Here is a 72,089-nt window from a genome sequence, read left to right on the forward strand (position 1 = left end):
CGACTCTAAAAGTCAGGTACGCCATGGTAAAAGCGGCTCACTATAATTAAAACTGTTTGGTTACGATAAAATGTAGCAGTCCGTGTGGTGGTTCGGCGTTTCAACCAGCTTGTCCGCCCGAATCGGAACAGAGGATTGTAAACCAAGGGTGCAATAGGATTTGCAAATTTTCTGACCGCAAAATATGGTGCAATAACTCAAATTCCATCGTAAATCAAATTCTGTTCTCTCTAGAACGGACCGTGGAAATGAGGCTTTAGAGTCATACCATTCAAAACAATTTTGTTTCATTCAACATTTTTTATTCATTGATGAACTTTTAAATTCTAGTGAAATAAGAAAAAAATAAACATAAATAATAAAATATGTAATAAGAAAAATAATAATAAATTACTATTTTATTAAATTTCATTTTCTAAATTTTACGTCCAACACCGTGAAGTAGTCGAGAAATTAATTCGTGTGTCATTGAAAGACTTTAGTTGAAAACATGACTATAAATTAAATGAATTTTCATACTAGATAGTTGTTTTTATAATTTCATACATCAAGCATTATTATGAAACTTCGATGTGCTTGTACTTATTAGCACTTTTAATAACGCTCTTCTAATTGTAACCATTTTATTATCCTCAAAGCTCAGAGCTTCGATTGAAAAATTTTTAGTTTATCTCACTCATAACTAGACCAATTTTAATAATATCGATTTAAATTTAGCGGGAAAGTGATTTTGAAAGTATTCTTTACTAATTCTAAGTTTAAAAATTCACAAAAATCGCACATAAACTTCTATTCGTAAAACTACCCCTAAATTATCGAATTTTCAAGTCCTTTAACTTTTAAATTAAATGTTTTTTCCAATGTTTGATTCTTAGTTTTAGAAGAAAATATGAATACAAGCAGTTGAGAATAAGAACGAAACTGATACATGAAAAAATAAGCGAAATATTTAGACGATACTTTACATGGGATTCTCCATAAGAAAAATGTCTTGGCACTCGCCTTAAATATGCCACCATGGTTCAATATTTAATTTTAATGTTACTACATCTTCTTTTTGTGCCAGTGGTTTTCGGGTGACACTGGACATTTTTCACCTTTGGGGTGGTACCATGCCACTTCTTTTAGCTGGGCAAGCTATATTGTCACACGGAGTTTCGGCTGCTTCGTTTCCCCTTTTCCTTCTTTTGTTTTTTAGCCGCCGGGTATTTCGGAAGATTGCTTGACTATATTCCTCGTTCTTTTTTTGTAGCTTCAGTCTTATCTTAATTCAACAATTTTTTTACTCCTAAAAACCAGGTCAAAGATCAAAGTTTCTAACTCTCAATTACTCGCCTATTCTCGTACTTGTATCGTTGTATTAATAATTCACTAATTAACCTGTATTTGAATTGTCATTCTTTGTTTACAATCAAGATCTGATAAAATCTCGCGTTGGTGTATTGACTTGGATGGGCACAATTTCCAAGTAGCGTTCTAGATGGGTACAATTTCTAGGACGCTGGTATGGTGACTTGGATGGGGATAATTTCCAAGTTGCGTTCTGGATGGGGATAATTTCCAGAACGCGGGTATTATTGCTTGGATGGGTACAATTTCCAAGTAGCGTCTGGATGGGCACAATTTCCAGTACGCGGGTGGGTACGGTGATGGTAGATTTCACCGTACTCGAAGAAAGAAAAAGATGCCGAGATGCTGCCAAGACGTGGGTGCCGACCAGCCGTTCGAGTAACTCTCCAGGGTCGGAGTAAGGACATGGGTGTCCTGCCGTTGCAGAAAATGGAGTCCGTGCCAGTAATCCGAGCCGCTATCCAGCGATGGGGCAGGGGTGAAACTCCCCCGGTAAGTTAATCCATTATAAATGATTAAGGCCGATAAGGCAGGTGGCAATATGTTTTGTTGCGAGAATTCCGTGACTTCGCAGTTGAGCTAAGTCCGGACCTGACTAAATAAGGGTGTTCCGGAAGGGGTGAGTCAAGTAGCATTGTGTTGGTAGTTAGAAGTACCCTTTCAAGGAAAGAAAATGAGTACAACCCTGTAATGAGGGTTGGTTTCGTAAATTCAGCATTTAAGCGTAAAAAAATCGAATTACAAATGATTACTTGATTTCAAATTTTAGCTTAAGATTAAATCTATTCAAAAATATAAAAAATAATTTCCACCAAAAAGATTTCCGTGAAAAATTCATATGAGAAAAAGTAGAAACAAAATATTTTCACAGCTGAAATTGCCGCTTAGGCGACGGAGATGTGATATTATGTTTATTAATTTTTTTTAAATTTTTACTTTTAATTTAATTAAAGCTTTACTCAATTATTAATTTAACCTATATAAAGCTATAAAAAAAGTGGTTAGATTATTTATTATATTCTTAATATAATGTTACTTAGCACAAAATTATTGTATACGTAGTAATTTGTGAATTCGTAATTCTGCAGTTGATATTGTACAGGTTTGGAGTTGCAAAACTGTGACATACTGCGAGTTTTGTTACCATCTTACAAATTACAAAAGAATTACGTTATGAAAAAAAGTTTATTAATAACAGTTCTTCTAGTTCGTTGTTCGTATTAATCGCATAAATCGAATGAAGATAGTACCAGCAGTACCTTGGTCGTAATTTCAAAAACCAGTCCTCGTTTTTGTAAAAGACATCGCCAGAGTCAATAGATGATATAAATTTCAACTTCCTAAATATTGGAAACTAATTTGAACTTGTCAATGATTGCTGCCAATAATGTGTTCAGTACAACAATAAAGAATGAAAAATGATGCTTTTCATTAGGCGCACGTGCCTTGACTTTTTCTGCTTTTTTCTAATTGCAATTTGCACGGAGGTATAGGTTCTTAACAAGGAGTAATAGTGGGGTCTTATTCCCGGTCGTAGAAAAAGTATAGTAAGTTAACTAATTTGGAATGAATAATCTGCACTTGTGGGTCAATCCTTGTTATAGAGTATAAATTTTATTAGAGATTAGAGATTTAAATTAAGATGTCACGTCATTTGCTCTTCGAGAATGACATTCCTATAGCAACCATGCTTAGAAAGTTTGACATTTCAGTGACGTTTTTGATTAAATTATGTGTCAGCATCCTTCAGAAACAGTTAACTTATTTAGACAAAACGAGAGTTGTTTACTTATCAAAAAACTGTACATTAATTAAGCTTTAACATTGACTCCAATTTTCAAAATACTTCCACTTTTGACTCTCTAAAGACAGTTTTGCTGTTACACCAGATGACTAATCGAAATGTTTAAATAATTGTCAATCCAATGTTTATTATCTACTTATCTGATAAGATAAATAGTGTGAGTTAGCTAGTGCTTCAACATCTGAACACAAAACGTTCAACATCAGTTAAAAGAGATGCCTTCACTAAAATTGCAGTGAAAAGTTTGAAGTTTGTGCTCAATAACAATTTAGTGCACTTATATTCATAATGCAGGGTGTATTAAAATGGCGAACAAGCGCTTAACCAGTTTTTGTAGAAGTTATTAACGCATCCGATGTTATTGACGCAATCAAAACGGACTTTGTTTCGACAAATTAGGAAAGTCGTATCACAACTGAAATAGATTTTGTTGTCTACGTTGCAGTATACATATTTATGTATGAATTTCCTCCCATTAGGGCAAATTTGATGTCTTTTTGTTTTGGATTACAGGTTAATAAACTCTACTAAAAAAAACAAGATTAGAAGAATTTCAATGCGTTTATTAGTGAGACCAACACAAAGGACAAAGGTTTTCTGTTATGATCGAAGATAGAAAAGTAAGTGAAAAATTGTAATTACTTAAAAGAAATGAGTTTTTTTTTTAGATTTCCCGGATAATTTTACCAACAATCTGATGTCGGTTACTGTTTCCTTATATTCACATTCACACAATAGTAGATAGTGTGTTAGAGTCCAACTCACATTGTAGTTAAAACAACAGAAAAAACTTATCGGGAAATATAACACTGCAAGTTTCTCCAAAAAGTGTAAATTTTTAATTTACTCCATTTTCTCTTTTAGACTAGATACTGGTACTAGTAGCAAATGGCATTACTAGAAGACCAACAATAATACAGATATTAACAGCTTTGTTTTTGATATCTGTCCACATTGTTGACTTGAAGTTGCCAACTCAAGAGAACCGAGATCTGTTTGAGGGTAAAAGACGTCAGCAGTGTGGAAGCATCTAGAAATTTTCTCAGAATCCGGAATTAACATTGCTTTGTCAAGAGAAATTGACGGACCTTTGACTACTGACCTGGGGTAATACTCCACCGTTTTAACATGAAAACTATCGTCGGAAGAAGTCTCTGTCAACAACTCTTCTTAAAATTTAAACAAAAATATTATTCTTTTATAACTTCATTTAAAGAAAGCTTACAATCTCTGGCGAATTGGGACAAAACTACAGCCTACAGAATAGAGATATTTTAAGTTCTGGCAGAAAATCTCATGAAAAGTGTCTGATTTGTGAAAACTTTTTTTTATTGTAATTGTCGAATTATTTTAGCGTGACAAAATGGAACATGAGCTTTATTCTGTGCAAAAAAAGTGCCATTGTTCCGATAATTGCGATAAAATATCCAGAAATGTTTAGAATGATCGTCAAAATCAAATGGTAAGATTAATTATACGGAGTGATCCTCTAATTAGAGGGAGACCTACGTTAATTAATACTTTTCGCCGTTAGGTATTGATGGGTTTTTAACTCTTTAAATGGACAAAAAATTGTTAGTTCTGAAGATCAACATCTTTGAGAAACGAGCACAATCTCGTCATAAATATCAATAAAGCTAACACATTACACACATACAGAAACATTTAAATCCTAACAATTTTCATTTTATTAATTTCTTCTTCGTGTTTCAAGACAAAGGGTTTATCTTATATTCGAGGTAAAACTAAAAAAAAAATAAAATTGTAATTGTAAATTGTAATTACATATCTAATATTTGTATTTTTTTAAACTGTATTTTAAAGGTTTCATGGCTTTGAAAGGGTCAGTTTTGTAAAAATGTGTAAGAGTTTGTGTTAAATTTTGAATTGCGCGACGACTCGGTCCTAACAATTAAGTTGTTGTTTAAATATCATCATTAAAGTTCCAATATTAATCGGGACGGTATTATTTTCACCTGACGCGTCCCTTACAAATGCAAGCCGCTTTACAATAAATATTTAAAATTATAAAATTCGAAACTGTGAAATTTAAATCCACATCAAGTCGATTCCGAATGTTTGAGACCAAATCGGCAATAGAAAGAAAGTTAGTCGTTTATTATCGTACACATGTTATTTTTGTGCCCACCATCATGGTCACCGAGTGTTGGTTCCAACCTAAGATGTATACGCAATTTATCTACAATGTAGGCGATGCAAGCTTCATGTAAATTAGATCCTACATGATTATAAAAAGATTAACAGTAGAACGAACATGATATATTTTTTGTTAAAGAATGGTTCTGTGTCGGCACAAAGAGTTTTTTACAAAAAGCATGTTATTTCCTGAGATAATTTAGTTCTAAACTTGGCCAAATTAAATTTAACGATTTTCAACAATTTTTTTTATCATACTGTCATTACTTTTTTTCAAAAAAACTCAACGTCCCGACATTAATTGCTATCTTAACTGCAGTTTCACAAAATTTGAGCCGATTTTTTTCACAGACAACAGAGTAATATCGAATTTTGTGAAGCCTTAAAGCACACATTTTTCTGGAGGTAAACCGCCGGCGCCGCTTCTAGATCGATGGATATTTTTCAAAATTTTGAAACTCGCGTTAGTTCCTCTATACCTGATGGCAAAGTACAACTACACATATTTTAATAGCTATTTGTGTATTAAGAGCGCAAAAATTCACATTGCTGAGTATTATATTATTGAATATTATAGATTAAGGGCAACTATGCTATGTTATTATGAAACTGTCTAGGTAACAAGAAATAGTGAAAAGTCAGGACCAATTTTTATTTATAATATATGAAAATTACAATTACTATTGTTTGAAATTTCAAAGCCCGTCGCTTTAATCTGGTTACAGTTGTTTCTGGCTTCTAATTCATAACTAGTAGAAGCTTTTTCATTTCATTTTTCTGTTGGACGTCCATAGCTCTTGATGAAGTTGATTTAGCAACCAATGTGTTCACAACACTAGCAATGCGTTTAGAAACAACTATTTTGTTTGAAGTGGATTCTTCAATATAGCCACTAGCCACACTCGAAGATTTCCACCTCCCTTGCGTTTCAACTCATCGATGCTTATTTTACCACTGTTTGCCATAATCGTGTGAAGTTCGTCGGAAAGCATGACCAGTATATTTCTCAGCGTCGGGTAGATTCAGAATTAATCGCAGTTCTGCATGTTCTGCTAGTCTTTTAATATCTTCACTCATTTTCTGAACGGATTTTTACAAACGTGAAAAAATGTGCTTAACAACGTAAACAAATAATTGCTAACCGTCTCTACGAAAACGATTCACAAACAACCTTTGATAATTTTATTGTGTAAATTCACATTTTTTTCAATGCTCCTAAAGAATAGTAAATGAATACGTATGTAATTCGATTTTTTTACGCTTAAATGCTGAATTTACGAAACCAACCCTCGTTACAGGGTCGTACTCATTTTCTTTCCTTGAAAGGATACTTCTAACTACCAACACAATGCTACTTGACTTACCCCTTCCGGAACACCTTTATCTAGTCAGGTCCGGGCTTAGCACAACTGGGAAGTCACGGAATTCTCGCAACAAAACATATTGTCACCTGCTTTACCGGCCTTAATCATTTATAATGGAATAACTTACCGGGGGAGCTCCGCCCCCTGCCCCATCGCTAGATAGAAAAAGCTGATGCAGCCCGCTTAAAATTGATACCCAACGAGTCTGTAGACAGATATAAAAAAGAACTGGATATATCTAAACAGTGGCAGCACACCAACAGAGCAACAGGTATTATCGAACACGTAATGTTGGCCTATGTTTCGGAACTGGTAAGTTTTTCTGTGCTAATTATTCAGAAGATGCTTAATTGAAGGCTTTTTTTAGTCAGGGAAGTTCAAACCGTCTTCTGTTTGGACAAAAATCTCCATGTTGACAAAAATGTTGCTCTCCCATGAAAATGTGGACATTTCTTCCTTTGAAGCGAAATCGTTCAGGATACTCACCAAAGCTAGCCCGTATATTTACACGAGAAGAGATCAATACATTTTTAAAAGATGCCCCTGAAGACTATTTGGCTGTAAAAGTAGCTGTAATTTTTTGAATTCTTGGACGTTGCAGGCGAGAGGAGCTTTACAACGTTAGTGTTGGTAATGTGACAAATAAAAAAGCAGTGTTGTAATAGTTATTTTTTTACGTTACTAGTGTTGTTAAATGAGCCTTAACGCAATCCGTTGCTAACATGTTATTGTTACTATTACAATTGAGGATAAAATAAAATAGTTATTAACATTACAAGCAATGTAAAGGAGTTTTTACTGGCGTCAGAAGGGTATAACTGGCGAGCCGCTAGGCCAGCCAGTTACCTTCTGTAACTGTGTTTATTTGTTCCTCACTTGTAAATAATAATTTATAATGTATCTATCTACTCACGAAATTTCAATAATGAAATAAAATCGTATGAGCTTATTTATGTCACTAATTCGGTGTTCGGTGCATTCAGTGATTTGGATAAAAATGGATGTGTCTGAGGAAATTCTATGCCAAAAAAATCCTTGTCAAGATACGAGAACGAATACAAAGAATTCAAAAAGTGGCAGAAAAAGAAGGAAGTGACCTCCGTTACCGAAGAGGTTGTACTGGCTTACCTCAACAATTTGAGCGACAAGTTCAAGTCTAATTCTTTGTGGTCAAAATGGTCAATGTTGAAGAGTTGTATGGAACTTAAAGAAAACATTGATGTTCGCAGGTTTATTTTTGAAAAACTTAAATTGTCAATGTATTAACTTTTCATTTTTATATTTTATAAAGTTTCTACGTTCAGAATCCCAGCCATCTGCTTGCACCGAGGGTACAAGTTCAAGCACAGGAAAACTAACATCTGCACTGCCTGGAATTTTCAATATTAATGGAAATACCAACTGTACTATGATATTTAATGTACACGATAGTAATAAAACAGAATTTTCTAATGTTAATAATAATAATTAAAGTGTTCAAAAATTTGGCTGTCACTTCAATAATTTTGACGTTCGAAGTTATATGAGAGCAGGCGTGAAATTTTACTGGCTTGCGTTTTAAAGCTTTACTGCCTTGCCAGTTATGAGACATTTTCAAGGTGCATACAGTGATTTGATAAACTGATGTTTACAAATGAACAAATAATAGCTATTTATTTGAGAAGGATATTAAGTAATTCATAATGAACGAGGACGTTACTTGTTAACGTCCGAGTTTTTTATGAATTACTTAATATCCGTAGTAAATACAAAGCTTTATCGAAACATGTACGAAGGTGGCAATGTTACCACTCAACAGTTCTGCAAATTTCCAGTTTTGGACGGAAGTTTTGAACGCGATGAAACAGCGAGAAAAGCATTTTCCAAGATATTTTATGTTAGAATTAATATAAATAAATGCAGATCTTCAGAATGTTGTTAATTTTGGTCTTTGGAGTTGCTTTCGTTTGCATGAAAACGTTGAATATTATAGATTAATGGCAAGTGTGCTATTATGAGACGGTAACTATGGTATTATGAATTTTATGTCTTACCGTTTAATTATTGGCTCTTTATGGCTCGGATTTGCGGTACATTAGAGGTACACTTACGCCCTAGGGCATTAAGGTGTCTTAGCAACTTCACAACAAACAGCGACTGGCTACGAATCGACTTGCTTTCTTTGCCCGCCAGATTCAAATTGCATTTAAACTCAATTATCATCAAACACTCAAATTCAAAAAGTGCCTAAATAAATAAACTGGTTGTAATGTTTTGAGGTTGTAACACATTCATGTTTTGCAGTTCGCATGCTCCGCTGTGCGCGCGTGTTGTTTTGAGGTTATGTCAAATGAGTTATCCATGTTGTGAATTTTTCGTATTCTTTATCGTATAAATCTTTAGATTTTGTTGGCAATAAACTTTCAATGGCTTTTGCAACGTTTTCAACAATTTTAGATGGAATTTTACCTGCCATCTTGATACGCTTTCAATTGGTTCAATTTTGTTCAGCTTCAGGATTGGCTACCGTTTTTTTCGTCTTATCTCAATTATTTTTTTGAGTTAAAAAATTTGAGTTTCGATATTTTGGTTCATTGTTGCCTTTTTTTCTTTGGAGCGCGAGTTCTAGGACACGCTGTGTAATAATATAATGAAACACCTTCCATTTAAAATAAGTTAAATTGCCTACTATATTTTTCATTCTAAATAAATTTACCCATTAAAAAAGAAACTAAAATAATAAAATGATTATGTCAACCGTAAATTGTGACATAAACTTCATACTTCCTAGACGAGTTAACTGTAAAGTTTTAAAACATCAGACATAATTATGAAAAAGGTAGATTCCTTTTTTATCGTAGAAGTTTTATTCCAACATAGATTACAGTATAGATGATAACAAATAGTATAAATTGAGCCGGCGCGAAAGTTATTACAACATTTGAAGTGATAGCGTTCACAAGAACTGAGTGAATTTTGTGACAAGTTCAAGATTATATTTAGGTAAGTTCTTGCGTTTTCTAATAAGTGCAGTTAAAAAAAATACCACGCAATTTAATTAAAAAAAAATTATATGTACTGTAATAGATTTAGTTAACTTTGAAATATTACTATAGTTACTTTACTTTGTCAATAGAATTTCGAGAAATAAAAACTAACGATTGCGCCCTTTGAAATCGTTGATTCCTACAGTACCTAGGTGAGAGATTATGAGAATATTATGAATCATCGGAAGAAATTACATTTTAAAAAAACAAAAACACTTTTACTGTATTAAATTAATAATAGTGTTCGAGTATTTGAATATTATTTATAAAATAAATTAATTTTAAATTTGAATAATCTATTTTAAAATGTAATGCGTTTTTTGCAAATTCACTCTCAGGATGCAAGAAACGATCTTTGTTCTGAAAAATTTCCTGTTTATTTTTTTAATAATAAACTTAAGACGCACCCCTATTTTGTAAACTAAAATGTTAAATAGGCAATTTAGTACCTCTATGCAACTTCGATCAGTTAAGAGTATGACTCAACTTTCATCAATTTGTACCTATAAAACGTAGAGGTACTTGGAATTTAAAACGCATCTTAGTTTTCGCTATGCTATGTACAAATAGGCAATAAGTATTCAAAGAGTTACCGGTCAAAAAAAACAAATGATAAAGCTTATCAGAGTTTCAGATAAAACAAATGTCACTGATAATCTCGCACGAGATATCCGTTATCAAATTGCTTCAACTTGAACAGATTCGGATTAAACACTAAACATCAAAATGGGTTGCATAAGCTGAGTTTGTTCAGTTTGTGTTTTTAGATCTTGATCTTGATTGATGGGTTTTCAAAAGTGGAATATGGCTCTAGACTTAACCCCGTACCTACTTTAAAATATTTGATTTTTGGGTATTTAAAAAACGGCAATAATTGTTGTGAATATCCGAAAATATCAATGTCGATATTATTTATTTTATACATTGTGTTACATATAGTAACATGTGTTTATTTTAAATTGTTGTCTAATAGGCTAAGAAATTTTGGGTAAAGTCATGTCGAAGAGATTGTGGTATATGATCATGATGACAGTTTGCTCACAAAGAAGCTTTCTTTTCAAGTATAAAACCTAAATCTATCCAATTAAAGAGCTCTAAAAGTGTTAATAAGCAACCGGAAACAAGAATATTTATTGAATTCACAGATTTACAATGTTTTTAGTTCTAAACGTCAAAATTATAGTAAAGAAAAAGCGGACGTCAATTTCGGTCAAAGGTGACTAGACAACAAATCAAAATGAACACATGTGTTATATTCAAAAACTAGTTTTATGAAACTTGTATCGAAAAAAACTCTAAATCAAGTTTTTTAATGTTATTCTTTCTAATTTGCTTATTTAATACAACTTTCTTTCTACATTGGTTTTGTAACATATTAAACGTTTACGTATTTGTTTTAGATTATTTTGGAATTCACCAAAAACACGAGATTCAAAGAACTACAATGCATTTATTACTCGAACAAACGCGAAAACTTTTGTACTGCTTGATTGGAATGGTGGCAGCTTTAAGTCTTTTACCAGATGACAGCAGGGTATCATGCGAAGAAATAATCACACTTACCAAAGAATCCGAGATAATTTGTGCCACCAACAATAACAATTTAACCATGTTTCTGCAGCCACCAATAATTGAAATTCCCCAAGACACACCCTTGTTTTTTAACAATTCTGAGTGGAAGAAAAGAAATTTGATAGATATATTTTCATTACCTGTTACTGATCGGAGATGGGAAAGTAAGTAAAAAAATTGTAATTATGTAAATGATAATGAGAATTTTTAGACTTTCCAACAAATTTTACGAATAATGAAAAGTTCAAACCTTTTAAGTCGGTTTCCATATCCATATATTCACCCGGAAGAGTTGCTTTTTTCTTTGTTGAAGGCGAAAAGAAGGCAAAAGAGTTTGAAAGTCTATAAAATAAAATCGAATACTTGGAAGTTTCGAAGTTTATAAAATCGAACACTTGGGTCCACTACACAGTTTATTTGGAAAATAGCACCATTAATATATTACAAAACAATGATATTATTCACAGATATATAGGTTTGAATCTTACTCAAATTGTAGTGAAAACCACAGAAAAAACATACTGGAAAATACATAACTGCAAGTTACTCTAAAATGTGTAAATTTTGGGCTTATTCATTTTTTTCTTTTAGACGAAGTACAAGTAGCAGATCAAATTTCTACAAGGCCAACAATAGTACAGTTACCAAAAATTTCGTGTTTGATGTTGTATGCTAATTTATGTCCACATTGTCGACTTGAAGTTAACAACACTGGAAAATTGCAATCTCTTTCAGGAGAAAAAGAGTCCGCCGTCGGCAGTCTGAACGCGTGGAAGCATCTAGAAATTTCTTCACAATCCGGAATAAACATAACTTTGTCTAGACAAACTGACGGACCATACATGCAAGGATTTTGGGCTATCGACCTGAGAGAATGTCCCACAGTTTTTAAAAGAAAACTGCCATCGGAAAAAGTCACTGCCAACAAAACTTGTCAAACTTTAAATGAAAATAATTCTTTAATGGATTCACTTAAAAGAAGCTCACCATCTCTTTGCAATGCTGGCGAACTGGGGCAAAACTGCAACCTAAAGTGCCAAGATATTTTAGGATCTGACAGAAAATTTTGTGAAGAGTATCAGATTTGTGAAAACACTCGTTCTGATTGTTATTGTGCTTGGGGGTCTCAAGGAGCGTCATGCAAAGAGAGTAAGTAATTAGACTCTTTGATTTTGGTTGGTAATAACAGAAATCGAATTATTTTAGCTTGTCAAAATGGAACATGGGGTCCATCCTGTAAGAAAACCTGTCCCTGTTCTGACAATTGCGATAAAGTAACAGGAGAATGTTTAAAACAATCGTCAAAATCAAGTAGTAAGTTTATTTATATTTGATTTTTAAATGGAATATTATTATGCTCTTTTTGTTTTAGAAATCATAAAGCCGTCTGTGTTCCTCGTACTGGCTCTATTTTTCCAGTTTCTTAATAATGCTCTCTGAAGTGCCTGCTTGTATTGATGACTTCTACCTATAGTTCGTACAGTGAGAGTTTGAATGACAGAAAAATCACTACATTTACGCGCGAAATTTAAAATAACAAAATAAGCCGACTTATTTACTGTCAAGCCAGTTCACGTAGGAATTTAGTGTTTTTTAGTGTATTTTGTACCATAATTTGCTGCCAAGCTATATGTCAACTGTCGAAATCTTCCAATCTCTCACCGGATATACTATAACTGGTCCAAACTAAAGAAAGACATCCTAAAAATATACAAAAATGATATTTAATTTAATTTTTACTTTTAAGATAAAGAATCTTATCCATTGTTTTATTGTTTGTAATTGAGATTATTATTAGATTATTACATTCCTGTGATATTATATTTAGATGATATTAAACTTTCAGCAAATTGTCATATTTTTTATATTATATGTACTAATTTGTATTAATAAAAATTATAGGAAAAAATTACTGTAATCCTCCGTATAAAAATGTTGTATTAAGTAAACGAGTAATAGTTATTAACATTACAAGCAAATGTAAAGGAGTTTTTACTGGGGTCAGAAGGGTATAACTGGCGAGTCGCCAGGCGAGCCAGTTACCTTCTGTAGCCAGTAAAAACCCGTTACATTGCGTGTATTGTTGAATATTTTATTTGTTCCTCACTTGTAAATAATAATTTATAATGTATCTATACTTCATACCAGTTGATAATGAGGTCCAAATGTCAAACTTGGCCCGAAATTTGGGACTATCCCAAAAAATTGTGTGGAGGAATGTACTTCATAGGGACATTTTTATACACCAAAAGTTGACGACCTTGTGTGACAGCACTTTGACAAAAACGTCATCATTTGTAAACATTGACAATTGGCTCCCGTATTTACGGAAATTTGAAGTTATTTCAAAATTGGAATGGCTTTTGAATGGTTTTCAAAGAAGTGGATTATTTTTCTAGTTGTTGACAATAAAATTATAAAGTTTGCGTGGCCAGCAGTTGTATGACTGAAATATTTAAGTTGTTAACTTATTAGAAGAACTGGTTAGAAGTGAAACACATGGAGAATTTAGCAAAGCTTTTAATGTTTACATAGTCAACTATAAAGTGTTCAATTCGTATTTAGGTAAATTCTAACTACCTCAACCATCGAGGATTTTGAATTGCTGAATTTGAATACGTCTATACCACACATATCAAAGATTTCATGTTGATTTAGTGTAGGAAATAAAATGTCGTCTTTTTTCAAATTATGACCAATTGTCATGGGATTCACTCTGAGGTGCGGTTGTTAGCACAAAACTTCCCATTGCAAAGAAGTGTAACAAAGTTGTGTCCCTTTAATGGTGCATTTTTAAGATTTGTAGCAATTAGACGGTTCCAAAAGTGTTTTCCTTTACAAAAGTGATCACTTTTTTTAACGATATCGTATGTGTACACCAAACAAACTTTACAATAACCAAACTATCAAATAGAAAGAAATTGAATGTGGCCTGAAATACACCAAAAATTAGGTCTACCTTTCTTGAATGGTGAAACTTACAGAACAGTGAAGTTCATGGTGGCCAGACAATATTCCTTTGTAACCATTGAACTCTCGTCAATAGTTTATGCTCTAAAATTTTAAACAAAATAATGACCCTCATGTGAAACCTTAAATGTCAACTTACACATTGGTACAGAGCAAATGAAGACCGAAATTGGTTTTTTTAACGTTGGCGCAAGCATTTTCATCCGCTTACAATCCACTTTTTGTAAACCAGAAAATGTCATCAATTAAAACTTTGACTGCGTTATCCCCCTCTACTTCATTACTTTACAAGTAATACCAACTTTTCCAAAATTTCCTAGCATAGTACAATACACTGCTCAATGTGTATATACTCTTTAGCACTAAAATGGGGGCCACACTATCAATTGGTATGAAATATACTCACGAAATTTCAATAATGAAATAAAATCGTATAAGCTTTATAAATGCGTTGCATAGTAAATAATCGTCACTTGTTTTGTTGTTTATTTATGTCACTAATTTTTCGTCCCTTCGGTGTTCGGTGCATTCAGTGTTTTTGATAAAAATGAATGTGTTTGAGGAAATTCTGTGCGAGGCAGCAAGTGCAGTGGCAAATTTACTGCCAAAAAATCCTTGTCAAAGAATTCAAAAAGTGGCAGAAAAAAAAGGAAGTGACCCCCGTTACCGAAGAGGTTGTACTGGCTTACCTCAACAATTTGAACGACAAGTTCAAGCCTAATTCTTTGTGCTCAAAATGGTTGATGTTGAAGAGTTGTTTGGAACTTAAAGAAAACATTGATGTTCGCAGGTTCATTTTTGAAAAACTTAAATCGTCAATTGATTAACTTTTTATTTTTAGATTTTATAAAGTTTCCACTTTCAAAATTCCAGCCATCTGCTTGCACCGAGGGTACAAGTTCAAGCTCAGGAAAACTAACATCTGCACTGCCTGGCATCTTCAATATTAGTGGAAATACCAACTGTACTATTATATTTAATGTACACGATAGTAATAAGACAGAATTTTTTAATGTTAATAATAATAATTAAAGTGTTCAAAAATTTGGCTGTCACTTCAATAATTTTGACGTTCGAAGTTATATGAGAGCAGGCGTGAAATTTTACTGGCTTGCGTTTTAAAGCTTTACTGCCTTGCCAGTTATGAGACATTTTCAAGGTGCATACAGTGACTTGATAAATTGATATTTACAAGTGAGGAACAAATAAACCAAATTTACAATGTTTCCACGATAAAGTTCTTCCGGAATGGGTATTCTGCATTCGTGGGGCAAACCTATTTATACAGGGTGTCTCGCATAAGGTTAGCTTCCTGAAAATGTGAGATTTGTGAGTTTATAAGGAACAAAAAATATATATATCCTCTGGGCCTAAACTGAATAATAAGCGAAAAAAAGGCATTTTTGTAAATTGAAATTTTGGGACCACTGATCTACAATTAAGCAACTACAATGAAACCGTTAATTTTCTATAGCAACACTAAATTGTCAATTTTGACTTTTGTCACAAATTTAAAAGTGTTTTTTGCTGCGAAATATTCTGTTATGCTTCTATTATATGGAGAATGCAGATGTAATGCTGCTAAAACCGCCCGCCTGTATAATCAGCGTTTTCGTGCAAGAGTGGCTCCCCACAGAGATACGCATTGAATCGTCTACGTACTACAGGTACGATATTACCATTGCGCCATCGGGAAAGCCATCATACGCTTGAAGTTTTGGAAGCAGAAGATGCAATACTTCAACTTGTTGAAGATGAAGCAGTGATCAGCACTCGTGAAATCGAAAGGCGAATTGCAAACGTTTTGCGAACACATGCATGGCGTATTATCCGAGAGCAACAACTCCATCCGTTTCATTACTCTCGTGTGCAAGCTTTGGAACCAGAAGATTACCCTAAAAGAGTTCAATTTTGCGAGTGGATGCTTGAAAAAGCACAAAACGGCCCAAATTTTGCTGACAGATCCAACAATACCTTATGACCATAGAAACAAAATTAGTAAATGTCCAAGGATGAATTTCATTATTACAGAGAGGTTCCCAAAAGTTGTACTTTTTTGAGTGCTTTTTATAAATGTCTTCTAAACGCAATTTGCCATTAAAGTTTTTTAATCCTAAAACCTTCAACTTTCTCTATGTTTAAGGAAGCTAACCTTATGCGAAACACCGTGTAGAATACACAATTTTGTAAAATTGTTTTTTTTTTAAACTAAGATTTTTCGTTATTTACGAGTTACATGATATAAGAAAAAAGATATCGAGTTTTTGATGATAAGAACGATTTCTAAATAGAAGCGTTTACTTTAGATAAGTTTAAGGTAAAGTTTACAACGCAATCATTTTCACAAAAGACGTGCCTTCACTAAAGTTGAAATGAAAAGTTCGAAGTTTGCGCTTAATAACAAATTAGTGCTTTTATAATCTTAATGCAGAGTGTATAAAAATAGCGGATTAACGCTGCAGTATGTTGTGTATGTGCGCCTGACGAATGTTAGCACTATTGTTCTGCAGTTTCTATCTTCGCAACCAGAATATGTTGAGTTCACGTTGTAATATACAGGGTAAGTAAACACGAATAAAGTGCAAAGATTTTAACCCCAGCACTTTGAGATACTGGCCAAATTTCGCGTTCCGAAACGTCACCGTTTTCGAGAAAAAAAATGATGAAGTTGTTTGCAGAAAATGCCGGGCGACACTGATTTATTAAGACAAGTCAAGGATTCATCATCAGTTGAGTGTTGAGAAGAAAAGCGCTACTAAACAAATTACCAATGGAGGGCACTTTGCTCAGTTTTCCTAATAACTGCAGGTAACATTTTTTATTATTTTGATTATATTTAAAGGTTCAGTTTGATCGATAAAGTGAGTCGAAAAAAGCCATTTTACCACCAATCGAGATAAAGATTGGCTCTCTTGAGAGCCCAATTCATTTCAAACGAATTAGTTTTTTGCAATAGACACTTTTGAAAATGTTGTTCTTAAAAGCAGTAATTAAGTGAAAGTTTAACAAGTATGATAAGTGATAAGATAAGAGGGAGCCTAAACGTTTTTTGTTTGATCAGTTTTTGCAGCCTTTGGGAAAGAGGGTTTAAATTAAGTTCCATAAAGCCTCCTTTCTACGGTCCGTTATAGAGTGAACCGAATTTGATTTACGACCGGTTTTAAAATATTGTGTGATTCATTAAATTTCCAGTCGCAGTTGGCTTTGAGAAAAAAATTCATGTCGTAACTAACACCATTACAGTAATTTCGACTTAATATTTGCGAGATTTGCTAGTTATCGAATAAGAAGTCAACGCACGTCCAAAATACACGGCCTACCTAGAATGGAAATTTAATGAATCACACGATATATTAAACCATATTTTGCGATCAGAAAATTTACAAATCCTATTGCACCTTTGATGATATTTGATGATATATGTTTAACTAACAGGTTTAATTACTCTCATTCTATTAACTTTTTTTATCTTAATGTTAATTAGGTAAATAACACATGTAAATGAGGATTACCTTTAAAAATGATTTCACGAAACAAGTCTACTCTGATCTGATTTGCGCTATGACCAGTTAAAAGTTGGGGTCATACTATAAATCATAGGCAGGTACGTTGAACGCATATCACATTTAGATAAATAATTCTATGAAATATTGACAATAAAATGATATCAATCAAAACGGCAACATATGTATATTTAATAACAGGTGCAGTTTAAACATACATTGCTTCGTCATTATTGACAGAAAATCTTCTCGCTGGATTTTAATTACGTTGAATCGTGGTTGTTAATTTTTAAATTCCGCAACAATTTTCATCTAATTCTTTAAAATAAAAGACAAACATTTCTACTTGCCTTTTCAATCATGTCAAAATCAGCGTCGTTTGGCAAATAGGAGTTTAATTCACATTTTTATGTGTTATTTAACTTATTAACATTAAGGTAAAAATAGAGTTCAAATTATAAGAAAAGGAGTAATTAAATTTGTCGGAAAAGCGTCGAATAATCCAGGGGGGTTTTGCCCCATTCGAATTTCGATTTTTTTTTGCAGAATTACTATCTACAGCGATGTCTGATATTGTGGTTAAAATTTTTGCACTATATTCGGATTCACTCTGTATGTATGTACCGGGTGTTCCGCAAATTACTGGACATAAGAAAATAACATGGGAATTTAAATTCTATTTTGTCCTGCTTTCCCAAACTTTCAAATAAAATTCGGTTAATGGTGGATTGTGCTTTAAGAGGTTTTAATTTAGAGAAGAACTATTTTTAAGTTCTTGCAAGACCCCAAGCAACCTCATTACAGAATATACTATTTTTGAGTTGGTGATTTTTTAGATTTTTCTTCATTTTACTCTTAGAAAATGACATTCTTATAGCAACCTGTCTTAAAGAGTTTTAATGCAGAAGTGTATTTAACTTATTTAGAAAAAACAAGAGTTGGCTATTTATCAAAAAAATGCAAATTAAGCCTTGACAACGACTCTAATTTTCAAGATATCTCTGCTTCTGACTGTAGCAAATCCAAAGTTATAAATAATCGCCAATACAATGTTTATTATTTGATAAGATACGAATATAAGATAAGATTGTGAGTTACAAAGTGTCTCAACATCTGCTACTGTCATGACGTTCAACATTGCAAGGTTTTCTTTAGATCGCTTACTAAAACTGGTAAGTTTTGCATGTTGTAATAGTGTAACCCATCAGAACACAACAACAAAGGAACATCATTTATAATTATCATAAAACACCTGAGCAAACAAGTAAAATTTTGTTTCTAAAATAAGTAATCAGATCTATTCAAAACCGTCACTTTAATTATTAGAAAATAACATAATATACTGGCTGTGTGTAGGCGGTTTATTTTTGATTCATTTAAAGAAAAATAACTATTCATATTTCTTAAAATAGACCGTCAGTAAATTCAATTTTCCGTTGATCTTACCTGTTTTTGATCAAAATCTTGTAAAAAAAAGTGACAATAGGTACATAAATTCTGCGGAACATTTATATGGAAAACTTCATGAACTACAGGAAAGAAGTAAATCTATAAATAATTGTATCGCAGAACAGACCGTAAAAAGTTTTGAAAGATAAGATAAAATTTCGTTGGAACAATTTCTATATAGATAACAGGACCGTATGAGGCCATAACTAGCTTTTTTGAATATACAGAGTGTCCAAGAACTCGCGACCCATAGAGCAAGGGAGGGTGGCGACAGCAATACAGATAGTAAATATCAAAACAAAAATTGATTAACTTTAACAGAGAGAAGATAAAAAATTAACGACCAATCCCGAAAGTTTTTCGTTTCGAAATTTTGGTTCAGAATTGTTGCCTCCATAAGCTTTTTTTCTTTGGGTCATGAGTTCTGAGACAGTCTGTATACGTTTTTAATCAAAATATTAACAAAATCTATTCAATATATTGATTTTTTTACATACACACAATTTCTTAACGTGATTATGGAAAATTAATTATGGCAAGTAGACTTTCTATTTTGCGAATCCTAGCAATTACAAGACACCCCTCGCCCATCGTCGGCTAAACGATCCTGATTGGCCACTCGTATTTCCGTTTTAACTCAATTATCATGTGCCTTAAATATTTTTCGTTCATGTGCCTGTTTTAGAGAAAAAATAGGTCACGTGTTCTAGGACCTACAGATATGTAATATACAGTATGTCCCCGGATTGAGTTCACAACAGGGAAAAAAGTTTATTTTCCATTTTACAAAAAAATGACAAAGGAATAACATTTTTGCTTATTTCAAAACAGATAAATCTGCAATTAAAATTTCAAAATTATTAGTTTGTACTCTTGAAATTAATTTTTTCTTTATTTTTATTTATTAAATTTTGCAATCGTATTCAAATAATAACAGGCTGTGGCTTCACAAAATCAAAAAGTGCGTTAAATATTAAAGTATAATTTACCTAATAATGTGCAAGTATTAAAAATTGGAAAAAAATGCAATTGCATCCTTAACAATAATTGAGAAAATTCGAAACAGTCCAAAGAATTACGAGTTAGAATTGAACTAGGTGCTAAAACAGGTAATGCGTCAATCAAATAGTAGAAATTGGTTTGAGTTAAGGAATAAATTTCATTCCTTTGACATTTTTTGCTAAATTAAAATAAAAAAGTTCTTCGTTATTTTTTGTTTTTTTTCGATTTCCAGAACACAGCTTGATAATATTAAAGTTTTAATTAAAGATTTATTTATTTTAAATTAAGCAAAAAATATTATTCCTTTGTCATTTTTCTGTAAAATGAAAAATAACGTTTTTTTTCCTCTTGTGAACTCAATCCGGGACATACTATACAGGGTTCGGCAACACTTGTGTCCACCCCCGAAATCGTCTTTAATTTTAAAGATAAAATTTTGAAAATTTGCATACGCTTATAGTTGACACAGCTCTAGAAGCTGACGCAAAAATTTGTTTTTTATCACTGATAGTTTTGGCGTCGCGACGCCTCAAAAATGTAATTTTTAGTTAATTGTGAGGGTTTGTGATATCAATCCCTAATTTAATTTTTTTTCAATATAAATGTGTTAAAAATATCTCAGTTGTTATTTTAAATTCAATGCAAATTGTGTTTAAAATTTGAGAAAAAAATGCTGTTTTATCAAGTTAGTTTCCAATTTCATTACATCAAAATTGGGAACTACGTTTACACCCATCTGTCAACATCTTGTATCACAAATGACATCTATTCTTTGGCTCGCTTTAGAATGTAACAAAAGTCTTAATTGGTGAAATTGTGGCTTTGTCAATGTTAATTAACGATTTCTAGTGTTCATAAAGTGCAACATGCCCGTGTTAATCAAAATCAATCTTTATAAGAGTGAATGTAGTGACTTGTAAAATTTTGGTGTAAACGTAGTTTGCCGCTGCGCTGTCATAATTTTGAAAACTAACTTGATAAAACAGCGTTTTTTTCGAAAATTTTAAACACTATTTGCATTAGATTTAAAATAAAAACTCAGATATTTGTATCACAGTTATATTGAAAAAAAATTGAATTTGCGAATATTTCCGCAAAAAACTCAAAAATTGCTAAAAATTATACTTCTTAGGCGTCGCGACGCCAACCAAACCATAATAAAAAACAAATTTTTGCGTCAGCTTCTAGAGCTTTGTCAACTATGAGCGTATGCAAATTTCCAAAATTGTAACTTTAAAATTAAAGACGATTTTGGGGGTGGACACAAGTGTTGCCGGACCCTGTATATTCAACAACAAATTTGTTAAAAATAACTTTTAATTGTAGTTTCTGAAACGTTTTACCAAGATATATTTAATGTATATTTGTTTTTGATTTCAGGTCAATACATTCACCAAAGAAAATTTTTGTTCTGCTTGATTGAAATGGTGGCATCTCTAATTCTTTCACCAGGCTGTGCAATATTACGCAAAGACATAACTACCCTCAAAATAAGAGATAATTTGTGTCAATCAAAAATAATAATTTAACCAAGTTCCTGCAGGCACCTACAATAATGAAATTGCCCATAACACCTGGATCCACTTCCACAACTCATATTGTAGCAAAATCCACAAAAAAACATACTGGAAAGTACATGACTGTAAGTTTCTCCAAAAAGTGTGAATTTTGAATTTATTCGATTTTCTTTTTTAGACGAAGAGCTTGTAGCAAATCAAATTTCAATAGTACAGTTACCAAGAATTGCAGAGGAGACGGGGGAAAATGTTCCTTCGAGGTAAAATGACTCCCTTTGATTCCCAAACTGGCGAGGTCAGATCCACACAACAATATCCGCAACAATGTAAGTAGATTAAGGCATTAAATAAACGAATAGAAAGAAACTAAGCGTCCGAATATATTCTTCTCTCTGAGCTTACATGGTGGAGGCGCCCTATAACAATCTCGTAACATTGATTAAGAATAAACGAAACTGTAAAAAAATTTCAAGTAACATTTAAAATTAAATTTGAAGGGAGAAGTATGCAAGACGATTAGATAAATTTAGGTAACAATACTCCAAAAGTCTGATAAGGCCGGTTGTTCTATATAGATAGACTTGGACACTCAATAAAGAAGATCAAGAAAAACTTGAAATTTGGGAGAGGAAAATGCTACGAAAGATGTTTGGGGGTGTTAAGACACAGGATGGGGAATGGAAGAGAAAAACCAACTGAGAAGTCAAGTACATGTTTAAAAAACCAGGAATCAGCCAAAAAATAAGAGCGCAGAGAACAAGCTGGTTAGCACATATTGTGCGGATGGCCAACCACAGAGTCACGAAAAAATGTCTAGAAGAAGGATCTGGCGAGAATAGAAGAAGAGGTCGCCCGAGAAAAAGATGACTGGACGAGACAGAGAGACGAAGAGTGCCGATGGATGGGAGGGAAATGGCAGCAGATCATCAAGAGATCAAAGCCAAAAGCCTACAAGGCCTGTAGAGCTGCCATATATACAGGGTGGGTCAAGCTTGCATAGTCTCTCTGTGACGCTTTTTATAACTATTTTATATTTTTGAAAAGGTAAATGTATATGTCTAAAAAAATGCATATTTAAGAATTAATTTCAGTTGTGAGGAGTGCACTATTTTTGCAGGACCGCATTCAACTTTTTATCTTTAAATGCAATCTACCACTTTTAATGAAGAATTTCCATGAGTTATTTGGTAGGCTATTCAAAACTGTTAACTTTGTAGTATTTCAATTTAAATTTTTAAATTTACCGCCTGATGTATAGTTGGTGGTATAAGCAACATGAAAAATGACGCTACGCCATACGGCCATGTTCACATATCAGACGTTTAAAACTCTTTAATGGTCTGCTTCATCTCCCATCTAATGCCCCTCTCAACTCTCAAATTTTTGGTCGCAGCGTTGTCATACTATGAATTTTTTTCCGAAAATTCTTGAAGTTGCAGTGTCTGACTTAAAAATTTACAGCACCATTACCTTTCGAGATATGAAAATAAAACTTGACAGGTTCAATAACTAAACTATGCTTTTTCTCTTGATTTGACTAGAAATTAATTGTATGGTTAAATGTAAAAAACAGGGGATTTTAATTTTCAGGAATTAAATGGCTAGAACTAAATCTAATTATTTTTTAGCGAGAAAAACCATCCAAGACTAACCAGAACAGATTGACTGCAGAAGACATGAATTTAGGTAAAAAGTCTTTTATCAACCAGTTCAGAGATAAAATTAAATTAGATTTTCAAGATTCCAAAAATTGATGAAAGATTCAACTGGTTGGAAGGTAACCAAGGCACTGAAGGTAAAGAGTTCAAGGAACAGAAGAAGGAACTTGAAGAGTTGTTCAACTAATTTCTGCAAAATTCTACCAAGAGGTTGGGCAACCAGTACTAACAAACAAAAGTGAGGATGATCTGTGAGGTGGAAGAGGGATTTTTCAAACTGTTTTTAGCAAGGTGCTAAAGAAGAAGAGAAATTCTGGAAGTGAAAGTATTATTATTAAAATTAGTGGATTTTTTAATTAATTATTGTCTTTTTAATTTTAGGTATTATAAATAATATTATACAGAGTGTACCAGAACGTTCGCACTTCCTTTAAAGAGAAATTCTTTATCAAAATTTGAATTTATTGTCGTATCGCACAATGTTAAGGCCCTTATGGTTTTTGAGTTACAAGCACTTTAAGTTGACCAATCACAGCCCATAAATTCTTAGATAACATTCTGTAGCTACGTTACCAGCAAAAATTTTTCCTTAAATTGCACAAAGATGCCCTGTGAATGGTTAACTTTAAATGCTTGTAACTTGATTCTATAAATGCCTGAATATTGTGCGATACGATAATCATCTCAGATTTTGATGGAAAATTTCCTATTAAAAGGAAGTTCTGGGATACCTGTACAGGCTGTCCTAGGAGTCATGACCCATAGAGCAAGGGAGGATACCGACAACAATGCAGATGGTAAATTGATTAAAAACAAAAATTGATTAAGGTTCGAGAAAGGATGAAAAATTGACAACCAATCCCGAAGACCATCCCAATTTCCTAGCAATGCGAGTGCATTGTTCTCCTGACCAATGGATGATTGTACGTGTCCATAGTTATCGATTGTCAATATTCTGTTTAGCTTCCGGATTGGCTACCGTTTTTTTGTCTCAACTCAATTATTTTTTGAGCTTAAAAATATGGGTAATAGATTTTTACGGTTTTTTAAAACTTAAATTTTTAATCAAAAATAATTTTTGTTTTGTTTCAGAATTACGTAATTCTTAAATCTTATAAAAAATATTTATAAGCTGAAGCTCAAGCATTACGAAAAAGGCCGCAAGAAAAAGTTATTGAAAGCCAGTGTATATAATACCCTGTATGTACATAGGTACTCATATACTTTTCAAAATTTACACATACGTGTTTTGAGAACAACTAGACAGTAGTATCACGTCATTTTGTCAAAATTATGACTTTTGGGTGGTGGAAAGGCTGAAAAATTGTTCGTAATTTAATAATATTCATTCACAAAACATAAAAATCAAGTTACCTTTGATTTCTGTAAAATCAGAGTGTACTTTTCAATTATTATTTCATGGGACTGTACTTTGAAGTTTGTTGTCAATGTCAGTTCAGTTTGTTTATTATTATTATTATTATTTTGAAATTTTAGCATTATAATTGACAAATGTCCATTTGGTTACCATTCTCACCAACTGTTCCGTTTAGGGTTATTTTTTATCGCCAACCATAATAACTTTTATGTTTTGTGAATGGATATTAGCTAATTATTTGAGAAGGACATTAAATAATTACGTCTTAACGTCCGAGTTTTTTATGAATTAGTTAATATCCGCAGTAAATACAAAGCTTTATTGAAACATGTATGAAGGTGGCAATGCTACCACCCAACAGTTCTGCAAATTTTCAATTTTTTATTTAAGTTTTGAAATAGCGAGGAAAGCATTTTCAAACATATTTTTTGTTACAATTAATATAAATAAATGGAAATCATCAGATTTTAATCTTCGGAGTTGTTTTCATTTCCGAAAATACATTGAATATTATGGATTAAGAGTACCTAACTATGTTATTATGAATTATTTGTATCAGCACTATGATGTACTTTACATCTAAGCATAGAAACGTATTAGATACATTTTAATGTTCATGTTTCGATAAATTAAATTAAAATGGGTACTCACTAAAAGAGTGCCGTCTACAAATAATGAGGGTTGAAGGGAGATGCTACATTTGACGTTTGGATGTTTAAGATATTTCATATAATTTTTCCTTTACGCCGAATTCTGAAGCAGAATTTACTTTACAGTTTGTTCGACACCTCCATAATGGAAAAAAGTTTTCCGCAAACAACAAACGAAATGGGTGTTACAAGCAGATGAAGAATTATACACCAAGGGCAAATTTGAAGAGTGGAGAAACAAAATTTCACTTCAAACTGTCATGCAGCAGTGAGAGAAGTCTAGGATATTTTTGGGAATTAGTATGTATTGTTTAAAATGCTGTAATTTATTTATTAAGACCCGCTCTTTTACAGTCTGTAGAACATTTAGACCAAGTTCGTTTCTCGGCGTCTCAGCTGCATACTTATAAAGCTGACTCGAAAAGTGGAAAAGTGGTAAAGAGAAACATTTACAAAGTGGAAGTGACATTTTTAAATTTAGTGAACTATTTATTTTCTACTTATGCTTGGTTCGTGTCGTGGCTGGGTCACTAAATGTCTGCGTCAATCTCATAGATGGCGGTAAAAATCATATAGTTACAATAAGTGTAAGAGAGTGGTCTATCTATTTTGCTTCCTTATCTAGGATTCTTCGTACGACTTCCGAATTACGGAGGTGTTGTGTTTTATCGAGTGCGTTTTGCAAAATTTTTCAAAGTGTTACCCTTAACGGGAGTGTAGTGATTATTTTAGATCTTCTTGTAGAGGTAATGATTACTATATATATAAAACGTGTACAGGCGGAACCTTTCTTTTAAAACGAGAATACCGGCGAACGAGTGACGTAGTTTTGCGCGAGTACCTTCTTTCACCGATTTTTTCTCGACACTTTCGCCGAGCTTTCCCAAACGTACACTTTCCCGAGATTACGGTGGGTGTGGTCTTGTCCTTTTCCAACTTTTGCTTTTCGCGTGAGAGACTTTTGAAAATCGTTTTCGTTCGTCCGGTTTTGCTGACGTGCTAGACGTTTCAAAATGCTTTGAAACAGAGAAATGTTCGTCGACATAGTGAAAAATTCTTGGGGGATTGAGATGTAAATACGGCTACTGACGGCCACCCAAAAGGGTTTACATTTATGGTAGTGATTTTTTTTGCCACTTGAAATCGATCCCAGCGGCGACGAAAACATAATCGGAGATTGATTGAAGTACTCTGAATTGAACTGAACGCATTTGTGGCACTGAATTTTTTTTCATAGGTTTATAGATTGTTAGGCTTTACATTGATACACTTTCAATATCAAATAACAGGCTTTATTTTCTAAAAAGTAGTACAGTAGGGCCTCGTTAATCCGGAGAGGCAAAAACAAGACCCTTTCCGGATTATCGAGGCGTCCGGATTATAGTATGCCATATTTGACGGTACTAAATCACATGTTTAACTTTAGTTTCTTTAATCAATTTTTAAATGAAAGCATAAAGACAAAAATGTACATGTTCATGTAGAAAAACAGTAAGTTAAATTGCATAAAACATTAGACTTTACATAAACAAAAGACTGACGACGCATTGGCTCATGGCAGCCCGCACCTACACCCGCCCCCGCCCGTCCCCCCGCAAAGCTCATTGCCCGGCCGGATTACAGCGATCACCGAACTAGCAGGGGTCCGGATTACCGAGGCTCTACTGTATTTGTTATTTGGGCGAAAAGTGGCTTTGCGGTCTCGCAATTTTGCATACGCTACGCTTCGCCTTGCTACTACAGTTTAATTGCACGACAAAAAGTACCACTTTTCTGCCGTCTAACAAAATCTACTATTTTTTTCAAACGTCAAAAATTTGACAGTTTTCACGACCGAACCGTATTACCATTCTCGCTTCTTTTGCCCTTTTGCCGACGAGTTTCCAAACTAACAAAGTGGCGGATTTTCGTCCTCTCCGGCCGTTTGATTTTCGCAAAATCGATTTTTAAATATCGCCGTACGCCGGTTGTCACGGGGACAAAACCATAACTATTATTATGTCGAGAGAGTCATAAAGATCTCTCATCGTTTTAGAAAAGAGTCTGATTTTTTTGTATACATAACATGTACGGTAACGACTTTTTTGTTTCGGCACTTATTTAAATCGGTCCGAGCAACGAAAAAAACATTAGCCAAGATTGATTTATTAATCGAATTCGGCTTATTTTTAATACAGGATCTCTTTGACCATCAAGGTGTGTGCTTTCTCGGTATGTATGCGTAACTTACACTTGAACATCTGAAAGCATGTTTCGAAACTCCTCTTTACAAGCACGAATTCATTATTTATCACAAATTATCATATGATGGACAAACATTTGTTGACACTCTGTATAAAAAATTTGCATAGATAGCAAGTATTTGACGGGCTTTTATTGAAATTTCGACTATCAAAAAATAGATTGGCGCGATTTTATCGAAAGTCAAGGGAGATCTCCACAGTCCACACCCATCCTCACCCGAAAAAAACGACCATCAGACAAGCGGCTGCTGAATTTTACCGAATCTGCTAATTTACCGGTTTATTGCTTTTGTGTAGTGAGTAAGCCATAAAATCACTATTTGGTATCTGCTGTAACTGTATAATTTAAATTAATAATTTCCGTTGTCGTGCCTTCTTTTGTCGCACTTACACGATGAGTTCAAATTGAGTGGGAGAGATCGCCGTTTCTCTGGAATCACGCGTTCAATGGGAATTGCAATGTTTGCACAAGCCGTGACTAATACAATAAAAGGTCGTGTAAAACATATTTAGTTTTGTCGTTATTACTAATATTTAGGTTAAAGTTAATGTACAATTTGCTCTCGCTACTACCATTATTAGTTACCAGAATTAAATTAGTCTACAATGAGAAAAATTTGAATTTGAATGTTTGAATTCTCGTCAATCGGTTTGTTTGTTTGTTACCCCATCCCCTCCGCCTCAAGTGATAACGAAGTGAATAAAATTGCAGTATTTGAAGTGAACACGTTTACAGTAATGATTGAATTTTGTGACAATTTTAAGATTTCCTTTAGGTAAGATTTTGGGTTTTATAATTAATAAGCAGGCTGTGTCGTAAGTCGCGAATAAACTTGAAGAATTCATAAAGGCCGGCTTTAAAAAAAACATAAAATTGTGGTTTTCGTTGTTACGTCAGTTTCACTTCAAGGTTGAACTATCCATATTTGAAGATAGGGCGTTTCCAAGCCCGGATTAAGAAAATTTGAGGCCCGGGGCTAAATTCTAAAAGAGGACCCATCGATAAAATTATCCAAAGAAAGCCTTACGTAGATTTGTATTTTTTTCAATTTTTATAGCAATTTTTACGTGGCAAGGGGCCCCTGGGAAAGTGGGGCCCGGTGCTACAGCACCCTTAGCCCCCCCCTTAGTCCGGACTTGGGCGTTTCAATGTAAAAGTTCGTACAAAATTGCACGAAAACGAAAAGAGCTATTTAAATGCGGTTTTTTGTGTTTGAAAGAGCACAAAAAATTGTAGTGACGTTACCCTATGAGATTTATATCTTGGTTTTATAAATATCGCGAATAAACTTGACGAATTCATAAAGGCCGGCTTTAAAAAAAACATAAAATCGTGGTTTTTGTTTTTATGTCAGTTTCACTTCTTAAGGCTCTGTCCTACCCCGGCCGAAGTGCATAGGAAATAGCGCAAAACGACATTACTTTTTACGGCCACAAATTAAGAGTTGGAGTTTTGATTTTTTTTGTACGTGTAGACAATATCGAAATGTACACGGGAAACTCTGTGATTTTCAAAAATTCTTTATAGATTTATTTAAAAAAAATAAAAACTGGAAAAACGCCATGTCGTTTTACGGGCACAGTTTTAGAAATTTTTGCTTGAACTACGACTTGATAGATAGATAATTGTATTCTACACCCGGGAAACTCCTTGATTTTTTTCAATAATGAATAGTTTTTTTAGAAAAAAATAAAATGTAATGTAAAAATGGGCCTCAATTTTCTAAAAGTCGGCAACCAACACTTCAAAATACAAATGATTTACAACCCCTCACAACAGGGGTCTCTAATCCTAATGACGGTTAGACGACTACGGCTCGACCGAGTCGGGATTGACCATTGGAATCCCAACCAGATACCTACTCACTACCGAGAGCTGAAGCTCATGAATCCCATAACATTTTAATCTCATTCTTATCAAGATTATTATTACTAAATTTTCTTGCCAGGCATAAAGCTGGCCCAATTACCAACGAACAAAAATTGTAATTATCAATTAAATTACACTCAATTAAAAAAATAAAGAAAATGATATAATACCCCTCTTTTTTTTTAAATTACCTAGTTTACCCCTTCGGATTCACACAATTCTAAGTAAAATTCTGATTTGCTAATGTTATTTGCAATTAGTGTTTACAAATATTTTATACTTTTAAAATAAAAATTTCTAAAAAAAAAAACTTTATCTTTTGTATAATTGAGATGCACTCTTGGTTTTGAGAGGTCAAATTTTGAATTATCTATTGGATCTCAGAATCTATCCTTTGGATTTCAAAAATATGTACCTAATAAGTAATTCAGTAATCGCTATGCTTTTTCCATCTGTTAGACTTGATCTTTATTGATTTATCGACTATAAATTCCCAACTCGAATATAAGATACATTTCAATTTTCGAGATGCAAAAATAGTAAGGTAGTAAGGCAAAGTATTTTTTTTGACCCAAGATTTTTATTGTTTGTTAGTTTGTTGCGAATTAATCTCACAAATCTTAGACGTCATTTTTCTGACGTTTCAAAAATTTGAGTGTAGTTTGTGCTTTACTGTCATTGCCATTACTGACGTTTAAAACATCAAAGTATTGACAAGTTGACAATTAAGAATTATCAAGACTGAAACGAATAAAATTAGAATATTATCTTTAGTACAGAGCGGTATGATCTACAGTCAGTTGCTTGCAATATTGAAAACACTGAAAATTTTGAAATTAAAAAATTATAACTCAAAATTGACAGTACAAAAAAGTAAGGTTACATATTTTAAGTAGGGTTTTACACCATGCGACAATTAAATGACATTGACGTCTAAGATTTTTTTGTCCGCGACTGTATATGTAGAGTGTCCGAAAAGTAGCACACTATCTTGAAAGGAGGTAATTGGGTGGTCCCCCAGAGTACTAAAAAAATTTAAAAAAAAGTGCATATCCATATTCACCCGGAAAAGTTGCCTTTTTCTTTGTTGAAGGCAAAGAGAAGTCAAAAAAGTTTGAAAGTCAGTTTATAAAATCGAACACTTGGGTCCACTACACAGTTTATTTGGAAAATAGCACCATTAGTATATTACAAAACAATGATATTATTCACAGACGTATAGATTTGAATCCAACTCACATTGTAGTGAAAACCACAGAAAAAACATACTGGAAAATACATGACTGCAAGTAACTCTAAAATGTGTGAATTTTGAACTTATTCAATTTTTTCTTTTAGACGAAGTACAAGTAGCAAATCAAATTTCTACAAGACCAACAATAGTACAGTTACCAAAAATTTCGTGTTTGATGTTGTATGCTAACTTATGCCCACACTGTCGACTTGAAGTTACCAATTCTGGAGAGCTCCAATCTCTTTTAAGAGAGAAAGAGTCCGCCGTCGGCAGTCTGAACGCGTGGAAGCATCTAGAAATTTCTTCAAAATCCGGAATTAACATCACTTTGTCTAGACAAACTGACGAGCCACACATGGAAGGATTTTGGATTATTGACTTGAGAGAATGCCCCACTGTTTTTAAAAGAAAACTACCATCGAAAGAAGTCGCTGCCAACAAAACTTGTCAAACTTTAAACGAAAATGATTCTTCAGTGGGATCACTTAAGAAAAGCTCACAATCTCTTTGCAACGCTGGTGAACTGGGACAAAACTGCAGCCTAAAGTGTGAAGATATTCTAGGTTCTGACAGAAAATTTTGTGAAGGGTATGAGATTTGTGAAAACACTCGTTCTGATTGTGCTTGGGGATCTCAAGGACCATCATATAAAGACAGTAAGTAGTTAGACTTTTGATTTTGGTAGATATTAAAAAAAATCGATTGATTTTAGCTTGTAAAAATGGAACATGGGGTTCTTCATGCGAAAAAAAATGTCACTGTTCGGATAAATGTGCTAAGATAACAGGAGAATGTTTACAACGATCTTCAAAATCAAATGGTAAGTTTGTTTATATTTGACCCTTTGTTTATAAAAATAATTTTTTTTTTTTACAGAAATAATTCAGCTGTCCCGGCTCTTCGTATTGACTTTGTTTCTCAATTTTCTCCTGGATGTGTTGTCATATTAATTTGATTTATTATTTTTTTGCACGATAGAACAATTTTTTGCTTAGTTTCCGCGCCTGTTGTTGAGTTGTGTTTACTGGTTACCAAGATAAACAAAATTTATTTACTGTTCTAGAACGGTAAGTAAAAATTTCAAAATAGTCATTTAAAAAAAAGGATTTATATACATTCTCATACCGAAACTTTGACTTTTCAGGAATTATTGAAGAACAGTTAATGTCAATTATTTGTAACTTTTTAGTTTTAAAAAAATTATCGAAATTTGTCTATCGTGCAAAAAATATTATAAGTATTACGAACTATACCGACTATACCGATCTCAGACAATAATTGGAGTTGTAGTTTCGCTCCTCCCCTCTAAAGTGTCCTTACCGTTCTTAATACTTAATATACTATATTTATCTTATTTTTTGTATAATTCTTATTGGTATACAGTATGTCAGTGGATTGAGTTCACAAGAGGAAAAAGAACGTTATTTTTCATTTTACAAAAAAATGACAAAAGAATGAAATTTGTTCCTTAACTTAAACCAATTTCCACTATTTGATTAACCCATTACCTGTTTTAGCACATAGTTCAATTCTAACTCGTAATGCTTTAAGACTGTTTCGAATTTTCTCATTTATTGTTAAGGATGCAATTGCATTTCTTTTCCAATTTTTTAATACTTACACATTATTGGGTAAATTTTCTTTTAGTCTTTAACACACTATTTGATACTGTGAATCCACAGCCTGCTATTATTTAAATACGATTACAAAATCTAATAAATACAAATAATGAAAAAATAAATTTTAAGATTACAAACTAATAATAATTTTGTAATTTTAATTGCAGATTTATCTGTTTTAAAATAAGCAAAAATGTTATTTCTTTGTCATTTTTTTGTAAAATGGAAACTTTTTTTCCCTCTTGTGAACTCAATCCGGGGACATACTGTAGATATTTTATTGTATTTATAGTTACTATTACGGAGTCAAAATTTCAAACATCACTGGCAGGCTTTATTATCATTGTGACTGACGTTATTATTTGTCATGTCAAGATTTCTAACACTTGCTGTGCTGTGTTATAAATTTTAGGGTTGACGATTATTAAGCAATTACGCTCTCTGGTGACGATTCTTAAACTAAACCACACATGCTTTATTGTGGGAAACGTGATGAAAAATGACTTATAATAATTAAATTTTCTTTTGAAACAATAAGATTTTGGCTTTTCTCACACGTTGAAACTATGAAAACAAACTTCAAGTTTGATTTTTTTACGTTTTTTTTTATTCGAATTTTGACAAGAGCCCACAGTGTCATTTAACAGCTGATTTTTGACAGAATAATGTGTCACGAAACCTTAGTGCAAAATGTCAATAATGACAGTTGACAATTTTTAAACATCAATCAATTTGTGGTTCGAAATTTTGATTCCGCCATAGTAATATTTGTTTGACCATAAATAATCTCTATATAATATAATCTATAATTTTAAGTTCATAGCGACTAAAATACCATCGCGATAAAAAAAAACTAAGACAACATGTTCCTATAAACACTTCCAAAACTGAAATGTTCATGTAGACACTATTATTGCAGGCTGAATCCGTCTTTTTGACATGTCACTGTGACACATGTGTCAGATTTGAAATTGAATCTGATACTGCTGGGTTGTCAACCATTGCTTCATTATCATCTAACTATAGCCATGTCCACCTCAGAATGGGTGGCTGTAACTGATTTTTGTACTCCAGGTCTCTGTTTTATTTTTTTAAATGATTTTGTACGAAAGGACCATTCATTTTATTTATATTATGTTTATTGACTAATACGGTATGGCAAGATTTCAGACCTGTTATCTTGACAAATAAATTCTCATAGATCACTAAAAAAAATAGCACACCACGTGAAACCAAAATTAATCAACTAAAATTTTATTGTCTTAGTTTTTTTTGAGCACGATTGTACCTAGAAATATTATGGCATTGATTACAGCCGCAGATGGCAGTTTGAAGTCCGAGCCGAAAGGCGAAAGGCTTTAATAAGCCATAACATTCGTGGTATATTCAAGATTTAATCGGATTCTGCCGATTTTGCCGAAATTTTAATGAAACTAATTAATTGTCAATTTGACATATTGGTATTGTAAAGTGACAATTGTGACAATTTGGTATTGTAAAATGTCTATTACAGTACGATTATTCAGTTGATATTTCAGTACAGTTATGAGATAGATGAGTTATGTTAGTCTGTTCTCATTGTACTATATTATATAGTCTCTGGGTTTTTATTGTCTTGATATTTAATCTACCCGTCCTTGTCACCCCAAACATGACAATATACAGACCGAATCCGGTTAATGTATTAAACAATCTCAAACTCCCCTACTTAACAATATCTCCGTACTTTTGTACTTTATTTGTTGTATTATTAAAAATTAGTTATAAGAGTTTAATTCCATTTTTGAATAAATATGGTTGAAAACTTGAAGCACTTCATTTTGAACCCCACTGTTTTTTTAGTTTTTTGCTGAACCAGTGCTATCAAGTTAGAATGATGATCTTACTGATAAAGATGTTGTGTCAGATGCAAGAGAAAATTAGTGACTACAAACTTTACAAACTTTTTTTTAAAAAGGTGAGAAATTCTGGAAAAGAAAGTGATGCATATTATTAAATTTAGTTTATAATTATTGTGTTTTTAATTTTAAAAATTACAAATACAAAGTGAGTCACATAATAACGAATTAAATCTGCAACACAAAATACACATTTAATAGGCATCGCTTTGTAAATTTTATTTCTACAAAACTTGCAAACATAGTTAGTGGATAAATTTGAGATTAGCAATAATTCTGTTAAATTAACAAAACAAATTGTTGCAAGTATGTATTTGTGTTATTGTAGAGATGATCCTCATGTTCGGTGAATGCTCAATAAATGCTGTTGCAGCCGTCAGCCCTTTTGCATGACGATAACCTGATAGCAGCCTTTATTAATTGATTATAAATTAATTGATTAATTGATTATTTAACTTATTATTATTATTTAACTAATTAATCAATCGATCAATCGATTTAATTTATCTAATTAATTTACACTTTCACTTTTGGTATCTAATTAATACGCCATTAAAAAGCAATTAAAAAGTCATTAGGCTAATTAATTAATTTAATTGACCTTTAATTGACTTTTGATTAATTACTAATAGGCTGTCTTACTACTAAGCTCATTTAACATTTTCCAAAATTTATTGATTCATTTTTTTTATAAATTGGTTACATTTCACTTTATTTAATTTAATAAATAAATCTCGTTAATCTGAAGTAAAAAAAATCAACACAATTAATAGATAGTTAGAGTTAATTTTAATTGCACAAGTGGCTTAATTACAAGTTAGATTAATAATTTAAAGTACAATAAAGTGTATAATAAACTGTGCAATAAGTGCCTAAAATATTTATAGCCGATAAGGCAAAAGTAGTCTCTTTCTCTTTAGAGTCAGGTCACTGCAATATTAGAGATACCAAAAATTCTATCTATTATAAAATTAAAAAATCAAAAATATTCAAATTGATGCGGTAAAATCGTAAGATTACAGATCATCTATGAACAGAAAACCAAAATAATAATTGTTTTTCGATTATTATTATTATTTTTTGATTACTTAAAAGAAAACTGTCATTTTGATTTCAAATGGAAAACTATACTTTTTATTATAGACCGATGTAAAATTAAATTTTGCGTTTAATAACATCAATTTTTGACTACAATTTTAGGTAAAAAATAATAGTTATTTAGATAAAAGTCAGGAAAATGACACATTATTGATGAGACCAGGGATTTAAAGACTTTTGTATGATTAAGATAAAGTTTTATTGGGATTATTGCAAAATTGTCGCTTTTATTTTAGATTAGTTTAAGATAAACTTTAATCAAACAATTTTTTTTATCATATTGCTTGTAACTCAGAGATTCAAACCAACTATTTATTTTTAAATACTATTAATGCATGATTTGTGGGCTTCAATCATGCATTAAAGTGGACTATTAATGAATGATTTAGCGTGTTTATTATAGGCAACCAATTACACATGCAATTCAATAAATTCAATAATGATCTGAAGACGCGGTTTTAAAGGCCTTGAATCTGTTTGTTTGCTAATACCAAATCAAAACAACGATTAGAGCTTCCTAGTTCGATAGACATCGTTTGGAATTACACTCAAATCGGACACATCCATCATACAAATAACCTCACTTAGTTTTTGCATATTTGGCTGCATAACCACCTTTGTACCAATTTTCTTTTTTTGGTGAATTTTTCAAAATTCGATTACCGGAAAAGTTTTGTTACTAACTTTATGGTTAATGGGCGATTAATAATCTCGCTTATTAACGGCTTTCATTACGTTCGTCTGGTTAAAATCGCTCAATTATTAATCGCTTTTATTAACCAACTTGTGTGTTAAATAGCTATAAACTTTGTCATAATGAGTTTAATGTCATTTTCTTCAAAGAAAATCTATTGGATCAATTCTTGGTGTTGTTGACAAATTATCAAAATTACAATTCATTCCCCAAACACCAAATTTGACAAAAAATGCTGACGCGCGTTTCGATAGCAATGCTATCATCATCAGAGCGATGATTAAACTGATCATCATCAGGTCTGATGATGATAGCATTGCTATCGAAACGCGCGTCAGCATTTTTTGTCAAATTTGGTGTTTGGGGAATAAATTGTAATTTTGGTCATTTTCTTATTAGAAATTATTCGAGAATAAAATAATTGTTAGAGTTATTCAAAAATTGCTTGAGTGGCTAAATTACAGGATAGATTAATGATGAAGTGCAGTAAAGTGTACAATAAAGTGTGCATTAATAGTTATTAGAGATTTTATCTACAATGGTTTTCCATTTCTAATTTACTAAATACAATTAATTAGAAGTCATCTGTCATCAAATGACAAAACAAATACAATTTGACTGCTGATTTGCTGTTTGTAAGCAAAAAACGTGCAAAAAAACTTTCATTACATAATGCACGAAACGCCTATTTTTTGAACGAAAGTATGTGCAAAAACAAACAAACCGTATATAATTTTTTTTGACAAATGGACCAGATGGAGCACAACGAGCGTCAATTAATAAAATAATTTGACTAGATGCCACTTTCTTGACTAATCTTCATTATACTAAAGAGATTTTAATTTATAAACGCATCTGAAGAGCAAACGATTTAGACAATTTTTACCGCACGGCGTGTGTAAACGTTTCCGAAGATGTAATTTGAATGTTAATTTGACGTTTACAATTCATGAGGCCAAAAACATATTTTAATTTAAAGATTTACAATTTTTACGCATGTTTTAAAAAAGTGATAATCCATGATGTCAACATAAAATTCATATGTCTCTAGATTAAAAATTTGATGAATCACATGATAAAAGTAAATCCATCAATAATTGTTTTGCTGATGCCACCAAAGATTAAAGACTTTTAAATTTATAAGATAGTTTTATTGGCATTCTTTCTAAATTGTGGCTTGTAAGTTTAAGATAAAATTTATGACGCATTTTTAGTTGAAAGTCGTTCCTTCTTTTTGATTAATTTTGTTAAAAATATGTATGGCAACACAAGGAGAAAACATTTTTTTAATGTTAATGTATAATTTTTAATATACAGGTGTACCCAAATAAAGGGCCAAATTTCGCGTTTCGAAATGTCACCGTTTCTGAGAAAAAAGTAATTAAAGTTTTCCGCAGAAATTGTTGCGTGCCAATGAAATGTGCTTCACTGTCAAAGTCAGACCAAGCCATCAAAAAGTTGAGAATAAAAACGCTAATAAACAAGTGGCAACAAATGTCTTTATCGGAGTTTAACATTTATCGTGATAGAAAAATGTGGATTTTACTTACAGTGCTCAATTGTTTAAATTTTAAGTAAATTTTTTTTTTATTTTTTGTCAGTTTCTTCAAAAGTGTGGTGATAAACCTAAAATTTTAAAAAGCGTTTTCTTTACGGATGAAACTAAATTAGAGCGTTCAATAGAGGGCATTTAATTTATTTTCGTAATTACTTCAGGTAACTTTTTAATTATTTCGTTTCTAATTAAAATTTCAGTTTGAGTCACAAAACGAATCGGGAAAAATCACCTTCCAAACCACTTAAAATAAAAATTGGCCTTTTATTTGGGGGCTCAATTTATTTCAAACAAATTATTTTTTCGCAATAGGCACTTTTAAAAATGATGTTTAAAAAACAGTAATTAAGTGAAAGTTGTTAGATTTGGTGCCATAACTGTCGAATAATGGGTAATCTCAGGCGGTTTTGCCTCATTTGAATTGAATTTTTTTGCAGAATTATTATCTACAAAGGTCTCTACATATTTGCACTTTATTGGAGTACACCCTGTACAAAGTGAGTTAATCTAGATTCTAGCCTCCTGTAATAAATCAGTATGAAATCTAATGTAATTGAATTTTGCAAAATAGAGTATCTCAAACAAAGTAATTTTTGTCAGATTGCTTGTAACTCAGAAACTCAAATCAAGATTTTAATGTTACTAGATTAATGATGTGCTATAAAGTGTGCAATAAAACGTAATATCTATTTCGCGCGAGTTGTAAACAACATTTTTTCTACAATCGTTGCAAAATCAAACAAAATTCAAACATCTGTGTTTCAAGTGACACAAAAAATTGTTTTAAAACTGACTTTGACAGAATAATATTTATACTGAGTTTTTACGCAAATTTAGCGGTTGGAATTCAAGCAGTCAGCAGAAAATATACGTGAAATCTTACAAAAATCGCTAAATAATCTATACATTAGCAAATTTTAACAAGTTTTTTCTTCCAGAATTTGTAAAAGCTCGGGAGTAAAGTTGTTCACAACAGTTGACTAGTATATTATGAAACGCGATTCATAATGAACATTTTGCCACACGCACGTTTTTAAAGTAGTAAGTGCGGCAAAATGCATTATGAACAAGTATCATACGTTATTTTTTCTATTTCGCCTTATTTTAAACGAAAAAACTTGATTTCGAAATCTAGGGAATTTTAGGGTAGTTGGCATTTGCAAAATGTTCGGGAAAAAATTCAAAGTAGCCAAATTCAATTTCAGTTAGTTTGACAGGTGTGACGTTTTGAGGTTACCGGAGCGCAAGGAAGCCAAGAGAGCGAAGATGTTGATCATGATATAATGTTTCTTTTGCATCCAAAGAGTTTTTCTCCGATGAATTAATTAATTAAGCCAAGTGTACAACAAGAAATAATAGTGTATTGATCGATTTATCATGGTTTTTTCAAAACCAAAATCTAAATTGTCAACGTTGACAGTTCATCTGCTGCAAACCTAAGAAAAATATAAGTTCCTGGAAATATTGGCACGAGATTGGTCCATTACGATACCGAAATACGCTCAAACGCGTATTGAAATATCTTCATTATGAACGCGAAATAGAAAAAAATATTTATAAAACCAAGATATAAATCTCATAGGGTAAGGTCACTACAATTTTTTGTGCTTTTTCAAACACAAAAAACCGCATCTAAATAGCTCTCTTCGTTTTCGTGCAATTTTGTACGAACTTTTACATTAAAACGCCCTATCTTCAAATTTGGATAGTTCAACCTTAAGCCTCATTTCCACGGTCCGTTCTAGAGAGAAACAAATTCGATTTACGATGGAATTTGAGTTATTGCACCATATTTTGCGGTCGGAAAATTTGCAAATCCTATTGCACCCTTGGTTTACAATCCTCTGCTCCGATTTGGGCGAACAAGCTGGTTGAAACGCCGAACCACCAGACGGACTGCTACATTTGATAATAACCAGCAGGTTTAATTACTTCAATTCTTTCAATTTGAACACTAAATAACACATATAAATGTGGTTTAATTTTAATAAAGATGTCGATAAATGTAGATGAACCTATCATTGTATGGAAACAGACGTGAATGAATGCAGGTAGGTACGTTTCTTATCTCTGTGAGTGGATTTACCCTTTTGAAGTATATTTGACTGAAATGAAATATATTTTTGTGGATTTGGGCAGATTTATTACCTGAAGATTTGAATTTTTAATTTCGTTCTATGAATTGAATTTTTTGGAATTTTAATGAAAGTTGAATGAAAATGCCTATTCCAAATTCTGGAACCATTTTACTTTGCTCTAGTTGTGAAAAAAAGAAACAATTTTTAGAGTTTAGATTGGAATTTTCAAAATAAGAACGGTCTGTCATTTAAGGTCCTACGGCGACCAATGAGAGACCGCGGAGAAGTTAAAGTCTTGACGGGGTCTTTCAATCATGACACAGTTTTAGGAGTGTTTATCGTTTTATTCCTAACTTTTCCTACTAACTACATTGATAAACACTAGAATATAATAAACTCAAAAATAATTACAATATATCGGTAGAAATTATATTTATTTATTTTATATTTAATTTATTTTTTTATTATATTTATTTTTATTTTTATTATTAGTAAGAAAGAGAATACAGGCATGTTAAAATTATTGATAACAAAAGGAGTCAACGTCAACGCTCAAAATAAAGAAGGGAAAACTGCACTTCATCTCGCATTCGAAAAAGATTTTTGTGAAAGCGCTAAAATTTTGATTAAAAATGGAATGGATGTTACTATTAAAGATGAGATGGGCAACACGCCATTGCACTCTTTAATGCAAAGTTGGAAAGAGAACACAGAAATGTTAAAATTATTGATAACGAAAGGAGTCAACGTCAACGCTCAAAATAAAGAAGGGAAAACTGCACTTTATCTCGCAAGCAAAAGAGGTTTTTGTGAAAGCGCTACAATTTTGATCGAAAATGGAATGGATGTTACTATTCAAGATGAGATGGGCAACACGTCATTCCACTATCTAATGCAAAGGTGCTACGAAAATACAGGAATGTTAAAATTATTGATAACGAAAGGAGTCAACGTCAATGTTCAAAATAAAGAAGGGAAAACTGCACTTCATCTCGCAATCGAAAAAGATTTTTGTGAAAGCGCTAAAATTTTTATCGAAAATGGAATGGATGTTACTATTCAAGATGAGATGGGCAACACGTCATTGCACTATCTAATGCAAAGTCGGAAAGAAAACACAAAAATGTTAAAATTATTGATAACGAAAGGAGTCAACGTCAACGCTCAAGATAAAGAAGGGCAAACTGCACTTCATCTCGCATTCGAAAAAGAGTTTTGTGAAAGCGCTAAAATTTTGATTGAAAATGGAATGGATGCCACTATTAAAGATGAGATGGGCAACACGCCATTGCACTCTTTAATGCAAAGTTGGAAAGAGAACACAGAAATGTTAAAATTATTAATAACGAAAGGAGTCAACGTCAACGCTCAAGATAAAGAAGGGAAAACTGCACTTCATCTCGCAAGCGAAAGGGGTTTTCTTGAAAGCACTAAAATCTTAATAGAAAACCATGCAGATGTGACAATTTTAGACATCACAAATTGTACAGTTTTTCACTACTTAATGCAAATAGAAAACAAAAATCTTGAAGTAGGGAAATCTTTAATGGACAAAGGTCTCCACCTTAATGCTCTCAACAAATATGGTCAGACCGCATTACACTATGCTTGCTGGTATCGTTGCTTTAGAAATGTGCAATTTCTGCACAGCTACAACGCTGACTTTACAATCGTTGATGATCGCGGATTTACACCGTTACACTTCGCAGCATGTTGTGAAGATCAAAACATTCAAATAATACATTTCTTACTAAAACACGATATAAACATCGACGCTCGCACTAAGCATGGTCTCACTGCAATTAACATAGCTTGTGAATTTGGATGCTTTGAGAACGTTGCACATCTCCATAGTCTAAACGCTGACTTGGCAATTGATGATAATGATGGGAACACTCTTTTACACAGTGCAACACAAACAATTTATGCAAACTTTGAGATAATAGACTTTTTACTACAGCGGAGTCTTGATCTCAATGCTTGCAATAAGAACGGACAAACGCCTGTACTTGTCGCTGGTAAAAACGGTTGTTTTAGAAACATGAAGTATTTGTATGGCAAAGGCGCAGATTTAACAGTCAGAGATAAGAACCAAAAAGACATATTCGATTACGTACAGAACTTGAACAATTTCTATGACAAGGAGACACTATTAAGTTACTTAGAAGAAACGGACTCTGAATTTGAAGTAGGCAGTAGTAGTAGTTGTTCTGAGGAGCTACCTTGTGTAAAATATCGCAAATAAGCAACATAAATAGACAAATTAGTTTTAGGAATCTTAGTGACATCTCTTCAGGCAGGCTGAGATACCACCAACCAGGAAAATTGGTCAATGTTTTTATCTATGCAGAAAACACTGTACATTCGACAACATATCAAAACAACATAAATAGGCCCAACGAAATCAAGGAAGAAATAATGTTTTTAAACCAGATCGAATAAAATGCTCAAATTATTCCACAAAGTACGACTGGTTATTATTACTTTTCTTTTCAACGCCATTTTAAGCCTTAAATATTGACTCAAGCTGCAATTATTCTGGCGTCCCACCGGTTGGTATTTTTGGTCCTGTTCTTTATTTACAATGCAAACCCAAACTTCATCTTAAAGAAAGACAAATATCACCAGGTTTTATAAATATGTTGCAAATACTAATAGAATCCAAGAATGTTTCATTTAAAATGCGCAAGTTGAACTGCCTCCGATATAACCGGAAGTGTTATGAAAATGAGAATATTTTTATTCAATGTGTTTTATTCTTTTCTTTTGTTCTTGAAATTGCAAATTTTTATCATTACAGTAGGGCCTCGTTAATCCGGAGAGGCAAAAACAAGACCCTCTCCGGATTATCGAGGCATCCGGATTATAGTATGCCATATTTGACGGTCCTAAAACACATGTTTAACTTTAGTTTCTTTAATCAATTTTTATATGAAAGCATAAAGACAAAAATGTACATGTTCATGTAGAAAAACAGTAAGTTAAATTACATAAAACATTAGACTTTACATAAACAAAAGACTGACGACGCATTGGCTCATGACAGCCCGCACCTACACCTGCCTCCGCCCGTCCCCCCGCAAAGCTCATTGCCCGGCCGGATTACAGCGATCACCGAACTAGCAGGAGTCCAGATTACCGAGGCTCTACTGTATTTGTAATTTTTAAGAAAAATGTCGAATGGATTACGACATCTTCAAGTTCCTCTCCACGCTTCGGCCGAAAACTTACCATTTTGAAACACGTTGTTTTCTTTTTTTCATCGACCGACGCTTTTTCTGGCGTTTTGGACGGAAGACATCCACCAATAAATTGATCATCAAAAGTGTGAGCTCGATTAGCATGTTGATGTTGAGGTATTTTGACTTGACGCCCGTTTTTGTAAAAAACCTGGATTTACCGTAAGTGTTCATTTTGCAATTTGAGAGGTATCCGAAAGATCAAGTATTTTTTGCAGATTTTGGGCTTGTCGGAGAGCATCCTCGTGGTGCTCATCATCGAAGGGACGTTTCTCCTGATGTGTGGGGAGATGGAAATTTAGTTTGTTCTCCTGAAAAAGACTAATAGTAGTGCTCATGAAGACGCTTCTTAACGAAAACTGAAGACATGGTCAAAGTCCCACGCATTTCGGCTGCGATAAAATGAAGAAGATCGTCTCCAAGTTTTTCTTTTTTCAGTTCTTGTTGATGTTCGACAAACTCGGCATCTTCGTCATAAATAAGTGAGTACCGTTGATAGCACTAGAATGACGTATCATACACGGACTAACTAGTCATCAGTTTACACTCAAGGCTACCAACATCTCAGTGAAAGTTGTAAGCTCCTATACTCTCAATTATAGCAAATGAATAAAAAATTTTAATTTTTTTTACAAATTTTGAATTATAAAAGTAGCCGCTATCTTTGAGCCAAATTTGAAACTTTGGACATCAAAACTTGCAGAATTGTAAATTCCCCGCTTAAATTTAAATTTTAATTTTAAATTTAAAAAGCATTGCCATCGCGGTGTCAAATTTGAAACTTTAAAATAAGTGTCAATGATTGCGTAATTCTACCAAAATCTTTTTAAAGAATTTTTGAAAGTGGCGTCATCTTAGAATCAAATTCTCCTTGCCTTTAGTTTCATCAAGTATCCAATGCAGTGAAATGTATTCTAGATTTATTTTATTGATTTCTTACTTTTCATTTACTACATTGTTGTCCCTTTATTTGGGCTCTTTATTTTCTTTGCCTATCTTCCCTTCTGTTACTTTGTCACCGTACTGATCCATATTTAGGTAAGGGCATGTAGGTACTTGTTGACAGTTCATTTTCCAATAAAGACTGTCAAGAATAAAACATGTTTAAAAAGACGGTTCTATAATGAAACCACGCAGCGCGGTCTATCTAGTAGGTTTTTTTGACTTTAGATCGACAGCATTGTTCCTTTTTTTCGCAATTTTTTGGACACAATTAACGCCCATTACGTTGCTGATGTTAATAAAAGATCTCCTACCTTCTGTTAGTTCCCAAAATAAATTGAAAGTACAAAGTATCTTCCAAAAACATGCGTTCCACCCAAATTGAAAAGAATTGACCAACCTCTAAAAGAAAATGTTCATCAACCTTTGTTTGGTCACAATCTGCGATGCTTGCACAAATTCTTTTCTTCTTCATTCCATAATATCATGAAGTTTAACACCAAAAATCCTGGTTTAATGGTTTAAACTCCCATTTTGTTGCTGATGTATAAAGATCTCCATGTTTCTCTGTTACATACCTTCCATAAGAGATTGTGGCGCACAAAACATCTTCCAAAATGTTGTCCGTCAATTAAACCACACAGTGAGGTGTTTCCGATGGAAAGAAAGTTTGACTTCAGAATGATAGATAATGTAAAAGAAAATACCTCAGAACAGAATATTACAACACAGAAGACACAACTGTACGTCATTGATGATGTTTTCCACAAAAACTGAAGTAAATTGCGCCACTTCTGAAACAAATTCTTCACTTGCAATTGCAAGTGTTGTTGTTGTTTTCTTTTAGGTTCTTTTATAGCCCGCCCAATCATCTTCGTTTGTTCGTCACAATTTGTGATGCCTCCACCCATTCTAGAATTGTAATGACTGGAAAAGTCTTATTGTGCTGTTCTTCAAAGGTTATTGCAACAAAAGCGAGAGTAAAGATGAGTAGAAACTTTTGCTTTTCGCAATTGAACCTCCATTGATGCTTTCCACACAAATCTTCCAAAAAGATGATCTTGAATGAAAAACCCCACAGCGAGGTGTTTCTGAAGGGAAGAAAGTTTGATTCCAGAACAAAAGCGTTGATAATGTAAAAGAAAATACCTCAGAACAACTTACAACAACAATTGTTCCGGTGCCTTTCAAGGTCCTTTCATAAAACACCAGATGATCTTTTGCACCAATCTCAGAATTATAATGAGCGGAAGAGGTTCTCCTGAAGAAAATGTTGGTGCAAAGGGCTTAGATAATGGCCTAATTAATGGCAAAGAAAAAAAACGTAACCTCATAGCCTCACAAAAATAACATTTCAAGTTGGATTTGCTTAGGCAGCACGTGAAGCACACTCAGTGTCGCCAACCTTCGAGAGTGAATTGGTTGTTTCATCGGTGCCAACTGAAACATCGGCAAGTAAGAAAACCTCACATCTTGACTGTCGATGAATAAAGGATTTTAATGGGAGAATCGCACCAGTCCGTTCTGCTGGAAAGGGGACTCTTGGTAACTTTTAACATAAAAAAATGAGAATTGGAACGAAATTTGAGAAATACAAGGTGTTTATAAATGTTTCTAGCATCAAGGGTGGCTATGAAATGTCAAAGAATGTGAATTTCGATTTTTCAACTGACATTTGCAGTTAACCTCAAACATGGAGCAAAGTAAGTTTGGAGAAATAAACTGTTCTATTAATGATTCACGTTCGGTAGAAGTAACTAATTTTAGTAACTTTTATTTTTGGACTGTGTAACTGATGGTTATAACTTTTCTAGTGTAATGCTTTGTAAAACCTGATGTCATCAAAATGACAGTTTTTGAATAGTTATTTTCCAAACGAAAAAGAAGAAAAGTATCAAAGCTCTGAATCATATTCAACTAGTTCATCGATTTCATCTTCATCTTTTGAATATTGTCTACAGCTGCGTCTTCCATGAGTGCTGACCAGTCTTGCCTAATTAATTTTTCGCAGTGTGAAACAAAATTTTTCCGGTTGTTTGGTGTGCATTGCGAAATTGATTTTAACTATAAATTTCTGACTTTCTTCCTTCTGATTTCTGCAGGAGAATATTCTGTATTCTACCTTTTGAAACTGGTTGTTTTGTAATAGTTGATTCCATCTCGTTTTATTGTCAAATTTTAATGACAAATTTATTTGACAGACAGTGATGCCAATGTTAAATTCCTAGTTATTTCAAAAATCCAACGTAGCGACACGAAAGTATCCGTTAGTTACTTCTACCGAAAGTGAATAGTGAATAGTTGTGGTTTAAAATTGACGTAAATAACAATATAAATAATTTTCAAGATAGTTATATTCACTATGAAAACAAAGCGGCAAAGTAGTGTACGACAGGAATTCCAGAGCCACCCTTGATGCTAGAAACATTTATAAACACCTAGTACCTCGGGCACCCCTCCGTTTAGGTAGAAGACAAACCGGTGACTCGGAAAATGAAGGCGAAACTAGTTTCAGATCCGCCGTTTCTGAGAAACTCTGCTTATCGAATCTCCGAGTTTTTCTTGAAAAAGCGAGGGCTATCAGAATTTAGTATAGTTTAATAATTGATAACAATCACTTACGTTAACGGGGTTTCAGATACGGTTTTGTTTCCAAGTTTATGATGTTTAGGTTTTAAAACTTACTTTGCTCCATATGTTTGAGGTTAACGACAAATGTCAGTTGAAAATTTCTAAACTCACATTTGTAATAAGCGGCAAATTTTCGTTGACATTTTAAAGCCACTCTTGATGCTAGAAACATTTATAAACACCTTGTACTATAACGTTTATTAACTTATCTGATGAGGTTGAAAAGTTATCTTCATTGCGTCTTTGTTTAAAGTTCCGAATTATCAGCTCGATAAAAAAACGACAGTCAAGTCGTCGGGAAATCCCATAGAGGTTTTTGCAGGAAACGAGATAAGATTATTAATAGATGAAAATTTTGCAATACGAATGGGTGTTCTCATTGTTGTTATTACGCTCATTCGAAATTAGTGCAAAATTGAAGTTATTTTTTTAGGAACAGACAAAAAAAAAAAAAGTGTCTAAGTGGGATAAATTTATCTAACTGGTGAGTAATTAACTATAATTAATTAATTTGAATGGTTAGTTTACTCACATGATTCCAATTTTCTGTTTTGTAAAGATAAATGCAAAAAATGGAGTTGGATTTGGCATTGAGAGCATTGTGCCTCGTTCTGGTCTTCACGGTATTAGAGCACCGAAACACGAAAAACATAGAAACAGTCATCGGAATCGATTTAGGAGCGACTTACTCATGGTAAGATCTTCTTTCTGTATGATGACTTACCATAAACCAGATGGTAGCAAATTCTGCATTTTCTCCCTCTTAACAATGCTAAAAGAACCAATTTTAGCGTGGGTGTTTTAATAAGGGGCCACGTGGAAATCATCCCCAACGACCAAGGAAACCGCCTCACCCCCTCGTACGTGTCGTTCACATCAGACGGCGAGCGTCTCTTCGGCGACGCCGCCAACAATCACTTGACCACGAATCCTGAAAACACCATCTTCCACACCAAGCGTCTCATTGGAAGAAAATGGAGCGACTTATCAGTCCAAAACGACATCAAACTCTTCCCCTTCAAAGTCGTCGAGAAGAATTCCAAACCCTACATCTCCGTAAGAGAAAACCTCTTCGCTCCTGAAGAAATCTCCGCCATGGTCTTACGAAACATAAAAGAGACAGCTGAAGCATATTTGAGAAGAAACATCACCCATGCTGTCGTGGCAGTACCTGCACACTTCTCTCAAACTCAACGTCAAGCGACCATGGACGCTGGTACCATCGCTGGACTCAACATAATAAGAATAATCAATGAACCCACAGCTGCTGCTCTAGCGTACGGTTGGGATCAACACGATGGTATAAAAACAGTTTTAGTGTTTGATTTGGGTGGTACCACCTTCGATGTATCGTTGTTGACCATCGACAATGGTGTCTTTGACGTTTTGACCACCAACGGAGATTCTCGTCTGGGTGGTGAAGACTTCAACCAAAGAGTTGTGGACCACTTCATCAACTTGTACCAGCAGCAAACAGGTAAATACGTCCGCAAAGATATCAGAGCTGTTCAAAAACTCCGGCGTGAAGTCGAAAGAGCCAAACGAGCGCTATCTTCACGCCAGCGTGTCAGACTTCAAATCGAGTCGTTTTTTGACGGTTATGACTTCTCGGAAACTCTGACCAGAGCGAAGTTCGAGGAGTTGAACATGGACCTTTTTAGATACGCCATGAAGTTGGTACAAAAAGTACTTAATGATGCCAAGTTGAGCAAGAAAGATGTTGATGAAATCGTCTTGGTGGGTGGTTCAACACGTCTTCCTATAATTCAAGAGTTGCTAAAAAACTTCTTTAATGGTAAAGAACCGTGTCATCGGCTCAACATTGATGAAGCTGTAGCCTACGGAGCTGCGCTCCAAGCTGGGGTACTTTCTGGTGAACAAGGCAGAAACACCATCGTGCGATTGTCGGAAGTGAACTCATTGAGTGTGGGCATCAAAACTGAAATCGGGGTCATGACCAAAGTCATCCCAAGAAACACAGTCATTCCGACAAATAAAACTGAATACTTTTCCACAGCCTTTGGGGATCAAATTTCAATGTACATATTTGAAGGAGAGCACTCTAAGACCAAACACAACCACTTGTTGGGAAAACTGGATCTGACTACTGTTCCTCGAGTTGCTCCAGATGTTCCTTTGAAAAGAATCACTTTTGAAATCGATGCTAGTGGTGTCTTGCAATTATCAACTGAAGACGGTGAACGGCTCGTCATTACCAATCAAAACGTGTTGACTCCTGAAGACATCGAAGGGATGACTCGAGACGCTGAGAAGTTCGCCGATTATGATAAGAAGGTGAAGAAGAGAGTTGAGGCAAGGAACGAACTTGAAAGTTACGTCTATTTTCTTAGGAATCAATTCAGAGATGAAGGTAAATTGGGTTCCAAAGTCTTCGGTGATGCAAAGAAGAAAATGGAAGAAGCCATTGAAGAGAAAATCTATTGGTTGAAAGATAATCAAAACAGAGAAGCTGAAGTGTACAAGAAAGAAAAAAATAAACTTGAAGATGTGATAGAAGCAATTACTGAGAAATTGTCCCAAGGATTGGATGAGGATGATCTGGGAACTGCAAGACTGAACTGATAACTTTACTAGTCTAAAATAAAGAGAAAACATTCTGGAATTGGAAATGATATTAAATTTATTCTAATTATTAATAAATGTTGTACTTTTCATTTTGAAGATTAGAAATATTGTATTGATTTAGTGTTGAATTTTTATTTAAATACTAATAAAGATTTGAAGATAATAACTTTAATACCAAATTATTTACAACTATAGATGCTCAAACGAGATAAGATTATTAATAGATGAAAATTTTGCAATACGAATGGGTGTTCTCATTGTTGTTATTACACTCATTCGAAATTAGTGCAAAATTGAAGTTATTTTTTTAGGAACAGACAAATAAGTGTCTAAGTGGGATAAATTTATCTAACTGGTGAGTAATTAACTATAATTAATTAATTTGAATGGTTAGTTTACTCACATGATTCCAATTTTCTGTTTTGTAAAGATAAATGCAAAAAATGGAGTTGGATTTGGCATTGAGAGCATTGTGCCTCGTTCTGGTCTTCACGGTATTAGAGCACCGAAACACGAAAAACATAGAAACAGTCATCGGAATCGATTTAGGAGCGACTTACTCATGGTAAGATCTTCTTTCTGTATGATGACTTACCATGAACCAGATGGTAGCAAATTCTGCATTTTCTCCCTCTTAACAATGCTAAAAGAACCAATTTTAGCGTGGGTGTTTTAATAAGGGGCCACGTGGAAATCATCCCCAACGACCAAGGAAACCGCCTCACCCCCTCGTACGTGTCGTTCACATCAGACGGCGAGCGTCTCTTCGGCGACGCCGCCAACAATCACTTGACCACCAATCCTGAGAACACCATCTTCCACACCAAGCGTCTCATTGGAAGAAAATGGAGCGACTTATCAGTCCAAAACGACATCAAACTCTTCCCCTTCAAAGTCGTCGAGAAGAATTTCAAACCCTACATCTCCGTAAGAGAAAACCTCTTCGCTCCTGAAGAAATCTCCGCCATGGTCTTACGAAACATAAAAGAGACAGCTGAAGCATATTTGAGAAGAAACATCACCCATGCTGTCGTGGCAGTACCTGCACACTTCTCTCAAACTCAACGTCAAGCGACCATGGACGCTGGTACCATCGCTGGACTCAACATAATAAGAATAATCAATGAACCCACAGCTGCTGCTCTAGCGTACGGTTGGGATCAACACGATGGTATAAAAACAGTTTTAGTGTTTGATTTGGGTGGTACCACCTTCGATGTATCGTTGTTGACCATCGACAATGGTGTCTTTGACGTTTTGGCCACCAACGGAGATTCTCGTCTGGGTGGTGAAGACTTCAACCAAAGAGTTGTGGACCACTTCATCAACTTGTACCAGCAGCAAACAGGTAAATACGTCCGCAAAGATATCAGAGCTGTTCAAAAACTCCGGCGTGAAGTTGAAAGAGCCAAAAGAGCGCTATCTTCACGCCAGCGTGTCAGACTTCAAATCGAGTCGTTTTTTGACGGTTATGACTTCTCGGAAACTCTGACCAGAGCGAAGTTCGAGGAGTTGAACATGGACCTTTTTAGATACGCCATGAAGTTGGTACAAAAAGTACTTGATGATGCCAAGATGAGCAAGAAAGATGTTGATGAAATCGTCTTGGTGGGTGGTTCAACACGTCTTCCTATAATTCAAGAGTTGCTAAAAAACTTCTTTAATGGTAAAGAACCGTGTCATCGGCTCAACATTGATGAAGCTGTAGCCTACGGAGCTGCGCTCCAAGCTGGGGTACTTTCTGGTGAACAAGGCAGAAACACCATCGTGCGATTGTCGGAAGTGAACTCATTGAGTGTGGGCATCAAAACTGAAATCGGGGTCATGACCAAAGTCATCCCAAGAAACACAGTCATTCCGACAAATAAAACTGAATACTTTTCCACAGCCTTTGGGGATCAAATTTCAATGTACATATTTGAAGGAGAGCACTCTAAGACCAAACACAACCACTTGTTGGGAAAACTGGATCTGACTACTGTTCCTCGAGTTGCTCCAGATGTTCCTTTGAAAAGAATCACTTTTGAAATCGATGCTAGTGGTGTCTTGCAATTATCAACTGAAGACGGTGAACGGCTCGTCATTACCAATCAAAACGTGTTGACTCCTGAAGACATCGAAGGGATGACTCGAGACGCTGAGAAGTTCGCCGATTATGATAAGAATGTGAAGAAGAGAGTTGAGGCAAGGAACGAACTTGAAAGTTACGTCTATTCTCTTAGGAATCAACTGAGAGATGAAGGTAAATTGGGTTCCAAAGTCTTCGGTGCAGTAAAGAAGAAAATGGAAAAAGCCATTGAAGAGAAAATTTATTGGTTGGAAGATAATCAAAACAGTGAAGCTGAAGTGTACAAGAAAGAAAAAAATAAACTTAAAGATGTGATGGAAGCAATTACTGAGAAATTGTCCCAAGGATTGGATGAGGATGATCTGGGAACTGCAAGACTGTACTGATAACTTTACTAGTCTAAAATAAAGAGAAAAAATTCTGGAATTGGAAATGATATTAAATTTATTCTAATTATTAATAAATGTTGTGCTTTTCATTTTAAAGATTAGAAATATTGTATTGATTTAGTGTTAAATTTTTATTTAAATACTAATAAAGATTTGAAGATAATAACTTTAATACCAAATTATTTAAAACTTTAGATGCTCAAATGAGTAAAATACAACACTAAACTTCAATTTTCTTGCAGAGACTAAATGCTAAATAACCAAATACAAAGCCTTTTTTAAATTTGGCGCCTACAAAAAATGCGTTGCAAGGTAAAATTAAGTTTAGAATCGCTAACAATTTGGCACAGTTATCAGGAAATCTCACTCAATGTCTTTCATAAAAAAGTTTTTAGAAATTTTTACTTCTAAACGTAACAAAATTTTCCACAGTTTAATATGTTTCTCAATTTTTACAGTTTCAATCAAAAAACAGTAAAATTTGCAGATTTTATTACGTTTGATTTGATTGTTACCTGTGTTACGTCACACAATTAAGAATAAAAAAACAAAATTTTTAGAATATTTTCACTTTGAAACGGAGCAAAACCAATTTTCCACCAATGACCCGGCGCCTCCACCATTTTTGGAACTTTCGTATTTCAATTCAAAAGGCTTTTGCGGGTTTTGGAGTGTTGTAATTCGATTACTTTATTGCAAAACTACTTTTTTGTACGATGACAATCTACACTGACATTTTTGACAATCTTTACTAACGTCAAAAGTATAAAAAAGACGAGATTAAATTATATTATATTATTTTGTTTTAAACAATTCATTGCAAACTGTACTAAATTTAACAGATTAATAATTTTTTTTTGCTGAACATTTTAGTATCCTTTTGGTTCGTGCGTACAAATGGTCTACGTTTGAGAAAAATTACAATTTTGGGTACTTGTTATATAAAATACTATTTTGTCCAAGCCATGCTGAAAGTTATTTTTTTGAGCGATTTTGAGTCTTAACCTTGCAACTTGTAAAGTAAAAAGAGTGATTTTTCTTGATCTTTTGACACCAGTAATTTATTGGTTGCCTATTTTGGTGTTTCAACATGGCGAATTGTCCGTTAATTAGTTAATTATTTTTGTGACACACCAGTTCAGAGTTCAGATTTGAGCCTCAGAATTTTAGCTGAAAGACTGTTACAAGTTCTTAGGGGTTGTCTAGGATGCAACTTTTTACTTCTCTTTGCTGTGATTTTTCTAACTTCTGTTTTCTTTCTTTTTACTACTACTTTAGCATTTTTGGTGTTGGGCCTTTCGTTATCTCTTTTTGACCACAACATCAACAGTGGCAATTCTTCACATATGGTTAAATTTTCGATTGATTTTCCGACTGTTTATTTACCGTTTGCTTAGTTTTGATGCTTTCTTCCACTTTTATTGTTTGTTTTAATTAAAAAAATACAAAATAGATAAAAAATAAAAAAAATCTTAGGGTGTTAAATAACCTTAGGAAGATGAATACCGCAGAATTAACTTTAACACTGCAAACTAAAAATGCTACTTTTAGTTCTGGAACTGAAAAGCAACTATTTTAGGCTCTAGAATTAAAAATCACTAAGTTTAGTTACTTTTTTTAGTCAGCAATTAAATCTTTGAAGCCAGGATTCTAAATAACAGAAGCGCAAAAAAATAAACGGCAAAAACCGCATTTTTCTATTTATTATAGTTTTGACGAATCATTCAAAATTACGAAATAATTATTCACCAAATAAGATTTTTTCGACAAACGTCAAAGAAAGTTTCCATTTTTTATGTCTATCGATTCGCGAAAGATATCTTTTTTTGACATGTGAAAAAAAATGAAAATAAAAATATAGGGCAAACATATTTTATTCAAAGTTTATCAATTTTGAAATCGCTATATCTACTGGAGTACCACTTTCACTCTCCGACTCCATTTGGTTGAAAGAAATTAAAGAAATTGCAGCACCAAAAATTGTAACAAAAATTAACTTTTTTTCATAACAAATAACGTTACAATCCTAATATTTTAAATTTTTGATAACACATTGCGTGACAAGATTTTGGTTCTTTCAAAACTGTTATAAAACATATCGTCGGTTAAGAGTGTTAACCTGCCAACTCCAATAACGCAAATTTTACAGGAGATAAAAAAAACTTAAGAACTTTATTTAAAATTAATTTATAACAGAATTTAAATTTCGAACGGATTAATACTAGTCAGCTACGATTTATATATAGGTACTAATAATTTAAAAATAACTCTCAAATTCATACTTTACAGAATATAATTGGAGTTAGCAGGTTTTCTATAATATAATAATATGAAAGCGACAAGTAAAATTAACTTCAAATATTTACTGATCAATATTGTATTAGTTGCATCGGGGAAAATGGAATAAATAACAGATAAATAACAGATAAATAACTACCTACTCATGGGGAATATTGTCATAATAAGGGTGTATTTTCTAATTCTTATAAATCTTTGAACTTTTTTGCCCTTATTTTTAATCTTGATTCATATAAATTCTCTAGTTGTTAGAACAAATTTCTTCACAGTTTCTTTCTCTATTTGTTTTATTCATTTCATCAATACTCAATATTGCCTTTACTTTAATTTCAGATTCCAGTTTTTGTCGTATTTTTTAAATATCCTTCTAAATTATTGCGTCTCTACACATTTTTTCGGTTTTCTTTTTTCAGTATTCTGTCTAACTTGTTTTTATATTTTTTTACCAAAATTAATCAATTTTTCTAATTTTAATTTGTTTGTCTTCTTTTCTCTTTGTCAAGTTTTGTATTTACATTCTGAAGAATTTAAAGAATTTTACTCATTACCACTCTACATGCCTCATACAGTCTTTAACACGCCATAAAAGTCTTCAAACAATACTGTTTACACCATTATACTCTTTACAATCAATAACAGCACTTCAATTACTGCAAACTTTGAGATTTTACGACTTTTTGATACCACAAAACGCTGCACAATTCCCATTATTCAAACCGTCGCCTTCTGTTGCAACAAAATGTTGCATCGACGTGCACTCCTCTTCCTATTATGCCTCATTTACCAACAAGCCGCCACCACAAGTCCTCAAACAGAAAGTGAAGAACTGCGCGCCAGAAACTTCCTCCAACTGCTTAACAAGAAGAATGAAGACCTTGAGTACAAATTCACTTGGCGCATTGGACGTACGCCACCAACCTCACCGAGGCAAATCTGCAGAAACAGGTAAGTGCGATCAAATAAAAGTTTCGAAAATCTCGATTTTTTTCGTTTCTTTGACTAAATTAGCACCAATAAAGAGACTTCTTATCGGTGTTATTGACTACATAAGTACTCATAAAAGTTTTCTATTATTTTTCCGAATAAAGTCATAAAACTAAGAAGTTTTACCAATGCGTCTCTTAATTATCACCAAAAGAACTTTTTTTGGTCGAAATCAACGGATTTTTTGCTCTTTGAAGTTAGCAGCGAGCGTGGAGGTGGCCGCAGAGCGCAAGAAGAACTGGCAAGAAGTCACCAAATTCAACTGGCACGCCTTCTCAGACCCCGACCTCAAACGCCAGTTCCAAAAGCTCTCCAAACTCGACAACGACGCCCTCCCTGAAGACAAACTAAACCGTCTCAACAAAATCGTCAGCGAGATGGAGACGATTTACTCCACGGCGAAAATCTGTGCCTTCGACGACCCTTCTAGATGCGACTTAGCACTAGAACCTCACTTGACGGACATTCTTAGCGACTCCCGGAACGCCGAAGAACTGAAGCACGTTTGGGTGGCGTGGAGGAATGCGACTGGTCCTCGCTGCCGACGCCTCTATGAAGAGTACGTCGATTTGTCGAACGAAGGAGCGCGGTTGAACAATTTTACGAACAACGCGGAGCAGTGGTTGGATGATTTCGAAGACCCGAAGATCAGGGAGCAGATTGAGGCGCTCTGGGAGCAGTTGAAGCCGTTGTACCTTCAAATCCACGCGTACGTGCGGTACCACTTAAGGAAGAAGTATGGAGATGTGGTGACGGAAAAAGGACCCATTCCTGCACACCTCCTGGGGAACATGTGGGCACAGTCCTGGAGGAGCGTCTCGGAGTTCACTTTACCCTTCCCCGAGAAGAAAGACGAGGATTTGACTCAGGAGCTCCGAAACCAGGTGAGATCCGTCTTCAATTAACACAGATTTTGAGGTGGTGTTGGCAGAACTACACCGCCGAGCGCATCTTTCGCACCGCTGAGGACTTCTTCAAGTCTATTAACTTGACGGAGATGCCGGAGAGCTTCTGGAGGGACTCGATCTTGACGCAGCCTCCAGACCGCGAGATTGTTTGCCACGCTTCCGCGTGGGACTTTATGAATGGCAAAGACTTCCGAATAAAACAGTGCACGGATGTTACTTTCGACAACTTCATCACAGTGCATCATGAAATGGGACACGTGGAGTACTACCTCCAGTACAAGAACCAGCCGGTGGTTTACAAACGTGGTGCCAACAGCGGCTTCCACGAGGCCATCGGCGATCTGATTGCTCTTTCCGTGGAGTCGCGGAAGCATCTTCGGAAGATTGGACTCCTGAAGACCCAGAGGGACGATCCGGACAACATTTTAAACACTTTGTTTCAGATTGGAATGGAAAAAATTGTTAGTCTTCCGTACGGGTACTTCCTGGAGCTGTGGAGATGGGGGGTGTTCGAAGGGAAGATCACCCCAAAAGAGTACAACTGTAAGTACTGGGAGTTGAGGGAGAAGTACCAAGGGGTAGAACCCCCAGTTGATCGAAGCGAGGAGGATTTTGACCCTGCGGCCAAGTTTCACGTTGTTGCCAACGTTCCTTACCTCAGGTACTGTGCGGTTGGTACCACTGCCTCCACGTCACGTTTCTTTTTTCAGGTACTTCGTTAGCTTCATCTTACAATTTCAGTTCCACAGAGCTCTTTGTGAGAAGGCTGGGCAGTACGTAGCAAACAACCCTTCGAAGCCTCTGCACGAGTGCGACATTTACCAGAATACCAACGCCGGAAATGCTCTCAAGTACCAACAAAATGTGGCGAAATTAACACACTGAACTCTAATTTTAAGGGAAATGATGCAACTGGGTTCTTCCAAGCCGTGGTTTGATGCTATAGAAGTCGTGACAGGACAACGAACAATGGATGCTAGTGCTCTTATTGAGTACTTCAAGCCGTTGCAGGAGTGGTTGGAAAAGGAAAATAAGAAGAATGGCGCGTTTGTTGGTTGGGAGAAGACTAAGAAAGGTGAGGAAATGGCAAGAGAAGAGAGATAAGTGAACGTTGATTTTTAGTGTGCAGAGCTGCATAATAAGATGAAAAGCGCGCAGCTATGTCCAAATAAAAAGTTGAAAACTGTGACTTTTTCTATTTATTTATCTTTTTCCGTCCTTCTAAAAGACCCCACAAACCTCGTTTTTGCACGACGGTTTCGACTGTTAGAACGAACCGTCGGAAAAACCGAGGTCTGTGGGCAAAAACCGTTGTGTTGAACCATCGCCATCGGTTCGAGTAAACACGAGGTGTGTGAACAAAAACCGTCGTGCTTTATCAGTGTCTTTCGTAATGTTTTGCTTTCAACAGTCTTTTGCTGCTGCTTATCTCGACTCTTCTATAATAGTAAAAATGACCAAGAGTCACTCGTTTTATCAACTCTTTCGTCCATAATTTAGAATAAAAGTTTTCTTTTTTTGTATTTTCTGATCCGAGTGCGTTTCTGAAAATGTTGAACGTATTAATTTAACACTCATTATTTAATTTGATTTCGGAAATCATCAACTGTGATTCAAATTAACCACTTTGAAAAACGTACATTTAATTCACTCGTCAAATTAATATCACAAAACACTATTTGAGAGTCAGATTTGATCGATTGGAGTAATTTTTCTTCGGATTGTAACTGTGTATGTAGGAAACCAAGATTTGATTTACCACATTTATATACCTAGAACTAACCCGTCTTGATTGGTGGCACTCGCTTGTTTTTTGAGACTACTTATCTTTTTTTTTTTTTAATGTCGCTTGGTTCGTCTATTTCTTAATTAAGACAGTCGGAGGGATAAGCGCATGATTTGTCTATTTGTTAATTAAGACAGTCGGGATAATAAGTGCATGATCCGTCTATTTGTTAATTGCGAAATCAAAATAAAAAAGTCACAAGTTAAAGGAAACAAACAAAAAAGTAAAATGTTATTGTCGGCAAAAAATAAAAAAAAATAAAATTATATAGAAATTAAAAAAAAGCACAGCTCACGGCATTTAGGATGGCAAGTGTTGGCGCAGCCGAATGGTGACGACTTCATCGCCCATGAGTGGCTAAACATTAAAAAAATATGAGCGTGCTCTTGCCATCCTAAATGCACAGCCTGTAATTGTTGAGAGTCTCAACTTGAGACCAACAACTAGGTATGAATTTGTTTTTTTTTTTATTACAGGGTGTTAGGTAACGTTACGGCTATAGACTAATGGGTAATTAAGGAAGGCAAACTGTCTTGGAATCCGCAATTAATTTTATTTTTTTCGTTTTAGTTAAAAAGCTACAAGGCTTTAAAGTTGACCAATAGAATGGCTTTAAATAATTTTTCAATTTTACAGAAATCCAAGTAGCTATCGGACCAAACGAATAATTTGTCACTTACCCGTCACATTTGAAGCTTTAAATCAGTGGCGTCAATAAAAGGGAAAAACAATAACGCAATTTTATTCAAAAAACACAATAAAGCAACACTACAATAGATGTTCAAAATGGCCACCTTCTTGTTGAACACATAATTGTAAACGACGTAACAATATTTCCTTTATTGTACCCAAAACATTTTCATTTTGACGAACTTGATTTGTGATGTCCACAAAAATGGAACAAGTACGCCGCTGATAAAAAATAAGAACCGTCAATTTGACATCAAACAAAAAATTTCGTTCAGTAACTCTGATTCAAATTTTTGTAACCTTATGCAAATTGTTCCCTGATTGGTCACATTCAAAGCCTTCCAGCTCTTAAACGGTTCAAGAAAACCCGAAAAAAACTTCGAAACATTACTTTTCACGGCTGCCTCCATCACCCCTTTTTCTATGGCCGTAACGTTACCTAACACCCTGTATAACTATAATGCATTCACGATCTTTTTAGACCGCGGCAAGCCATGGAAATCTAGTAACTTGGTTGGTAGTCAACCTTTGTGAGCTAAAGTTTTCTGAAAATGATTGACATTCGTTCTGTCGATTAGATTTGTCACCTTTTTTTGGTTATGAATTGTGTCTGAAATCTTTCCTCTGTTGCCAGTTTGAACCGAAAATTCAGAACTTGAGAATTTTATTGAATTTTTATCTAAAATTTTGAAATTATTTTTCAACAAATGCAATATTAATCATAATGGAAGACATTACTGCCGGTACATTCCATTGGCAAAAAGTTTACCATTCTCAAGAAGTACTTCTGCCAGGTCTTGATTCTAGTCATAAAACCTTAAAAAAGTTTATTTGATCGAATTAGCATTTGACCCAGGGTTTTATGTTATGGAATCTCACACTAAACGCAAACTTGGGCGAATTTCGTTAACTAAAAAGTGCAGCAATTTAGAATTTGAATTGTTTTTCTTTTCATAAAGTCTTGTGATCTTTCACTTCTCTGTGTTTGTAACTCATAGACTAAATAATTTTGAAAAGTGTTGTTCTCTCGACATAAAATTCTAATTGTTGCCGCTTATCAGCCAAGAACTCTGGAAACGGTTGCACGCCGCACCTACAAATATTTTGAAAACAAACGTCTCCGGGACTTTATACCTTTCAAAGAATATATTTGTAACACCTCAGATCATTTGTTCCAGTCTTAAATCAGGCCGATCTTTTTGAAACTGCAAGTAGCACTTTTTAAAGGCAAATTTTGTTCGAAAACAAAATCACTTTAGGCATTTTATTGCAATATTTTGAAGATAATGCCTTTAAACTGTTACTTCCACGATTAAAAGGAAATGATGTGACAGTAAAAAAACTACCTCTGACAGTAATTGCAGCCAACAAAAAGAAAAAAAAAACATGGCCTACTCTGGTCTAAAAAGATCGTGAATGCATTATATTATAACTTTTAATGAAAAGTCAGCAAAAATACATCTTTATTTCAGGTATTTAATGTTTGATAAATTATGACCTCAGTAAAAGATTGACATTTTTATTTCTTCCTCCTCCACCTCCTCCACCGCCACCTCCACCACCTCCTCCGCCTCCTCCACCTCCTCCTCCGCTACCTCCTCCGCCTCCACCGCCTCCTCCGCCGCCCCACAGTTCCGCTCTACCTCCTCTAGTAAAGTAATTCATTTTGATGTTCGCAGTTTGTCTGGTTATCTTGCAAATTGATTGAAAAAAATTATTAATAATTACATTAAAAAACTTTATAGTAAGTAACAAGTTTAAAAAGTCATTTTTTATTGCTACGAATGCTATAAATGCCATAAGAAGTCTTTTTAAACATGTATATTACAACGTTTTATCTACGACTGTTCTCCATTTCTCGTTTACAAAAACGGGTTATTAGAAATTATCTATCATTAAATGCTAATATACAATTTAACAACTAATTTGTTGTATGTAAGCAAAAAGTGTCCAGTAAACCTACTATTTACGATCGTAGATAAATAGATTACCTTTAATTACTATAAAACTTACCAATTGCAACTCAAAGAATATTAATTTAACTGGTGAGGAAACCGTACTGCCTACAGAATTTATACTATTAATTCAGACTTTGTTATCTTATCTTATTATATTGATATAAAACAATTTGCCCGGAAAAAAAAAACGATAATTGTAACTATTTTTAACTGATGACGCAATACATTCATAGAATAAGCTAGATGACTGCGCCAAAAAATTAAGAGAGCAAGGAAAGATGCCAACATCAATATAGACTGCGAATTCAAAAACCAAATTAGTCTAAAGGGCCCCACAAACCTCGTTCTTGCACGACGTTTCTGAACGACGGTTTCGACGGTTGGAACGAACGGTCGGAAAAACCGAGGTCTGTGGACAAAAACCGTCGTGTTGAACCGTCGTTCCAAAATATCAGAAATCTTTGAAATCCGTCCGTCTTCGTTCCATCGGTTCGGGTAAACACGAGGTGCGTGGGCAAAAACCGTCGTGCTTTTTCAGTGTCGTTCGTGCTATTTTGCTTTCAACACTCTTCTGCTGCTGCATATCTCAACTCTTCTATAATAATAGTTTAACTGGCCAACAGTCAGTTTTGTTAACTCTTTCGTCCATAATTTGGAATAATCCGAGTGCGTTTCAGAAAATGTCAAGCGTATTAATTGAATATGTACTCATTATTTAATTTGATTTCGGAAATCATCAGCTGTGATTCAAATTAACCCCTTTAATTTTGAAAAACGTACATTTAACTCACCCGTCAAAATAATATCAGAAAACACTATTTGAAAGTCAGATTTGATCATTTGCACATATTTTCCTTCGGATTGCAATTGTGGTAGGAAATTGATTTACTACATTTATACTTATACCTAGAATATTAATTTATAAGCGCTAATTTCGGAAGCTTAGTAGTAAGAAAGGCCTATTATTAATTACATCTTAATGACGTAATAATCAGTGATCAGAGGAAAAGTTTTAATTAATTTGATTAGAAATTTAATCAGACTCATCATCACTTTATTTAACAACAAATTAATGAACGAATAATGATAAATTAATTTGACATCAAATTAGAAAGCCCTAATTAATTTCATTTACTTTTATATCTAATTAAAAAACAATTAATTGCTTATTTAATTAATTAAACAAATAATTAATCGTTTAATCGATTTAATTTGTCTAATTAATTTACACTTTCACTTTTAGCAACTAATTAATACCCCATTAAAAACCAATTAAAAGGTCATTAGGCTAATTAACCGGCTAATTATTTAATTTGATTAATCTTTGATTTTCCTTTAATTGACCTTTGATTAATCACTAATGGTTTCTCTTACTACTACCTTTAATAAATAAATCCCGTTAATTTGAAGTAAAAGAAATCAACGCATTCTGAAATTATAACAATTGATATTTTCTGGAATTTTTTAAAAACATGTAGGAAGCCACCGCGCCGCTACTGACTACACTATGATTCTGTTTATCGCTTCAAAACCGACCAAAAATTACCGAAGGTGTGTGGCGCCGTCCGGCTTCGTTCATCGTTCCAGCAGTTTGACCCGACGTTCAAAAACGTCGTGCACGAACGAGGTTTGTGGGGCCCTTAAGGGGTCAATTTCAAGTAGTTTGCGACGTTGCTAAGGTAGCTGTGATGTGATTGACGTTGCTACGTCGCAAACACGTTTAGCGACGTCGCTAAATAACTTAAATTGACCCCTAAGCTAATTCTATTCGAACAAAGACGAATATTTCAATTTTCTAGGCAACAAGACCGTAATGCCAGCCTGACAAATGGACAACTGGGGTGCGATTTTGTTTCTCAAAATCATAAATATCGACACTGATAAAATATAGTCATCTTTGTCTTTTGCATTTAAAATTTGTATTTTTGTCCTTGTCATTTATCACTTCGTCTCGTATCGTTCAGAAACAAAATCGCACCCCAGAACTCTCTATTTTGGGTATTGTTAAAGACTTCGGAATCTCGATTTAGACACCAGCTTTATGGTAGGTATCCCGGTTCAGACACCAGTTTAACATATGATAGGTACTTTGGTTGATGGTTACTCGGGTAGAAGATACAATAACTGCGACGTTATTCTTCGTACTTCAACAATCTATTTACACACTTAACAATGAAGATTGACAAAGTTACTGTATGTACAATATCTGAATTTAGACTATACTCTACTAGACTGACTTCTATACTATACAATACTATTTTTTGTAATGGATGAGCGTAGTTTATATATGGTTCAAAAACATTAATAAACAATTAAAAGTGAAATTTAAAAGGTGAGAACGGAAATAGCTAAAATAATGATGGTGAAGGTGCGAAGGTGACAATTGTGACATTGAGTGGTAATGTTTATGAGTTTGTGACTATGGGCACATAAAGGGCCCCACAAACCTCGTTCTTGCACGAAGTTTTTGAACGACGGTTTCGATGCTTGGAACGAAACGGTCGGAAAACCCGAGGTCTGTGGGCAAAAACCGTCGTGTTGAACCGACAGTTTTACCCACAGACCTCGTTTTTTCCGACCATTTAAGCCATTTAAGCCATATTTGGTACCTGCTGGACAGGGGAGCTTCAAATATTGCCCGAGTATTATGACCAGTATTTTTTACCTTTTTCCGACGACCACTATAAAATATGCCACATTTCATACAGTTTTCTGGTAGTGAAAATTTAAAATTGCAAACAATTTCAGTGCGAAGACGAACGAAGCGCATAGCCGTGTGCAATGAAAAATTTGAGATCTCTAATTGGCCGACAACTGTGTGTTTTTGTATTGCACACAGGTTGACGCAGATCGGGCATTATCGGTATCTAACTTTCGGCGCAACGGCATAATTATTTTGTCCGCGGCTAGGTGCTCTGCCGAATGTCATTTTAAGTTTTAACTTGCCTAGAGATAACTTGACGTGTTTTTGCACCGTTGTTAGCAAGTGGAAGAGCGTAAAATATAAACTTTAATTAAAAAAATAAATATTAACTCTGCGATTTTTGTGATCGTCGGAAAAATATCGTGTACAACACGTGTTGAAAATTCGATTTCACACTCGTTTGCTTAAGCCACTCGCCTACGGCTCGTGGCTCAATTCTGCAAAACTCGTGTGAAATCTTCCATTTTCAACACTTGTTATACAATATACTATACCAGATTTTCGAATGATCCCGTAAATTACGACCGCAAAATTATTAAACAAACTTACCTCTTTGAATGTTGCTTTGCTTTGCTCATTACCACATTGTTGGTTCGGTGGGGTAAAAGTCTGCCGTACCGAATGGTTAACCTGCAATTAACAAAATCTGTAATTTTGGAAAATGCACTTTGAAGACGAAGAAAAAGAAATATTCCTTCAATTTATATAACATTAACACAATTTATTGCAATAGTCAAACGTGAAAAAAACATCCTTATATTAATTTATTATACAGGGGGATGAAAAAAAGACGCCCATGTTGCAGCTAATTCTTTCCTGAGCCCAAAATTGAAAACCAAAACACAATTTCGCCGTCTAACCTCAACTTTTAGAAAGTCATACGGGAGCATAAAAAACTCTTTTTCGACAGTGTAAGTAATTTTCTTCAATGATTACTTGTTATCAACTTTCATCTTGATTGTGTGAGTTGGAATGGTGTTGTTTATATAAAGTTTCCCAGAGGATTGCAAATTTTTCAATCATTCCATTTGTCAAATTTATGTCTAAAGTAACATTTTCAGTTGATGTTGATTTATTGTTTAGGAAAGAAATTTCAAAATTTTTCACTGACAAGTCAAACGCTAATTGTAATCCAGCATTAGCAATTGTATAATTGTATTTGTCAGTATTTGTCGATTTTGAAGGAATTGTCTTGCTCTAAAAAAATGAAACTTCATAAGATACGTGTTGTTGTTGTTATTAATAAAATATTATACTGATATTTTAACAAATCGGTTAAATTTAAACTAATTTCAATAATCATTGACGTAAATATTAAAATTAGGAATGATTTAGTCGGTTATTTGAAATTTAAATAGTACCTACCCATTTCTACTAAAACGTAATAACTAGATTTTCAAATAGTCTCATAAAATATGACTGCAAACTTATTAAATAAATGTAACAAACTTACCTCTTTAAATCTTTTGGCTTGCTCATTAACCCTGCGTTGATTCGGTGGGCTAACAATCTGCCGTACCAAATGGGTAACCTGTAACCAACAAATTTGTAATTTTAACACCTTGAAGAAGGAGAAGAAAATTAAACATTCTTTTATTAATTTAATATATTTTCTAAAAATGAAACAAATGTTAAATTAACTTACATTTTTGTTGGAGGGGTCATTGATGTTGGAAGGAACATTCTCCAATGCACTGACGACGTCGTAATCCTCGTTCTCAACTGCAATTTCCAGCAACGTTCGACCGTTCAGTGCCTCATTATAGTCAACACCGGCATTTTGAATTACAGGTGATTGAAGTTGGTTATTAAAATAGGCCGAATAAACAGGACTCCAACCAAAGCTGTTGAGCGCCTTAATGTTGGCCCCAGCTGATAATAAAAGCTCAGATACTTTATCGTGGCCGTGGTGAGCGGAGAAGTGAAGAGGTGTTGAATTGTCTTCATCGCAGGCGTTAATCAACAGTTTGACAATTTCTAGATTGCCATACCGAGCAGCCAAATGCAGTGGTGTCCATTTGTGTTTATCAGCAGAGTTGATGCCGACTCTAAATTTTATCAAACATTTAACTGCCGTAAGATGTTCATTGCGCACTGATACATGTAATAGAGACTCGTCATAAACATCAGCGACTTCCGGTTTATATTGCAGTAATTCTTGAAGAAGCTGCTCATGGCCGTTCATTGCAGCTGAGAGTATTGCATCTTTCAAATTGACGTTAAAACCAAAGTAAAGTATTAATTTTGTTAACTGACGGTTATTAGTTTGGCAAGCAAAACGAAGCCATTTCTTTGATTGAAATTTGATTTGGTTTTTATAGCATCTGATTTTTTCAATTGTATCGTTCCAGCCGTATTTAACGCAATAGTACAAAAGTGTAAAAAACAGATTTTCGCCTTCGTTCTTAAAGTAATTCAGTTTCCACTCCCAGTCCAATGCAACAACTGCGGAAAGACATTCTGATTTCAGAGCAAACAAAAGACAAAAGTCTCTTTTGAATTCTGCAGTATTCGTTTTACATTGCTGTAAAAGAACGGAAAGCATCTGTTGACATTCTTCTTCTTCCTGTGGTTTATAGAAAGAACGATCGTTTACCACATATAATTCGTTTAGTTTATTAACCTCCACTTTCGGAAATCTTTGTCCCCAGGAACAAGACACTTGCAAAATATGTCTATTTTTAGCATCTTTGACTTGAAGTTCATCTTGGTACTGTTGAAGAGCGTTAAAGTTTTGAGTTATAACTGCCACAAAAGAAGGAGAACTTTGAGCCAGTAACATATCAAGTAAAAACCGAACATTGATGAATTCCGGTTTAAAAAGACAATCGGGAATTTCTGCTTCATTTTTTGCAAAATATGAAGCCACAAAATATTCCGCAAACGAATAGTGTGCAAAATGTGGTTTGTTGTCTTCTGTGACTTTTGTTATAAAGCCAAACTCGTCGCCATTTATCTTAATATTTTCTAAAAAGTTGTTGCAATCCATGTCAAACGGATCACCATACTGGTCACCAAATAATAGTTTTAATGCGGCTTTTCGATAGTTTGACATTCTAGTGTTGACAGTTTCTTTCATAAATTTGTCCTGAAATTTATTTGAAAGATCAATTTCAGCTTTCTCTTTAAACACTTTCAATTTTTCTTGTACAAAATAATCGTACAATATTGCGATGTTGTTTAGCTCTTTCCATTGTTCTTTCTCCTCACCGTTCTGTTTGTTTAAGAAAAGTTCTGTTAACATCAACAAATATATGGGAATTCGAAATATGTCATCTTGATCTTTGCTGTACACATTTTTTTTAATTTGATCCATTACTTGAAATATAGAATTCTGGTTAGGTTCCAGTCGCAGCCGATTTTTGATGTAGTTATATTGCTCTTTTTCATTCAACTGAACGATGCTTGTGGATAAAACGCAGAAATCATTTTCAAGTGATTTTCGAATGTAATTGCGACAAGTGATCCATTGCGATGATACGTATTGAGTAAGCCCATTAATTACCCTTGTTATAATTTTCAAATTCTCTTCGGAAAGTTCATCTAGACCGTCCCATAGGTACACAACTTCACAACGTTCCATTATCAGTTTGAACAAGTATTTGTCAAAAACATCACTAACTACCACTTTTTTTGCCACGAAATTTTCCAAACTGTTTTTCCAATCAATTTCTTTGTAATAAGTTGAACAAAAAAGTGACATATCCTTGGGTGTCATAATTATTGCAAGATTTGTAGACATCATGTTGTTTTTTAAGCTTTGGAGTAAAGCTGATTTTCCCATCCCAGGATCGCCTGTTATAATGCTTATTTTGGTCAGAGTCTTGTACAAAAATGTTTCTTTCAGTATTCCACTCTTGCAGCAATAATCATTCACTTCCGAGACACTTCCCTTGGTTTCCACCCATTCTAACAATTCTTCAGTCATTCGGAAATGATGAAAATTTCTTTTGGTGTAATGTTTTTTACATACTTTCTGGAATTCCTTTGGAGATATTTTTGCTTCGCTGATGTATAATGTTGGTTTCGGTTCTTTGTTGGTGATAAAATCTTTCTCAAAAAAATGTACGTTGAACCGACTGGTATCCAACTTAATTATTTCATTGTGTTTTGCAGAGTCTATCAAAATTAATGTGTTTGTATCAACAGTTTCAAGAAAACTGACATTAATATAGTTTCTCAAAACTGATCTTGGAATGTAAGCAAGTGGAAGTTTTTTTTGTTTTTGTCTTAACTCGTACGGCTGATCCAGCATTTTTAGCAGAATGTCTGTCGTTATTACTTCTTCAAATTCTTTGTGAAACTCAACGAGTTCATTCAAACTTTCTTTTTTTCCAGATAAGATACATTTAAAACAGTCTTTCACCTTGTTCGAATCTTCTGAATTAGTGAGGTCTGACAGTTTTTGAAAAACTTCGAAAGCTTTCGTTTGAACACTTTGTGCGTTTCGTATCAGTACAAATTTTTTGTGTAAACACATTTTGACAACCATCTCAATGTAAGGATTTTCTTTCAGTAGCAAAGGACAATTGGTTGTTAACCACAGCAGTTTAGCACGTTCGACATCAGAAAATGTTCTTTTATTGGCAACATAATTACATTTAATATAATACGTTCGTATTGTTTCTTTAGTTGTTTCTTCGTTTTCGAATTCGTCAATGTTTCCCCAAAGTTGTTGAACGACGTCAAGCGATTCTTCTCGGAAAATGATTAGAAGAAACTCTGACATCACATTTCGCAACAACGTTCTGTTTTCGTTATTGGGACCGGAAATTATGGGACAAATAAACTGCTCAAGTAAACAAAGAGTTATTACTTCTTCCATTAGTCGTTTATTCAGTTTCAGTTTTAATTTTTGCTCATTGTCCCATTTATCAATAAACTCAACAATCCTCTTCAAGGCGACGTCCAAGTCAGGCAGGTTGTTTGGAAATAAATTCTTAAGCTGTTCAAGAACTTGATTTTTGATTCCATTAACGTTGAATTGATTAGTGCAGAGGAGAAAGTGTTCAAAAAACGTTTCATATTTACCAGAAATCTCAGAACTAAATAGCGAATTTTCATCTTTCTCAAGATGAAATTCATAGCGAACCATTTTGCCATTTTCCAAGAATTTTGCTTTTTCTGATTGAACAAGTCTAACTTTCAAAATTTCTCCATCAACGTTGAACTCGACAGGGTAATTATTAGGATTGTTAAAAGTGCGATTTGTCATGAGAATAAATTTGTAATTCGATGCATAGTGTTGAAGTTCTTGAAAAGATTGATAATATTTCTTAATGCTAAAATCTCCTTCGTTTGAAGTTAGAGCCTTTAAAGAGAGGATATTCTTTTCGTTTGTATGTTTACGTTGAAGCGCGAAACCTTGCTCGTTTTCTCCGCCTTTGTCTAAACTAACTACAACATCGTCAAAGGTTCCAAATTCAGGATCATTACAAGCAACGTAAAAATCGCGAATTGAAGGATCTTCAATCATCTTCAAAATAAGATGAATCATCATATACTTTTCATATTCAAATCCAGCATTAGTCGTGCCAGTTCGTTTCGTAAATTTCTGAAATGGAATATCAACATTGTATTTGTTTAAAACAATTTTATTTGATATGTAAGTGTAAAGTCTTATCAAATATCTTTATTTGCTTCAGCTATAAGTTAGTATTGCAATAAAAGGTTTTCTTACCGTTTTGTCTTGATCAGGCAGTTTGACATTGGTGCGATCCTATAACAAAAATTGGCATATTAACCAGGGTCCGGCTATTAAGGTCACCAAAAAGTTTTCAGAAACCTTGCATGCATAGAGAGTCCATACAAGTTTCTTTCTCAAAAGTAGCTTTGGAATTTAAGTCATTTAATTATTTTGATGCGTGAATCTGTATTGTATTTCATTGAAAACGTCACTTACGTCGGTTGCAGTTGTGTCAAATTATGACAAATCGTGTTTTTATAGGACTAAATTAAACGTAATTTTGGCAGTTGATAGCCACCTTTGAAGCAGAATTATTTATAAATTTTCCGTAATAATGTTCAAAAAAAACTTATTAACAAAAATCTCTGACTCTTGACCTGATGGAGCAGCAATTTTTCATTAGAAATAACTTTCCACTGTTCCAATATAAATTTCATCCAAAATTTGTTATAACTATTGTAGTAATTGAATTTAACTACGTACTTTATAATAATAAACAAACTACTTACCTTCTGCTTTTTCCCTTTTTTGTCTCTTTTGCCACCAGGATTGCTGACTTGGGCAGGATTTTGATCCTATAATGATTTGTTTTTTAGTTTTACTTCATACGTAAATGAGGTAAGATAACGAAGGTATACATTTTGTTGCAGATTTTTATATGAAATGTTTGTGAAATTATTATTGATCAAAAAAAGAAATACTACAAATTTCCACAGTATGTCCCCGGATTGAGTTCACAAGAGGAAAAAAAACTATATTTTTCATTTTACAAAAAAATGACAAAGGAATAATATTTTTTGCTTAATTCAAAACAAATAAATTTTTAATCAAAACTTTAATATTATCAGGGTGTGTTCTTAAAATCGATAAAAAAAAATAACAAAGAACTTTTTTATTTTTAATTTTGCAAAAAATGTCAAAGGAATAAAATTTATTCCTTAATTTAAACAAATTTCAACTATTCAATTAACCCACAACCTCTTTCAGCACATAATTCAATTCTAACTCGTAATTCTTTAAGACTGTTTTCAATTTTCTCAATTATTGTTATGGATGCAACTTCATTTATTATCTGATTTTTAATACTTATATACTTTTATACAACTTATTTATTGACATTTTCCCTCAATCTTTAACGCACTATTTGATATTTTGATTCCACAGCCTGCTTATATTTACCTACAATTAAACAATTCAGTAAATAAAAATATGAAAAAATTGAATTTCAGAGTACAAACTAATAATTTTGAAATTTTAATTGCAGATTTATCTGTTTTGAATTAAGCAAAAAATGTTATTCCTACATAAATATTTTGATACAATGTGAAAATTAAGTTGTATGGGATTTATATGAGCTCGCTCGGCTGTAGTATGCAGTAAATAAGTGTGGAAATGAGTATTTGTCTTTAAGGGTTTTTATGAAAGTTTGTGGTTGGAGATAATTTCTGTATTAATTTTCACAGACCTAGCTGTCAACTATAAGATAAATTATCAAAAACCAACCGTAAATCGTCACAAAAGCTCCGCGATAGATAAATTTTATTTGTTTTTCATAGTTATTGTCGTCAAAAATCAGATTGGAAAATTTGGGAAATAAAATTAGCAACTTAACAGCTTATACTCGGATGATTATACGATTTTTTGAAGGATCTCTCGCGGTTGATAGCCTGGTTAGTTATTACCAGCAGATCGGCGCGGGGCTGTTGTTTTACCAAAATTTATATGAACTGTTGAAAATGAAGAATCCATTTTAGAAGCTTTTTATGAAAATGCTACACAAATTATCCGAATAGAGGGCACGTCAGTTAATCATCGGACGATTTTCCGCGTGATCATTTCCACTTCCCACCAAGATAGAGTGAATAGGTAAGGTATAGATAAAACTGGTGTTACCTTGTTTAGATTTTTCGACTGCAGTTCGTTTTTCAGCAACACATTTTGTTCTTCTAGTTTCCGATTTTGTTCTTGAACTTTCCAATATTTTTCTTCCCACTCTGATTTTCTTCCTGAATTATCCTCTTCAGACAAATTCGACGGATGTGAACTCTGAAGAGCCTCATTACCTTTCTGTAATTACCAACATAAAAATTAACGTTAACTACACTTTGAAATTGATTTAAAAAATACAAGTATAAGCAAATTTAATTTGAATGCTTAAGTTATATTGTTATCAGTACCACTTATCATGTAATTTAACGGCAATACAATTGAGCGGCACTCGGAAAAAAGACATTTTCCTCGACTTTTGCGCTGTCCGTTCTGACCAGAAAGCGGTTGGTCTACTTTCAAGTCGACCAGTCCAAGTTTGCACAGAAAGTAACGACGTCAAGTGCAAGATTCAGTATGACTCAGTTTACCCTTATTTACTCAGGAACTTTTTCAGTGACGCGCCAATTATTATTTAAAATTGCAAAACGAGTGAAAATCATATACAACTTTTCATTATACAGATGTCCCAAAACTCATGACCGATAAGACCAGGGATGGTGCCCACAGCAATACAGATGCTCAAACAAAAATTGATAAAATTTAATAGTAACCGAGAATAAAAATCTTGAAAGCTTATTTTAGAGAGAAATAAAAGACCATCCCTTAAACAACGAAACTCTATCTAATGTTCATCAGACCAATAAATGATAATATGTATCCATAATTACCGATTTCCAAATTCTGATCAGCTTTGGGATTAACTACCATTTTTTTGTCTTAACTCGATTATTCTTTGAGCTAAAAATTTTTTGTCGAAATTTTGGTTCAGAATTGTTGTCTCTAGGTCACGTGTTCTGGGTCACCCTGTATACTTAAGTTGATAAAAAGTTGATTTTAAGAAACAGACAAACCAACACACATTCAGATACAGGTGCTTTTAAAATACACTAGCAAACTGAACACGGTAATTAGTGAAGACAAGTAGAATGAATTGGCAAAAAATGTTGTAGGTAATAGTTATTTGGGTACCAAGGCCAAAAATGTTTCTTTTTTTAATGGCCGAAGCGATAGCCGAGGCAAGAAAGAAGGCGAGGGCAAAATGGCACGTTTTAGCTGTGATACACACAAGATTTTTTAGGCGATATCATTGAATTTACAAGCCAATTAATTTTTATTTATGAATTATTGATTTAATCATTTATAACAACTGAATAATTGTAAATATTTATGAATCATTCAGAAAAGTTCATATTTTCTTTATTTACATTTGCAGTTTCGGCATGGTTAGCTTCTCAATTTGTATGAATTATGTTTGATGTGCATTTTGATGTTGTTGCAGCAACACTGCTAGACATGTTAATTTTCAAAAATTCAACACGTCTTTGTTGCACTTTACAACAGTTTGTCGATTTGATTTTACCTAAATAATTATAAAATTGGGGGTAATGTCGGTATCTTGATGTAGTATGCAAAATTATGGATAGATGGCGCCACCATAGATCGGTCAAAAATGTTTGCGACCAGAAAAGACTTACATTTAGGCCGCTTTTGAGACCTAAAAATTCCATTTTCTGTTTAAGTCGCCTAAAAAGGTCTTTTTGT

General features: G+C 33.8%; 3 protein-coding genes, 2 long non-coding RNA genes and 2 pseudogenes across 7 annotated transcripts; all 7 read left to right on the forward strand.

Annotated features, from left to right (window-relative positions):
• Positions 1-3,349: 3,349 nt before the first annotated feature.
• LOC148165917 (uncharacterized) lies at positions 3,350-8,160 on the forward strand. 2 transcript variants are annotated; one of them, XR_015771082.1, is made up of 8 exons: positions 3,350-3,612; positions 3,668-3,774; positions 3,823-3,965; positions 4,019-4,261; positions 6,610-6,987; positions 7,043-7,305; positions 7,659-7,904; positions 7,967-8,160. It is a non-coding gene; the product is annotated as an uncharacterized LOC148165917 (long non-coding RNA). The 2 variants fall into 2 exon arrangements; XR_015771083.1 differs by having other exon boundaries at positions 7,043-7,295.
• Positions 8,161-9,579: 1,419 nt separating this feature from the next.
• On the forward strand, positions 9,580-13,086 carry LOC148165918 (uncharacterized). Its single transcript, XM_088049602.1, has 6 exons — positions 9,580-9,657; positions 11,102-11,437; positions 11,644-11,811; positions 11,865-12,422; positions 12,480-12,587; positions 12,646-13,086. The coding sequence occupies exons 2-6, from the start codon at positions 11,146-11,148 to the stop codon at positions 12,711-12,713; spliced, it is 1,194 nt and encodes a 397-aa protein (XP_087905728.1). The 5' UTR covers positions 9,580-9,657; positions 11,102-11,145; the 3' UTR covers positions 12,714-13,086.
• Positions 13,087-16,605: 3,519 nt separating this feature from the next.
• On the forward strand, positions 16,606-23,709 carry LOC148165919 (uncharacterized). The gene is made up of 8 exons (XR_015771087.1): positions 16,606-16,803; positions 16,922-17,051; positions 21,578-21,839; positions 21,893-22,040; positions 22,290-22,758; positions 22,806-22,901; positions 23,343-23,400; positions 23,455-23,709. It is a non-coding gene; the product is annotated as an uncharacterized LOC148165919 (long non-coding RNA).
• A 6,848-nt stretch (positions 23,710-30,557) lies between these two features.
• LOC148165920 (uncharacterized) lies at positions 30,558-31,769 on the forward strand (the record flags this gene model as incomplete). Its single annotated transcript, XM_088049603.1, has 4 exons — positions 30,558-30,798; positions 30,852-31,403; positions 31,460-31,567; positions 31,624-31,769. Coding segments are annotated over 4 exons (975 nt in total), but the record flags the coding sequence as incomplete, so codon positions are not given.
• Positions 31,770-46,864: 15,095 nt separating this feature from the next.
• LOC148165921 (endoplasmic reticulum chaperone BiP-like) lies at positions 46,865-49,109 on the forward strand. The gene is made up of 3 exons (XM_088049596.1): positions 46,865-46,985; positions 47,061-47,195; positions 47,293-49,109. Exons 2-3 carry the CDS (start codon positions 47,065-47,067, stop codon positions 49,082-49,084), a joined length of 1,923 nt encoding a protein of 640 aa, XP_087905722.1. The 5' UTR covers positions 46,865-46,985; positions 47,061-47,064; the 3' UTR covers positions 49,085-49,109.
• Positions 49,110-49,328: 219 nt separating this feature from the next.
• On the forward strand, positions 49,329-51,541 carry LOC148165922 (endoplasmic reticulum chaperone BiP pseudogene; annotated as a pseudogene). Its single transcript, XR_015771089.1, has 3 exons — positions 49,329-49,442; positions 49,518-49,652; positions 49,750-51,541. The product of XR_015771089.1 is annotated as an endoplasmic reticulum chaperone BiP pseudogene (transcript).
• A 3,040-nt stretch (positions 51,542-54,581) lies between these two features.
• On the forward strand, positions 54,582-57,335 carry LOC148165923 (angiotensin-converting enzyme-like; annotated as a pseudogene).
• Positions 57,336-72,089: the final 14,754 nt, after the last annotated feature.

Source organism: Gnatocerus cornutus, unplaced genomic scaffold (assembly GCF_029298725.1).
Source record: "Gnatocerus cornutus isolate USDA-ARS CGAHR unplaced genomic scaffold, icGnaCorn1.1 ctg00000144.1, whole genome shotgun sequence".
NCBI classification, from domain to species: domain Eukaryota; kingdom Metazoa; phylum Arthropoda; class Insecta; order Coleoptera; family Tenebrionidae; genus Gnatocerus; species Gnatocerus cornutus.

Bases quoted from the DNA above. Each gene is read 5' to 3' on its own strand.
- LOC148165921 (XM_088049596.1), top strand. From the start codon at position 47,065: ATGCAAAAAATGGAGTTGGATTTGGCATTGAGAGCATTGTGCCTCGTT. The intron at 47,196-47,292 runs GTAAGATCTTCT...AACCAATTTTAG, and splicing joins TTAGGAGCGACTTACTCATG to CGTGGGTGTTTTAATAAGGG.
- LOC148165918 (XM_088049602.1), top strand. From the start codon at position 11,146: ATGCATTTATTACTCGAACAAACGCGAAAACTTTTGTACTGCTTGATT. The intron at 11,438-11,643 runs GTAAGTAAAAAA...AATACTTGGAAG, and splicing joins TACTGATCGGAGATGGGAAA to TTTCGAAGTTTATAAAATCG. The intron at 12,588-12,645 runs GTAAGTTTATTT...TTTTTGTTTTAG, and splicing joins ACAATCGTCAAAATCAAGTA to AAATCATAAAGCCGTCTGTG.